At 55.0% G+C, this 70,565-nt stretch overlaps 1 protein-coding gene across 1 annotated transcript in view; it reads left to right on the top strand.

Annotated features, from left to right (window-relative positions):
• The first annotated feature begins 69,847 nt into the window (after positions 1 to 69,847).
• Positions 69,848 to 70,565, top strand: part of Lhx5 (LIM homeobox 5) — a 7,807-nt gene continuing 7,089 nt past the window's right edge. The window contains exon 1 of the mRNA XM_042669097.1: positions 69,848 to 70,083. Coding sequence (XP_042525031.1) covers positions 69,911 to 70,083 — 173 coding nt within the window. The 5' untranslated portion in view covers positions 69,848 to 69,910. The remainder of the gene's footprint in view (positions 70,084 to 70,565) is intronic.

Here is a 70,565-nt window from a genome sequence, read left to right as displayed (position 1 = left end):
TCTGCAGTTCTGCACCCACAAGGCTGCCGCGAATTCCCTTCCAGAAGCTTCCAGGTCGGCACCTGGTTCTTTCTGTGCTCTGCCTCCCTGAACTCTGGGCTCCTATGGACCCCCACTCAGGAACAAGAAGGGGACAGGAGGGGGAGGGGCAAGGTTCACATCTGCTCGTGGTGGGAAGGAAGAAAATGACCTTCATAGATTCTCCACCAAGAAAACAGAAGGGGGGAGGGGGGTGGGGGGGAGGGGCAGGGGAGGAGGTTGTCTGGCCCTCAAAGATAGTACAGAGAGCCAGGCAGGATGGCTCATGCCTGCCATCCTAGCTGCTCAGGAGGCTGAGAACCTGGTGCAAAGCCAACCCAGGCAGACAAGCGTGAGAGACTGATCATCAACGAACCATCCAAACGCTGGAAAGGGAGCTGTGGTTCAAGTGGTAGAGCACCAGCCTTGAGTGAAAAACACGCAGGCCCTGAATTCGAGTTCCAAGACTGGCACGCGCGCGCACGCGCATACACACACACACACACACACGATGTCGGGGCTCCAGGTCCCCAGAACATTTTACTTGTGGTATCGGGACTCCCCCCTTCCCCCTGCACCCCAAGGTCCAGAGGTGACTTTGCTACAGGCTCAAACGAAGATCCTAGCTGATCCCTTGCAAGTTCTGAAGCCCGACTCCTCAACTCTGGGGTGTCGCAGTCCAAGGCACATGACCCACCCCAGGGTGGCCCCAAGGCCAGCAGAAAGAAGGGGAACAGCGGGGACCAGGAGGTGCCCGGGGGTGGGGGGCGCGGCGGGGTAGGCACAGATGGAGGGGCTCTGGGCTGGGGGCAAGGGGTACGCGCAGCTACCCCTGGAGCATCAGCTGCCTAGTTATCTCCCATTGTCTCCCGTTCCCCCCAGCTCCCCCCTGCCCAGCCGCCCTTCTGTCATCTCCACGCGCCCCCTCCCCAGCCCGGCCCAGCCCCAGAGCTCCAGAGAGCGCCTAGGAGAGGGTCCGCCGGCCTCTGCCACTGGGGCTGTGGGGGTGTGGGGGGAGGGCCTGGGGGAGGGGGGAGGAGGGGGAGCTGGGAGGGGGGAGGGGGAGCTGGGAGGGGCGAGGAGGGGATGTCAGAGTCTATAAATCACAGTCCACTGGCCTCCAGTTCAGCACACGCTTCTCCCGAAGAGTTGTCAGTGAAACCGTTAATTAATTAGCTAATCCCGCAATGAAGTGGGTTCTAAATGGCTCTCCCCCTCCCGGCCTCCCATTTAGATAATTGCTTCTGCAGGATCTTTTATTGTAAGAGTCATTTTTTTTTTCCCCCAACAGGGATGGCCCTGCCTGAACCACGGAGGGAGGTGTATGGAGAGGCGTGGTCAGCAGCTCTCCCCACTAGCCTATTAGTGGAGGGACAGGCTTCTCTTGAAAGGAGGCAAAAGCTGGAAAAGGGGAGGGGGGGTTCATCTGTTGGGGATGAGACAAGGGGGAGGGGGAGAAGGACTGAGCGCTGGGGTTTGGGGGGTGTGATGTTGACCTCATGATTGGGGGGTGGGCGTGTGCGTGCGCACGCATGTGTCGATCCTGGGTCTTGAACTCGGGGCCTTGGTGCTCTCCCTCAGCTATGTCATTCAAGGCTTGAGTCACAGCTCTTGGGCGGTCCGTTGGAGATAGAGCCTCGTGGATGCTCCTGCCTGGGGTTGGTTTTGAACCGCAATTCTCAGACACAGTGAGAATTAGAGATTTGGTTGGAAGTCGGAGGCGGAGGTGACGCTCCAGGTGGTACTGCGGTCAGCCTTGAACGAGGACACTAAGAGACAGCGCGCAGGTCCTGAGTTCAGGCCCCAGGACCGGCAAAGGTGTGTGCATGCACATGTACGCGCGTGCGTACTTACACACACACACACAACACTGAGACCTTACTCTCTGCTCTAAGATGGTCACTCGAAGATGGCCACTCACATGGGAGGAAATCGGCCATCCACACACCCGGCTCCATCCATATTTCAATGTGGAAAGGTGGACAGGGCTACAGGAGGAAGCTCCTGTCCGTGTCCACCCCAGGCCCGTGGGATGAGTCACTGTAGCCCAGTGGCTCGGGGACCCGTCACCTTCCACACGCCTCCATTCCAGCCAGGGCTGCTGAGTCAGGGTTCCAGGGATGCTGGGGCCCCTGGTGTTCCCGTTCAAAGATGGTGGAAGAAGAGCTGTGCCAGGAGCAGACCAGGGGCTGAATTCAGGACGCACCAGGAGGTCCTGGGAGAATCCGGAGCCGAGCGTCTCGCCGGGTGACTCTGGCCACCAGGGGCCACCAAGGGCTGACCTCAGACACTGCAGATTCAGCAAGAGACCCGAGTGAGAGGTTTCACACTCGCACTTAGAACTGCGCTTTAGAAAGCCTTCGCTAACACCTGTACCGTACAGGTCTTAGAAGGTTAGATTTTGAGTTTCAAACACCCCCGCCTTCTGGGAACTTAAGAACTATAGAATTTTAGAATCAGACAAAAAAAAAAAAATCTTGTTAAAAAAAAAAAATAGGACAAGCCAGGCTCACACCTGTCATCCTAGCTACTCAGGAGGCTGAGATCTGAGGATCGCAGTTCAAAGCCAGCCCAGGCAGCAAAGTCCATGAGACTCTTATCTCCAATGAACCACCAGAAAACCAGAAGTGGTGCTGTAGCTCAAAGTTGTAGAGTGCTAGTCTTGAGCGAAAGAGCTCAGGGACGGCTACCAGGCCCCAAGTTCAAACCCCACAAATCACACACACACACACACACACACACACACACACACACACACACAGGGTAACTGATAGCTCTAGATTTGTAGAATCTTAAGAATCATCAAGTGTTCAAGAACGTAATGAGTCAAATCTTAGAATTAAGGAATTCTAGAATGTAAAGCTGACTTTATAAATGCCAGATGTAGGGTAAGATATACTTGAGGTTGAAGAACCACTTAAGATCGTAGAAATCGCTAGATTTTTTTTTTTATATAATATTAAACTAACAATTTCCAGGTAAAATAGAAGAGTGCAAGAATTGCTGAATTTTAAAACTTTAGGAGGGCTGGGAAGGTGGCTTGGTGGTAGAGTGCTTGCCTCGCATGCCTGAGGCCCTGGGTTCGATTCCTCAGTACCACATAGGCAGAAAAGGCCAGAAGTGGCGCTGTGGCTCAAGGGGTAGAGCACTAGCCCTGAGCTGAAGAGCTGAGGGACAGAGCCTAGGACCAGAGTTCAGGTCCCATGACCGACAATAAATAAATAAATAAATAATAAATAATAACTTTAGGATTATGGGCTTTCGGAACCTAACGATGCCAGTCATGTCTAACCTATCAGAGGTAGAAGACTGTCTTGTCTCCAGCAGCCCCACACCCAGGTGTCCCATAGACGGGAATCTAAGTGGAATCTCTAAAAGGAGAAAAGTATGGTATATAGTTTCCAACACAGCAAGAGAGAAAGAGAGAGAGAGAGAGAGAGGGAGGGAAGGAGGGAGGGAGGGAGGGAAAGGGAAAGGGAAAGATATACCAAGCTAGCCGAGTATGGTAGCTCACGCTTGTAATCCAAGCTACTAGAGAAGATGAGATCCTGAGCACGGTGGTTTGAGGGCAGGCCACGCAGAAATGTCCATGAGACTCCATCTTCAAAACAACCAGCAAAAAGAACAACACAGGTAGGAGGGAGGATCTGCTGGGTGGGGTCTCATGAAGCGCCAGGCGGTGAGCTCGCCAAGCCCGCCGGATGAACTTAGGACCTTCCACCACTGTGACAGGGTGCACACGTGTCACTGTAAGCCAGGGACCTCTGGCGGTGGTTACGGGTGGCCACAGAGGGTTGGTGACCTTCACCGTTCTTGTTGGGAAGTTTCAAGCTAATTCTCTTACCGTACTAGTTTTGTTCCCCGGCCTGCCAACGAGCTCTTCCGAGCATTCCAAGTCAATTATCACGGCCTTCCCAGGAGCCTTCCTTTTTCTTCCTCCCTGTGGTTTTGTTATTGTTGTTGTTGATGATGGTGGTGGTGTTTTTGTGTGTGCTGCAGATACTGGGGCTTGAACTCGGGGCCTGGGTGCTACCCTGGAGTTCTTTGGCCCAACATTAGCACTCTACCACTTGAGCCACGCCTCCACTTCTGGCCTGTGGGTGGTTCACTGGAGATGGGAGTCTCACAGACTTTGCTGCCCAGACTGGCTTTGAACCATGATCCTTAGGCCTCCTGAGTAGCTGGGATGATAGGCGTGAGCCACAGTACCTGGTACTCTTCCCCTCTCAGAATTTAGGGTTCTGTTTACAAATAGTTCTGCAGAGGAGTGTGCTCCCCAACACCCCCAACCCCTGCCCCAGCCCCAGTCCCCACAGCGTGCGGCTGCCTGGCCGCCGGAGAACAGCTTCTGGGATGACTTCCCCTGCTCTGACTCCTTCCGGGATGTCTGTGTCCCGTCCCTGGGCCCACAGGTCCCAGCTCTTCACCTTGGCCCCCAGCGCCTCCCCTCCCCCCCCCATGCACTGAGCTTCTAGCCTCCTTGTTCAGTCCTCTTCCCTCCCAGCCTCCAGGGCTCCTGGCGGAGGATAGATGGAAGCTGGTGATTTTCACAGCCTTGCACCTTTGCGAGGGTTGTGCGCCCTACCGGAAACGCCTTCCTCCACCCAGGCCCCCTCAAGTGCTCAGCATCCTGCACCGGGTTCAAAGCTCAGCCCAAATGCCAGGCTCTCTTTGTGGAGGAGATGAGGGAGCCTGGAAACCCTACATCCAGGACTCAGGCCCTGAGGCTGGAGGAAGGAAGGAGAGGACCAGGGAGAAGCCCAGGGCAACTGCGTGAGTCTCCCCAGTGTGACCCGCGTCCACGCACCTCGAGCTGTGCAGGGGATGAGGATGGGTGGGGGATGGAGTGTTGGGGGGGGTTATGGAGGGGGATCGCTAAGGAAGGGGGGAGCCCAGGAGTGAGGCTGGGAGCGGGCCTCCCATGCCGGGAGTGAACCCCGCTCCAGGCACCTCCGCGCTAATTCCTCTGGGGGGGGGGGAGCTGGGGGAGCCAGGCCTCATTAGTTGAGGGGCCAGCCTCGTGGAGCTTCGTGTTTGTTAAAGATTAATGGGGTGTCTCCCGTGCCAGCGCTGAGGGTCTCCTGGCCTCGATTCCTCCAAATCAGCCCCCCGCCACGCCTCATCTTTGGCGGAAGGAGGGAAGGGGCTGGCGGGAGCTAATGGGGCTCGGCCAGCCTCGCTGGTCTTGCCACAGATGAGCACGCGCACGCACACGCACACCCAGCCCGCCCCGGGGTCTTTATTAAACACGGACGGAACTCAGCCACCGGGGGGGGGGGGGGGGAGGGGGGGGACAGGGACACAGGGGCACTGTCTCTGCCCGCAATCCAGGGCAGCTCGTCCCTTCCCACACCCTGCGTGATCCCTGGGCAGCTCTGTGATTCCCTGCTTGACATCTCTGAGCTCCTCTGGGCTGGTCCTCAGTGTCAGCCACATCCCCCCACCCTCTCCCCCAGTATGTTTCCATCACCCTGAAAATCTGAGCCCAACAACCAGCTCTGCGGCCCCCCTCCCCTCCTCTCACCTCTGCGCCCCGGCTGGACAGCCCTCCCAGCACCCACACTTCCTGGCGGTTGGGTTTTATGTGGTTGGAGGTGGGGGGAGGGCAGTGCTGGGACTTGAACTCAGGGCCTGGATGCTGTCCCTGAGCTTTGTGGCTCAAGGCTAGCGCTCTACCACTTGAGCCACAGCTCCACTCCTGGCTTTTTGGTGCCGAATAGGAGATACGAGTCTCAGGGACTTTCCTGCGCAGACTGGCTTCAAACCTCGATCCTCAGACCTCAGCCTCCTGAGTAGCAGGGATTACAGGTGCGAGCGGCTGTGCCTAGTCCACTTCCTGCTTTGCCCAATTCTCCTCCGGCACCCAGTGTGCAGGAACTGAAATCAAATCCTGCAAATGCAACAAAACTTCAAAGCAACCAGTGGCTTTTTCACCCAGAGCATGAAACCTACACCCCGCCAGGAAGCCCACACCCCTCCCTTCATAATCCAGCCACTTCTGCCCTGGCCCCTCCTGTCTGGGCCAGTCTCTTCCCAGCCAGTCTGGGTGGCTTCTTGCTTCTCTATCCTCAAATGTTTCTACCTCAGGACGGTGGCCCTAGCTTTACCCCGTGCCTGAATCCCCTTCTCCAAGACTTCTGTGTGCTCTCATTCCAACCACGGGGCCTTTGCACACTCGCCCTTCCCTCTGAAACCCTCTTCCCTCAACAACGTAATTCTGATGTAGTATTTTCAAAATTCAAATTTAATATCAAACAGACCTTTAATGACTCAAAATCTCGAACTAAAGCCCAAAGGGCCGGGAGTGTGGCTCACAAAGGAGAGGAAAGAAATAAAATCTAGAGGTCCTACCACTAATTTTATCAGTCCTGGGGTTTGAACTCAGGACCTCAAGTTTGCTGGACAGGTCCTCTACCACTTGGGCCAGGCCCACGGCCCTTTTCTGCCCAGGCATGTGTCTGAATTGCACTCTTCCTGCTTTTCCCTTCCCACCTGGCTAGGATGCTAGGAGTGTGTCACTGCATCCAGCCTCTTCTGTTGAGATGGAGTCTCGCAGACTTTCTACCCAGCCTGGCCTGGAACCATGGTCCTGCCAACCTCAGTCTCCCAAGTAGCTGGGCTTACAGGTGTGAGCCACAGCACCGGGCCTGGTTTTAAATTCAAGGTGACTGAAAAAGTATGAGAATGATCAGGGCACAGAGCTTGCGCCCTCACACGCCTCCTGTCTGGCCCGCTTCACCACAAGCAGGCTTCTGGCTGATGCCCAAGCCTAGTCCACCACGCTGGAGGCTCCAGGAGTCCACAGCCATCTGCCAGGGCGGCCCTGAGCAAGTAGAGGAATAGTTCCCCAACACTGGGAGGATGCAGCCACTCAGACTGCTCCTCAGGAGCCCAGACGGGGGTGCCGTGGCTCCCGCCTGTTATCCCAGCTGCTTTGGGAGACTGAGATCGGTCGGGAGGTGATAGTACCGGCCCCGCCCAGGCAGAAACAGCCGCAAGGCTCTGTCCCGACGGAAGGCAGCTGGGCAAGGTGTCCGTGAGCCAGCCACGGAGGGAGGTGGATCTCGAGTAGGTAAGAAGTGAGACCCTATCTCACGTATAACCCCTGAAGCCAAGTGCAGGTGACTCACATCATTTGTAATCTCAGCCACTCAGGAGGCTGAGATCGGAGGATCAAGGTTCAAAATCAGCCTGGGAAGAAAACAACCAAGAGACGCTTATCTCCGCTGAACTAGCCAAAGACCAGAACTAGCCAGCCTTCACGTCTGTCATCCTAGCTACTCAGGAGGCTCAGATGTGAGGATCGCAGTTCAAAGCCAGCCCAGGCAGGAAAGTCCCTGAGACTCTTCTCACCATTGAACCACCAGAAAACCAGAAGTGGCGCTGTGGCTGAAAGTGGAGGAGCGCTCGCCTTGAGTGAAAAGAGCTCAGGAACGGCGCCCAGGCCCCGAGTTCAAGCCCTAGGACAACCCCGCCACATACACACATAGCAATAATAGCCAGTTAAATAAATAAATAACCACAAAACCACCAAGGCTAGAGCTGCGACCCAGCAGTAGCCAACTAGTCTAACAAGTGCAAGACCCTGAGTTCAAATCCCAGGGCCCCAAAAGAAAAAGTTACACCCCGAAGAAAGACATAGCTAACAAAACCACACTAAAAGATAGTCCCTCTTCGGGGCTGGGAAGGTGGCTCAGTGGTAGAGCGCTTGCCTTGCATGCCTGAGGCCCTGGGTTGGATTCCTCAGCATCACATAAGCAAAAAGAAAAAACCCAGAAGTGGCGCTGTGGCTCAAGTGGTAGAGCGCTAGCCTTGAGCTGAAGAGCTGAGGGACAGCGCCCAGGCCATAAAACAAAATAAATAAATAAAAGATAGTCCCTCTTCAAGCCTGAGCACTTGTGTTTTCTCTCTTTCTACACACACACACACACACACACACACACACACACACACACACACACACACACACACACACACGGGTGCCTAGAGGCTGTGGTGTGACTCTGTGTGTATCTCCGCTGCCCCGGCTGGGGCATTTGCCCCATGCTGATTGGCACAGGGGTGAGGTCAGAGGTCAGGGCTGTGTGGAGGGGCGTGGCTGTGGACCACTGTCTGTCCACAAGCTCATACCCCTTTATTTAGGGGGCGTGGCGGACAATGCCAGGCACCTGTCCCGTGCACACCAAGAGAGAGAGAAGAAGCCCCCTCACTGCCAGGCCCTGGGGCCTCCCTGCGGCCCCAGCCCAGCCTCAGGGCTCAGAAAGGCTCCACATTATCTGGGCTGATGGCTCCCCGCCCCTGCCCCCTCCACCTGTTTTCTCCTCACCTCTGTAACCGCAGCTGGAGAATGAAGAATCATTTTTCGTTCTGAGAATGGCTCTTTGATAATTGGGGTTTCTACTTTGCTATTTTTCTGCCTTCTATTTTACCCGAAAACTGCCTGGCGGTAATTGGCTGTCCTCGGGTCTGGAGGGAGAGCCAGGGCTTCTGCCGGCTCCGCTGCTCATCCTCCCAATTGGGCTATTACTGCCCTGGTCCACTTTCTCCTAAATGGCTCGGAGTCGATTTGCAACATTTTTTAAGAGAGGATTCATCTTTCGGAGTCTCGGGCGGAGAGAGAAGATAGGAAGGCCCGGCTCGTCTGCCTGGGTGGGAGGCAGTGATATTGCTTCTCCTTTTTTTTTCTTTTAATAATAATATAAAAAAACAAGCTGATTTGTCATTCCCATTTTGGAGATGGGGAAACTGAGGCTGGTCATGGACTGACCCCCCCCCCATCCCCAAACAAGGATGGAATTGGCGGTGGAAGCATTCCCCAGGTCCTCAGTTGCCTGGATCTTCTCACCCTAAGGTGTCACCCCAAGGGTCCTGCTCACGTCCTAATGAGCCCCCCTGGCTCACACCTGTCATCCCAGGTGGCAGGAGGCTGAGATCTGAGGAAAGTAATTAACCACCAAAAGGCAGCCAAAAAGAAAAAGCCAGAAGTGGAGCTGTGGCTCAAGTAGTAGAGCGCCAGTCTTGCACACAAACGCTCAGGGACAACACTCAGGCCCTGAGTTCAAGCTTCAGGAGCAGTAGAAATGACAGAAGAAAAGGAGGGAGGGAGGGAGGGAGGAAGGGAGGGAGGGAGGGAGGGAGAGAGGGCAGCAAATCAGGCATGGGAAGAAAAGACAATTCTGTCCCACGAATTCTCTATCTATGCAAGAACCCTCGGGGGACCTGCTGTAAATGTCCTGTGTGGACTTGAACCCCAGCGTGGCTCCATTTTGAAGCGGGCATTTCCGTCCACCCTTTCCCTCCCGATGCCTGCCCCGATGCTGAGAAACCTCAGCCTGGGCTGAGGCTCAGGCCCTGCGGGAGCGGCGTGCGAGACAGGCCGGGCTCAGGAGCTCTGGCCAGAGCTGAAGGCCCTGCGTGCTCCCCCTGAATGCACTTTTCTCCCTCCCCCTGTCCAGAGCGCAGACGACCCCTCCCCTCCCCCTCCCTCCCCTCCCCCCCGCCCCGTCCCGGCTCTCGGATGACTCTATTTCACCTGTCACCTCCGTCCTCCTCCTCACCCACGCGCCGCTGCTCTCCGAGCCCCTCCGGCCGGCCACGGGCCACCGGAGAGAGCCAGGCTCTGCACCCACAGGCCTCCTGAGGCCTATAGTTTCTGGGGCCTGGAGGGTCCCCTCTATTTTCTTCTCCCCTCAGCCCTTCCTGATTCTTTCTTCTGCCAGGATGTTGAAGCTTTGTTGGGGTTGCCCGGGCGGCCGAGGACGCGGCATAAAGGGTCTGAGAAGCTGAAATGGGGTGTGTGGGGCGGGGCGGGGAGGGGCCGGCCAGGGGAAGAGGAGGATTCTCGGTATCTAAAGGAGAATTAAAGTGCTTTTACTGGAGAGAAGGAATCAGCTAAAGAATGGACCCCTCGAACAAAAGCAGAAAGTGGCCGCACAAGCTTGGCTGAATGAAGGCCGACCCCCTTAAGTTTGTGAGCCCCCACCCCGCGCCCTAAGCCTTCCTGCCTCACTTGTAGGAGAACAAACGCCCCGGGAGGAAAACACAGCCAGGGGGAGGGGGAGGGGGGCGCAAAACTGGGAGGGGGGGGAGAGAAACCCTAAAATAAAAGGTAATCCCTCAGGCACTTTGCCCTCCTAAGGCCTACCAGGGATCTGATTAAAGTTCCCAGATGAAGCCATTCGGCTATTCAGATGCAAGAAGCGGGATTTACAAGAAAAGAAAGAGAGAAAAGAATAGGCGGAGAGGAGAAAGGGGGAATTATTTGTGTCTCTTAATGCTTTTTAAGCACTGGGCTTTGCTGCTCACCGGACAAGACACGGCTCAAAACTTGGAGAGAAATCTTTATGCGTCCAGCCCCCCTGCCCCCTCCGCCTCCCCCACCCTCAAGAGGAAATTCCCTACACACGCACACGCACACACACACGTATGCACACGCATGAGCAAGGCTGAGCCAGACTCACGAGAGAATAGCAATTAACCTCGGCTTCCTCACTGACAGTGATCTAATCAAACAGCCCTCCCTGCGTTCTCACAGGGAGGGTGAGGCCTGGTAGTCTCCGGTTTCCAGTCCTCCTCCGGGATGGGGCTGGCTGGATGGACCTTGAGGACCGGGTCACACGAAGGGACAGTCATGACCTCTCCAGGATGCTCCAGAATCAGACTGATTTCCTGGTCATCTCACCAGCTGCGTCCTGACCCAGGGCTCCGCCACGCCAGGCCAGGCCTCAGCGGCCCCGATGCTGTTCCCTGCAGTTAGCTTGCTCAAAGGGCTGCCCACATCTGCTCTTTCCCTCCAACCCCACTGGCCCTACCTCCTCTTTTCTTTCTTCCTTTCCTTTCCTTTCTTCTTTCTTTCTTTCTTTCTTTCTTTCTTTCTTTCTTTCTTTCTTTCTTTCTTCCTTTCTTTCTTTCTTGTCAGTCGTGGGGTTTGAACGCAGGGCCTCGGTGCTGTCCCTGAGCTCTTTTTGCTCAATGCTAGCACAGTGCCATTTTGGGTTTTCTGCTGGCTCGTTGAAGAGTTTCAATGCGTTTCCTGGCTTTGAACCCCCATTCTCAGATCTCAGCCTCCTGAGTAGCTAGGATGACAGATGTCAGATGTTCTCAGCTTTCCAAAGACCTGGAGTTGTAGTAATTTACTACACACATGCATTTCAACAAATATGTAGAATGTAGTTTACCATGCATAGGAATAAATGTACAAACACATTTACTTGTGTGTGTGTGTGTGTGTGTGCATGTGCGTACACATGAGTGTGCATGTGTGTTGGAACTAGGGCTTGAACTCAGGGCCTGGGCGCTGTCTCTGAGCTTTTTTGCTCGGGGCTAGTGCTCTACCACTTTGAGCCACAACTCTACTTTCATCATTGGAGGTGAATTAGAGTCTCATGGCCTTTTCTACCAGGGCTGGCTTTGAACCACAATCCTCAAATCTCAGCCTTTTAAAGAGCTAGGCTTACAGGCATCTGACCAGATGCATCTTCTGGAGGCTGAGGGGTTGAATCCAAGGCCTCCACCTTGAGCCACATCCACGGTCCTTGATGCTGTTCGATTGGGCAGCCTCACATTGTGATCACACCTACCTCAGCCTTCTGAGTAGCTGGGATGACAGGCGGGCGCTGTCATACCCAGCCTGTGAAGTTTTGTGGAAATGGTACTGGGGTTTGAACTCGGGGCCTGGCATGTGCTAGGTGAACAGACAAATCTTCAAATCTCTTATCCACAGAGCCAACGGATTCATCCGTTGGCCTCAAGATTTCCAGTGCCTTGGCCACATCACCCCCTCCCCAGCCAGAAGGCTCCACAGTCCTGGTCCTGAATGGCTTTCAGGCTCAGCCACACACATGCCTCCTTGTTCTCTGAGCTCTGTTCACACGGGCCTGGGTGGGATGATCGAGAGCTTAGTCATTACTGACTGAAGTGCTGACTGGAGCCACATCCCCAGCACCGCACTCAGAAAACTAGAGGAGACCCTGGAGCAGGTGCTGGAGAGGAGACTCGTGACTCAACCCCCATCTACACAGCCCCTTGGGGGGGGTCTGCTGCGGTTGATGCTGGGTCTCAATGTGTGGCCTAGACAGACTGGCCTCCAACTCCCCATTCCCTTTCCTCAGCCTCCCGAAGGCTGAGATTTCAGGAGCGCACTGCCGTATTGGGTCTCTCAAAGGCTTAGGCCAAGAAAAAAAGAAAAAAGAAAGTGAAATCTGGAAGAGATGATTTGCACACACACACACACACACATGGACACAGGCGCGGTTTAATGTGTGCACGCGTGCACAGGCACGTGTGCCCGTTTAACACGTGTGCACGCTCGAGACACACACGCACCTCAATTATACCTTGAGAAGCGGCGCTAATGGAAGGTAGATTGATTCAAAGATAACAATTAGGGAACAATTTCAATCCCTGCCGTGATTGAGACACGCAGTTTATTTTTTAATTTGTGTCTCTAATAAAAAATAATAATTAAAAGGGCCGGCAAATTGCAGCTTTTGCTGAGAAATTAAGTCTCCAGTGCCCACCTTTACCCCACCACCCGCTCAGCCTCGTCTCTGCCTCCACCTCCCCTGCCAGCTCAGCCCGGCGCCTCGGCTCCCACCCGGAAGCCACAGACCCCATTTTAAATATAGAGATTCATTAATTAAATGAGGTGGGAAGTGGACTTTTTTTAGCATCTACTATGTGCCGGGCTTGCTGCTAAATGCATTCATCTCGATTATTCCGTTTAACCCTTGTGACAACTGAATGGGGAGAGAATGATCTTCTCTCCCCTTCCTCAGTGCTTTGTCTGCTTTGTCTTCCTCCTCCTCCTTCTCCTCCCCCTCCCTGGATCCTGCCCATCAGAGCACACTGCCTCAATTTCCACCCAAATCCAAGCCTGGAGTTTGAAGCAGGAGGAGACGGCTCACTAGCACCCGGCCTGTGTGTCTAGCAGTGAGATGGCTGATGACGATGAATTATGAACTGATAATTATTGGGGGGGGGGAGGCTTGGAGTGCAGGAGGAAGAAGAGGGGCAGGAGGAAAAGAGCAGGGGGAGGGGAAGAAGAGAAAGGAGGAGGAGACAGAGAGGAAGAAGGGGAGAAAATGAGGAAGAAGAGGAAGGGAAGAGGCTGCCCCAGCCTCCAGCATCTCTACGGTCACCTGCACACCATCCCAGCCTTGCCGGTGCTGAGGCTCTGCCCTGTGAAGCCCTTCCCCAGTTCTTCTGCCTGGCAGCCCCTCCTGCTGCCTTCCCACAGCAGCCGGAGTCTTACCTGTGACATTCAAAACCCGGTGGTTCAGGGGCCTTCAGCCACGCATACCGGCTTCCCAGAGCCCAGGGCCTGTCTTCCCATCCTCCCAGAACAGCACCCTGAGCCTGCCCCAGGCCACCTGAGCCCACCTGTACTCTCTCCACGTCTGTTTTCTGGAACACAGTGGGAGGCGGAGGAGAAGTAATGAATAATACTGGTGGAGAAACTCTGCTGCTACTGTTATTATTGCTTCTGATCATGCTCATAGCTGAGCTGCTTAACCCACAAGGCATCGTTGTATAAGAGGGAGTTCTTCACCCACCCGGGATTCAAATCTCAGCTGTAGGATCTTGGCCAAGTGCCTTAACCTCTCTGTAACATCTTCAAAAACAACCGTGTGGTTGACCTGTTGACACATGTTTCTGGCCTGAGAACAGCAAGGGTAGAACCCGATCCCAGGCAGACAGTGTGAAAGAAACCTGTTCCCAGTGCCCAGAGGTTAGGTGGCTGGTCTGAGGCCCGGCATCGCGTGGTATGCGGGCAGCAGATGCACTGAGCTGGCCTCTGTCCATGGTGCTGAAAAGTTCAGCCCCCTACCTCAGATCCTCAGCACAAGAACACCAGCTCCTCTTTGCAGTAGGCAAATTAATATAATTAATTTGGACCCAAAACACTGGCTTTAGTGACTGGCCAGAGCCTCTGGGGTCCTGACCACAGGCCTAAACTCTACCCCTGCCTCTGCCAACCACCCAAGTGTCTGCTCTGGGCCACAGTGGAGCCTTCCCAAGCCCCTCACACAAAAGAGACGTGTGTTCCCACCAGGCCTCCACGTGGACACCACACCAGCCCCAGCCACGCCCCTCCCCCCTGTTCAACCCAGAGAGAGGATGTCCCTATTGCAGAGAAAGCTGCCTGTCCCCTGGCTCTCGTGGGCACTAAGAGTTCAGAACCTTGGAATCTGCAGTTACTTCCCTCCAACCTCAGCAAAGGCCAAGGTCCCATCCCAGAAAGCTACAATCAAGCTGAGAGGCAATAGATCAAGATCAATAAGTCAAGATCAACTCAATGAAGATCAATAGGCCATAGGTCAAATCAATAGATCAGGGTCAATTCAATCATGACCCATAGATCACTGAGGTTGATAGATCAAGATCAACTTTATCATTATGAACAGATCAAAGATCTATTGAGACCAATAGATCAGGATCAACTCCCTCATTATCACCAGATCTTAGATCACTGAGATCACTAGCTCAAGATCAACTTCATCATTATCTATAGATCATAGATCTACCTCAATTGTTAGATCAAGATCAACTTGATAATTACCCATAGATCGTAGATTTATGATCGAGATCAACAGGTCAGGATCAATACATCGTAGATCTAGCAAGATCAACAGATCAAAATCATTATCAATAATAGATCTTAGACCAACTGAGGTCAAATCTAAGATCAACTTGACCAAGAGCCCCTGGCATCCGGCTCTAACTCAGCCATTTTCGAAGGAGAAAAATATATTCTCCTCACACTCAGCAACTAATTGGTTTAAATAACCTGCGTCATCGGCTCTTACCTTGTCAGCTAATGGCGTTAGTAAATGGTTGGCGTCTCCTCCCCCGGTGGCTGGAGCTCAGAAGGTGGGGAGAGGGAGTGGGTGGGGACCAGGATGCAAGTGCTTTGTAACGGATGACAGACTCAGGACTGAACTGGTTGCCTTGCTTAACTTCCTTGTAGACACAGAGAATTGGATTGGTTGGACAGCTCCCCCTGTGTGGCCCAAACAAGAAACATTAATTAAAGATAATTGCCACCCCCCCCCCCCAGAATTAAGAGTGTGATATTCAGATCCGTTTTAAGAAAGGTAATTTGATGCCAATAAATTACAATTATAAAAACTTCATTACAGTCAAGAGCAATCTATCCACCATTGTCCTAATTACACATTGTAGGGATAATGAATGCTAATGATTTAATGTACAATAATTACCACGATTGAAAAATAAAATATAACTGTAATTGTTATCAATAACACAGATATTTGGGGCACAGTTCAGTTCCACTTAAGGCTGAATTCTGCCCCCCCCCCCCAGGGTTTTGATGTTTTAATTTTTTTCTTTTTTGGTCCCTTCTCCTCTCCTCCCTGCATCCACCCCTCAACTCCATCTTTTTTTTTCTTTTCTGTTTTCCCCAGTTGTGGGTCTTGAACTCTGGGCCTGGCCGCTGTCCCTCAGCTCTTCATCTCAAGGCGAGAGCTCTACCACTAGAGCCACAGCGCCACTTCCGGTTTTCTGGTGGTTTATTGGAGATAAGAGTCTCACAGACTTTCCTCCCCAGGCTGGCTTTGAACCACAATCCTCAGATCTCAGCCAGCTGAGTAGCTAGGATGACAGGCGTGAGCCACCAGCGCCCGGCTTCCACTCCATCTTTACTAAGACAAGAAGCCCTCAGTGTGGCCTGGAAAAGTCTTGTTTCTTCTGGAGGCTCCAAGTCAAAGGTTTAAAAGCAGGACTCCTCTCCCTAGCTTCTTCCTGAATGTCTTTCGGCATAGAAAGAACGAGGACGTAATTATTCTAATGTTCAGATGGGATTGTGTCTTTGCTTTGTGCAAGCCAGGGTCTCTAGCCTAGTCTTCCAGTGTGCCAGTGAGTTGGAGCTCTGGAGCCAAACGACTTGGGTTCAAGTCCTCATGCCACCATTTTCTAACACCGAGATGTAGGTCAAGTATTTTCAAATTCTCCTCCTGGGTTTTCTCCCCATACAGCAGGCTGGGAATAGTCTTGTCTGCTTGGGTTCAGGTAAAGAACCCAGAACAAGCCGGAGTGAGGGTGTTCCCCCTGCCCACCACAACCTGCCTCCTCCTTCTGGCAGCCGTGGTCCATGAGCCTCGGGCTGAGCTTCAGGTGACCACAGTGTATTCATTTCCAGCACCCCTGCTACGTGCCATGGCCACTGTCACCCAACACCCAATGGCGGCCCTCGCACAAGGGACACCCTGGGCCGGAGGCTGCTGAGATGACTGCCAACAGGGCAGCACAGTGAGATGCTAGCACAGGTCCCATAGGTGCTGTGCCACCTCCTAGCCAGCAAGACCTGGCAGGAAGCATGACCTAGTACTCACTTGGTATGACCTAGTAAGTACTAAGTATAATCTAGTACTCAGCATAATCTAGTACTGGGTATGACTCAGTACTCAATATAACTTAGTACTCACTATGACCTAGTACTTATCATCATCTAGTACTCAGCATGACCTAGTTCCAAGTATATCCTAGTATGATCTGGGACTAACTCAATACAATCTAGAACTCCGTATGACCTAGTTAGTACTGAATATAACCTAGGTAATGTATATTACCTAGTACTAACTAGGTGCACAAGCTAGACTTCTCTTTCACTCCTTTTTCTCTCCCTACTTTTTTCCCTTGGGGTGCTGGGGATCTATCCCAGAGCTTGTGACTGCCAGAAAGGGCACTACCACTGAGCTGCACCCCAGCTCTCTCTCCCTCCCGTCCTCCATTTCTACGTCTCTCTCCACCTCTCCTTTCTCCCTCTCTCTCTTCTTTCCTCTCTTTCCCCCTTCGTGCTTCCTTCAGTCTTGGATTCCCCTCCCCTCTCTCTCTCATTCACTCTCTCTCATTCTCTCTCTTTCTCTCTTCTGCCTCTCCTTCCTTTTCTCACTTACCTCTGTCTCCCTCTCTTCCCTTTTCCTTCTGTTCCCCAAGTTCCTGCCTTGGGGGACATTGCGCTGGAGTTGCTGCCCCGTCCCTCATCCTACCAGCTTTCCCTTCGCTCCTGCAGGCATCCGTGTGGCCTGCATGAAAGATCTTCCAGCCCCCAGCGTGGCTTCCTTAGCCAGTCCTGGGCCTGAGTGTGTGCCCAGGAATGCAGGTGCTGGACAGGCCGTGGCTGGGAGGGCCCCGGGGAAGTGGTTGTTGGGTTTGTGGAGGGGTGGCTGAGTGGTCGGTTGAACAGATGGGGATGGATAGTGCAGGACAGACAGGTGACCAGGGATGTGTGGACCACGGTGGGCAGTGGGTGGGTAGGCAGCGGGTGGTAGACTCAGTGGAGAACCTGTTCCCTGCCGGGAGCCATTGGGGTCCTTATCACATCATCTGAGGGCCATACAAAATTATCAGCACAGGCAGAGGACCTTGGGTCGCTGAGGAGAGTGTACAAGAAGCATGCATGTCTGTTTTATCGCCTGCGAATGATTGTACAGACCTCACACAGCCAAGGGGCTGTGCTTCTCCACCTGTATTACTAAACAGATGAGTTTATGAACAGGCATGGCTGGAGTTGCAGGTGGACGGATGAGTGGGTGGGTGAGTGTGTGGATGGTAAGTGGGTAAGTGGACCGGAGGCTGTAGAATAGGCATTGGGAGGGTGGATGGATGAATGGATGATGGACAGATGGATGGTGGATGAACAATGGGAGGATGTTAGATGGGTGGATGGGTGGGTGGATACATGGATAGATGGGTACATGGATGGTTGGTATATGGGTATATGGATGAGATGAATGCTAGAAAGATGGTTGGATGGATGCATACATGCATGGATGGATGGTGGATGGATGTATGGATGAATGGAGATGGATGGATAGATGGGTATATGGAAGGATGGATGGATGAATGATGGAAGGATGGTTGGATGGATGAATAGATGCATGGATTGATGGATAGATGGATGAATGGATGGGTTAGATGGTTGGATGGATGGATGGATGGATGGATGGATGGATGGATGGATGGATGATGGACATATGGAAGGATGGATGGATGGGTGGGTGGATGGGTAGTTATATGGATGGGAGTAGGGCTTGGTGGGTACGTGAGTGGCTAAGTAAGTGGGTGGATGGATGGGAGCATTGACAATGATTTCATAGATGGACAAGTAGATGGAAGATGGGCAGTCGGAAGGAACAATGGATGCATGTGCACTCGGCTTGATGAGCAGGCAGTGGAATGATAGAGGAAAGGGGAGGGGGTGGGCAGATCAGCAGGTTGAGGATGACGGAATGGCTGTCTGGGAACAGTGGGTAGAGAGAAGATGGATAGATGGTAGGTGGAGAGACAGCAGGACTCTGGAACAAGCATGTTCTCAGTGGTGACATTAGGATACAGCTTTGAGGACAAAGTCAAAATACAAAGACAACCAACAGTAACCCATCAGCGCCCAGGATACCTCACAGCTCTGGGGTCTTCCAGAGCCAGACAGAGCTCTTCCTTAATCCCTGACCGCTTTTCTAAAAGGTCCCAGCTCCCCCTGTTCTGTAAGGTCTAACTCCTTCACCATCACCTGCTCCAACCTCCCATTTTCCCCAGCCCCCAGTTAGCCTGCCCCTCCGCCTCCCAGGACAGAGAAAGCCTCTGTTCATCTCTGAGTGGTAAAGCGGGGGGGGGGGGGGGGCAGAAGCATATACCAAGTTCTCAGCAATTCTTCCTAGCATGTCCGTGTCTGAAATGAAGAGCAGAATCCTATCGGGCTGCATTAACAATCCAACCTTGCCTGGGAATCCTGCCCTGCCTTCCCTTGGCTCTCACAAGAGAAATATTGCCCAACCAACCCCCTAAATCTCAATCCCAATCCCCCAGATTTCTGAACCAAGCAGGGCCCCTGGCTAGGAATGTGGTCACCCACCAGCTCAGAAAGCTCCTTTGTTCCCACACCACAGGTAAATGAAGGAGTTTGGGGAGGGGGGTCGGATTAGGGAAGAGGGGAGGGGCTATTTCTTTTTCACTGGGGCTCAGAGGGTGTAAAGCTGTCTCCCACCTGCTGGGGATGCCCCTAGCCAGGGACAAAGGGACTCACCTGAGGTGGCCACCCTAAGACCAGCTCACCTAGGGAAAGGAGAACGAGGTGGGGGAGATGGGCATAAAGGAAAAATGGTCAGCACACCAGCGTGAGAAGGGAGCAGACATTTGCATGCACCGAATCACAAATCCTCAGATACTGGGGCACATGTAGACATGTGGAGATGACGACTAGAACCACACAAGACACACACACCAGTGCCCACAGGTATACACACACACACTCTCGCCATGGACATGTATGTTCTTATGGAACCACACACATGGGTATGTATGTGTGCGTGTATATACATACATGCATGCATGCATATATACATAGCCCCAGCTTGCCCTTTCTCCCACGCTGCTTTTGTTCAAATTTAAATTTTTTCCCCTCTTTTGCAGGTCCATTCACATGCAGACAGTCCCCTCTGAGGATCCCCTGGGACCGAGAGCCAGGGGGTTGGGGTGGAGGAGGTGAGGGGGCAGGAGGGACAAAGGAAAGCAGCCACCTCCCCCACCCCAAGCCTTTCCCCGTGTTCCCCCAGCCCTCTCCCATCAGGAGTGTGTGACAAGCATCCAGGCAGCAGGCCCCATTTGCAGACCTGTGAATCTGATGGCACCGCAGCTCAGTGCATGGAAGGTTCCAGACTTGTCAGGAGGTCTGTCTTTGGAAGTGCTATGTGGCCGAATGTGGGAGCGCACACCTGTAATCCCAGCACTCTGGAAGCTAAGGCCGAAGGATCTCCTGCGAGGCTCACCCTGGACCGCATAAGGAGACTTCTCTCAAAACGAACAAGGACTGGAAACGTAGCTCAGAGGTAGAGCACTTGCCCAGCATGTACAAGGCCCTGGGCTCCATCTCCTGCCCTAAAAACAAAACAGAACAAACAACTAAAAAATAACACTCATTCTCACTAGATGCTGGTGGCTGACACCTGTAATTCCAGCCACTCAGGAGACTGACATCTGAGGATCGCAGTTTGAAGCCAGCCCAGACAGGCAAGACCTTGAGACTCTTATCCGTCATTAACTACCAGAAAGCCAGAAGAAAGGCTGTGGCTCAAGTAGCAGAGTGTTCGCCTTGAGAAAAAAAAGCAAAGCGACAGCTCTCAGGCCCTGAGTTCAAGCCCCAGTACCACTACCACGCCCCCAAAAAAATCCCCCCAAAACCAAGTCACTGGCTCAGAAGGCAGCTGCCCTAGCCAGTGGTGGACCCCACTCCTCTTTTACTTCTGTGGAACCCCCGGACCTCTAAGCGCTCGTCCCGGAGGTGAATGGCTTCAAAGATGGAGCAGGCCACGTTGGAGCTGTGTACCCTCAGGCCAGGAGCGCAGCCTCTCTGGGCCTCTACCTCCTCATCTAGCAAATGTCAGGATTTGTTGAGAAATCACACACATACACCCCTCATCCCTGGTTGGCAGGAGCCCTTCAGCCCGTATTAATTTCCAGTTTCCTTAGGGACTAATTTTTCAACCTTGGGAAGCAAAGCGTTGCCACTTCCTGATGAGGCCCAGCCTGCAAGCCGGCAGCGGGCTTGTTAAAATCTGCCCGACTTTGATTGGGTGCCGCCGTGGTGAAATCCTTCCTCACCTCTGTGACTCGGGGCCCATCTTCCAGGCTTCTCTGGACCTGGGAGTCACAGCTGCCCGCCCCAGGCCCCCGTGGAGGGAGGCGGCCGAGGCCCTGTGCTGACCTCATGGCGGCCAGGGTTTCTGCAGCGGGGGGCAGGGCAGCCAGGGATGACAAGAGCCGGGGTCTTTCTTGCGGAGATGGAGTGAGGACTTTCGCACTTGTCGGGGCTGAGGGAAGTGTGTGATCGCTCTCCCTGGGTGTGAGCACGGCTCGGGGATTTGTGATACCGCCTGGTTCCTAATTACCTCCCTCGCACGCACGCTGGCTCTCCCCTCCCCGCTCTCCACGGAGCTGCTGCCCACCCAGCCCCCTCTCCTCCACTGCTGCTGACAGAGTCCCAGTCACCCCAAGACAGGGGGCGCCCACTGCATGGGGAGGGCCCCCGACCCGCCTCCCCAGAGCCTGCACCCCAGCCTGCACCCCACCAAAGCATGCCCACAAATGCATGCGTGTGTGCTTTCTTAGGACAAAGTAGATCCAGTCTTCTGAGAAGCTGACACTGCCAGCTTCTGGGGAAAGTTGGGACAGGTGTCTGGCCAGCAAATCTGGCAGGGGCTGGACATGGGGACCTGTGCCTCCAAGCAGTCCACTGGGCAGAAAGGCCATGTGTCAGCCCAGCCTGCATGCACGTATGCATGTGCATGTGCACACGCACGCGCATGCACACACACACACATCTTCCGGATTTACTCCCCTGTTTTTTGTTTGTTGTTGTTTTGCCAGTCCTGGGGCTTGAACTCAGGGCCTGGGCGCTGTCCCAGAGATTTTTTTCACTCAAGGCTCACTCTCTACCACTTGAGCCACATCTCTGCTTCTAGCTTTTCTGGTGCTTCATTGGAGATCAGGATCTCACAGACTTTCCTGCCCGGGCTGGCTTCAAACTGCCATTCTCAGATCTCGGCTAGAAGCTAGGATGACAGACGTGAACCACTGGTGCCCGGCCCTTACCTTGGATTTGCTTTTAAAAATCAAGCTCTGCAGCCCCATTGGGAAGCCACACCCCAACATGGGACATTCACATAGGACAGCCAAGTCAGGGCCCGGGCTCACCACAGCACCGAAGGCACCAGCCCACCGCCAGTTGGCTGAGGCCAGCACACAACTCAACTCTAGGAAGCAGGGAAAGCCAAGGAACTCGGATGAGCACCCGATGGGGCTGGTGTCAGTGCCCATTCTTGTAAAAGCTCAAGGCTTGAAACTCCCACTGCAAGTCGGCTCACAGGTGGAGGTACTCTAATCTAGCTCAGCTTCTCTCCTCCACATTCTATGAGGAGCAGAGTGCTAACCAACATAATAAGACAAGAAATAGAAACTTAACTTTCAGAAAGGAAGAAACAAAGTTGCCAAAAACACCCGAGTGATGTGATTAGACTTGCAAGGTGAGAAAGAAGGGACTGGCCCGCTGTTTAAGTCAACAAGAAACATTGTGTCCCAAGCCAAGCACTGGTGGCAGATGCCTATAATCCCAGCTACCCAGGAGGCTGAGCTCTGTTGTTTTTTGTTTTTTTTGGGTCCAGTCCTGGGCCTGAACTCTGGGCCTGGGCGCTGTCCCTCAGCTCTTCAGCTCAAGGCAAGTGCTCTACCACTTGAGCCACAGCGCCACTTCCAGTTTTCTGAATGGTTTATTGGAGATAAGAGTCTCACAGACTTTTCTACCTGGGCTGGCTTTGAACTGTAATCCTCAGATCTCAGTTTCCTGAGTAGCTAGGATGACAGGCTTGATCCACCAGCATCTGACTGGTGGTTTTTAGATATGAGTCTCACTAACTTATACCAAGGCTGGCCTTGAACTTTTGCCTGTCCTGTGGCTGCTTCCATGAAGTTCTCTTGTAGGCCTGGCTGTCTATCATCAGGAAGAAGAGGGTGTGGAAGGGCAAACGTTGTTCTTTGGGTCTTGACCTGGGGTGGGAAAGGCAGGAGAGTGAGTAGGAGAGGTTCCGAAACAAGAGCTCACTGGTCCAGAGAAATTCTAACCGTGGGCCCCGGGACTGAGGCCTCTGGAGACGCAGGAGTTGCAGTTGGGTGGTGCTAAGTGGGTGCCAGGGTCTGGGGGTGAGTGGTACTTTCTCCCTCTGGGAAGGATGATTGCCAGGTGTCCAGGAAGAGGGTGGGGGGCAAGGTAGCGGTCTCACCCTGGCCCTTTTCTGGGACAGCTTTGGATTTTAAATTATGTCAATATCGAGCACAAATACAAAAGGGGTTTTGGAGCCAGTGCTATTAAATTGGTGTCCAGCAGCCAGGCACCAAGCGGGGAGGGATGGGGGGGGGCTGGTGCTTCCTGCTGGGAATATTCTGTCCCCACCCACCCCAAGCTAACACTGAGGCTGCAGGGGGAGGGGACCCCTCCCTCCCCATCACCAGCCTGCTCAGGAATCCACTGGGGGGGGGGTTTTTGTGTTGGGGTGGAAGAAGGGGAGGCTGGGAGGAGGGCAGCCCCAAGTGAGGAAGAGTGAGGGGGGAGGAAAATGATGGATGGGAAAGAAGACAGGCCCCGACAGGGAGACTATCAAGGAGGGAGTCAGGTGTGTGTGTGGGGGGGGGGGTATTTCTGCTCCTTCTGCATGGGGGATGGTGCGTTTCTGGGGTGCTCCCACAGGGAGCAAGCTGGGCCTTCCCCCCATCCGTCCTCAGGCCTTGCCAGGTGCATGTGAGGAGGCTGGGGCCAGCTTTGGTCTCCTCTAAGGGAGGGGAGGGGAATTGTCTCCTGGGGTGTGTGTGTGTGTGTGTGTGTGTGTGTGTGTGTGAGATGCGATGTCTGGCTGGCACAGGGATCATCTCCAGCCACTGGGGAGGGGTTGGGGGCATAGGTTGGGGGGACAGCAGCCTCCCCAGCCTCCCCCTCCCCCATTCCCCTGGCTCAGACCACGCCCACTCCCGGTCTATGGAGATGGGCCATTTAGGCAGGTCTGTTCCGCTGTCCCGCAGGAGGAGACACCCACTGTAACCACACAGCCCTGGGACCCCAGGACCCCTGCCACAGCTCGCTTCCTTCCTTCCTCTCTCACCCTTCGGTGCCCCTGCCTCCAGGCCTGGGCTTCATCCTGCTTTTCGGGGGGGGGCCTCCTTGGTTGCTCTCCATTTCCTGTGACCCCCCCCACCCCACCCCTGCTCCCATGTGCTCCCTTCCCGCTGCACCTCTCCCTCCTGGTCCTTCTCCCTTCCCCCCCTCCTCCACCCCCCCCTTTGACCCACTCACCTGCCCTGCTTCCTGTTACACAGCTCTTCCCTCCCCCCCACGCCCTGTCACGTGATCTCACTCACATGACCTGCGCCCCACCGCCATCACCCCCCCTCCCATCCCCTGCCCAGGAGCAGCCCTGCGGCTCCTTCACCCTGGCACTAATGCGTGGAGGCTGGCCCCAGGCACACACCCATCCCAAGGCCCGCAGGAGGGGCCCCTGGCTGGGAGGAGAGGAGGGGAAGAGAAGAGCAAGGTGTCCTCCTCCCTCCCCCAGCACACCCAGATCCTGAGCACTGAGCTCCTGGCCAGAGACTATTTTCAGAAAGGCCGGCCGCCTGGCCTCACCAGCTGCTGCCTCCACCCTGCCATCCCATTTATCCCGCATTAGCCAAGTCACCTGTTCGTCAGCCGGGGACCGCTCGGCGCGTGGTGGGTGGCACCGAAGCTGAGGGGGCTGGGGGCCCTCGGCAGGCACCAGGGAAGGGGCCGGGTGGGGGGAGGGGTGACCTGAGGCCTGACGTCCCTCTAGTCCCTGAGGCAGGTACCCTGGTATGAGAGGCCCCTCCCCTCACCCAGAGCCAGGAGCGAGCGGTGGCTCACGCCTGTAATCCCAGTGACTCAGGAGGCTGAGATATGAGAATTGAGGTTCAAAGCCAGCCCGGGCAGCAAAGCCCATGCGACTCATGTTCAATGAACCACCAAAAAGCTGAAAGGGGAGCTGTGGTTCAAATGGTAGAGTGCTAGCCTTGAGCCTGAAATCTCAGAGAAAGTATGTATCAAGGCCCTGAGTTCAAGTTCCAGGACTGGCACAGATGGGGGGGGGGGGGGAGAAAGATTATGGATTACCAACTAGATTATTCATTTGGGGTTTGGGTTTTGATTTTTGTGGTCTGAGGAATCAAGCCCAGGCCCTTTGCACATGCTGGGCAGGTTCTCTACCTCTGAGCTACATCCTGGGCCTCTGTTGCTAATAGATTTAACATTGAAAGCAAGTGGATAATGGATGAAGAAAACATTGTAAAGCTCCGAAGGGTGCAATACAAACTTAGAGTGTCCCGCCATCTCCTCCAACCCACACCGCGGTGATCTACCTCCTCAGAGAAAACTGCTAGTCTCAAGTGTGTATCTTTGTGGGCAGTTATCTGTGTGTGTCCATGTGTAAACTGACACACCAGATGACATGCTATGTATATACATGTATCCCTAGGTACCTTGCCACCCCGCTGCAGAGTGAGAATGAGAAAAGCAAGTTCCAGAACCATGCGTTCAGTGTGATCCTGGTGATGGAAATAGAGGCAGAGAAAAATCTGGGATTCCATATCTGAAAAACATATCCAAGCAGCAAATCTTCCCGGGGGTAAGGAAGGAGGGGACAAGGCTGGCATCCGATGGGCAGACCTAGTCCTGCAGGACATCAGCCATGGTGGCCATCCAGGGGTCGGCTCTGTGTCTCAGTCTGACAGAGAACTGAAGGAAAGGGTGCAAAAAGATGGGGTGAGAAGTTGAGAGCCTTTTTCTTTTTTGTCGGTCACAGGATTTGAACTCTGGGCCTGGGCTTGTCCCTGAGCAATTCAGCTCAAGGCTAGCCCTCTATCACTTTGAGCTACAGCGCCACTTCCGGTTTTTGTGGTGGTTTATTGGAGATAGGAGTCTCATGGTCTCTCCTGCCCGGGTTGGCTTTGAACCACGATCCTCAGATCTCAGCCTCCTGAGTAGCTAGGATTACAGGCGTGAGCCACCAGTGCCCGGCTTAACATATATTCTTAATAATATATATTCCATATATATATATATATATATATATATTCCTAAATTTGTCTTCCTCGGTATCCCCTTTCTGAGCCTCAGTTTCCCCATCTGCACACTAGGACATACCTGGCGCTCCTCCCAAGGGGACCAGATTTGGTTTGTCACCTTGGGAAGAGGTGACACTTGGTGAGCGGAGATCAAGGACGTCGCCCAGGTCCCGCCACACCCAGGTGACCTCCAAACACAGAATTATCTGGTCCCCGATGCCGAGGCGCCCGAGGGAGAAAACAGCAGTATCTGCTGCTGTCTGGGCCCAGTTCCTGGACACTCCCCGTGACCAAGCCCCCAGGGGCAAGCCCGACGCCCCCACCCCACCACGGCTCCCCACATCACCCGCCCAAGGCCAGACGCAGCAGGCACAAGGTGGGTAAACAGGCTGCCAGGGCACCGCCTGCCTGGCACGAAGCCCCAGCTGGCGGCTGACCAGCTGGCCACCCCCCCACACACATCGCCCCGGAGAGAGGAGCAGGGAATTAACACGGAGACATTCTTTGCACCTCTCCTGCTCATTAGCTCCCCGCCCTCCATCTGCAGAAAGCTGGAGGTCTGCCGGAGCCGCACGCCTGCTCCGTCCGCCGCTGGGCTGCAATCGTGGCCAGCAAGCCCTGCCCGGGCCAGTCCCACCGGGGGCTGCTCTTCTCCATCTGCTTCCTGCCCCCTTCGTCCTCCCCCCTCCCCGCCCCCCGCCGCTCGCCCTCTCCACTCCTGCCCCCAGCTTGCTGGGCTCTATGGCTTTCCTGGCACAGGGCATCAAGGCCCCTGGCATTTTGCTGCTCCTGCGCCCCAGGCCTGCTGTCCCTCCCCTCCAAGAGCTGGAAACGCAGCGATTTTCTAGGTCCTGAAAAAGAGGGGTCGCCCGTGGACCATTCTGCAGATGTGAAAATGGAGGCCCAGAGGTGGAGAGACTTTAGCTCAAGAGCGAGGTGGAGAGTCCTCCCAGGCTCATGCGTGAATTACCACAGCAGGACCTTTTTTTTTTTTTTTGAGATAAAGTCTCAATTTCTGACCAGGCACATGCCTGGACCTCAATCCGCCTAGTTCCAGCTTACCATCCTAGCAGGGAGGACAGACTTGCCGCACTAGATCTGGTTGTTTCTGTTAAGATGAAGTCTCCTGGACCTTTTCTTCTTGGACTGGTTTAGAACTGCAGTCCTCTCGATCTCAGTCTCCCAATGGAGAATGCATGCTCAGGCTGGCCTCCAGCCTCCCAATCTCAGCCTCCTACGTAGCCAGGATGACAAGCATGAGCCCCGGGCCTGTGGCTAGCTTCTCTCCACTTCTAAAGAGATGCATCGCCTAGTCCAAGCTTGGAAGCTTACCTGGGGCTCAGGTGATCTTTCTCCCAGCTCTTCATCCCGACCCTCTGCCTAGCCTCCCCTCGGGGGGAGCAAGACCGGGTTCCTTAGGCAGAAATCTTCCCAAACGAGAAGAGAATAAAGAGCTTTCTGTCCACACCAGAAGAAAAACAGACCCCCACCGCCCTCCATCGCCAGCTAAGGAAATGATGGATTCCTGTTATTGTTGTTGTTCAAATGGCTACCAGGAGAAATAGATCAAGGTACATTTTGCCACTGAGAGCACTCTTGTGTCACAGAGAGACGGCTTCTGGCCACGAGGCGCACACAATGGTTCAACACAGGTAGATTTCTTCTGCTCTTCCCTGCTCTGCCGAGTACTTGTTTCTGATCACTTTGTGATTGTGTGTGTGTGTGTCTGTGTGTCTGTGTCTGTGTGTGGGCACCCATGCGTGTCCTGGGGCTTGAACTCAGGGCTTGGGCGCTATCACTGACCTATTGTGCTCAAGGCCAGCGCTCTACTGCTTGAGCCACAGCGCCACTTCTGGCTTTTTGCTGGTTGATTGAGACATGATTGTCTCGGGGACTTTCCTACCAGGGCTGCCTTTGAGCCTTAATCCTCAGATCTCTGCCTCCTGAGTAGCCGGGATTCCAGGCATGAGCCATCACACCCAGCTCTAGACACACAATCCCATCTGCCCTTGCAGAATGGCCAAGAGTCCCTACTGCCTTTGGAACCGATGACCCTGAAGACATCCTGGGTGGGGAAGATGGGCAGTGTATCCTGCCACTCTGGGCATCAGAGGGACAAGACCCTAGGACAGTACTGGCCCCTGAGGGCCCTTGCCGACCCTCTCCTGAGGTGCCCTCCCCCCCTCCTCTCAGGAGTGCACATTCCTGCCCCACCCACCCCTGCACGCCAGCAGTGACCTGCTTCGTGGCTAAGCCTCAGCAGCCTGGGCAAAATCACAGCTTACCAGATGCCAGCAGTCCCCCATCCAGATGCTGCCGACGACCCCAGCTAAGCACAAGGGTGTGGGAGCGGGGGCCAGGCCTGACTCCATAAAGCCAGAGGAGAAGCATGACGGGTCTGGGCCCACTGCTGGTGGTTTATTTGCACATGTGCTCCCGGCCCCCAGTTGGATGGGAGAGGGGAGGTGGGAAGAAAGGGGGCATCGGTGGAGCCGGTAGTCAGGTGGGGAGACAGATTGGACCGAGCATTCCTCCCCCATTTTTCCATCATCACGGATCATGGGGGTAGGCTATGGAAATTAGTGTGTCAGTGTGCTTCTCAAACTGTGTTCCGGGGACGCCCTCCTCCATGCTGGCTCTGAGCAGGGGTGGGAACCCCACACCCAGGCCACGGGGGTCCCCCCTCGGAGGAAACTGCTGTCACCTTGAACCACCCAGAGTTTGACAACTGTCCTTGACTTTTGGACCCTCCCAGAGGTAAATTAAATCCTCCAAAGCCTGGGGGTGGTGAGGGGGAGGGAGGGCCCTGGGATGAGACCTGCTGAGTGTCAGCTAGAACTTTCTGCAGTCAGAGAACGCTGCACTTCCCAGCTCTCCAGCATGGCAGTCACGGAGCTGAGGAGCAGCTGGGATCCGAGCTAGAGTAACGGAGGGACTGGATTCTTATGTTTTAGTTCACTTAACTTTAAATTAAAGGATAGAATCTGGGTTCTGGGGACTCACGCCTGTCATCCTGGCTACTCAGGAGGCTGAGATCTGAGGATCGAGGTTCAAAGCCAGCCAGGGTAAGAAGGTCCATGAGAGTCTTACCTCCAGTGAACCACCAGAAAACCAGAAGTGGCACTGTGGCTCAAAGTGGTAGAGTGCTAGCCTTGAGCATAAAAGCTCAGGCACAGTGCCCAGACCATGAGTTCAAGCTCCACAAATGACGCTAGATAGATAAGATAGATAGATAGATAGATAGATAGATAGATAGATAGATAGATAGATAGATAGATAGATAGATAGACAGATAGATAGATAGATAGACAGATCAATAGATACATACATACATGCATACATGCATGCATACATAAGCTAGGAGCTTCCCTGCTAGACCGCACAGCTTCACTGTCTAATATTTGCTCAGTCCAGAGAGAAAATCTGTGGTTCTGTCTTCCTACCCCAACAGCTGCAATTATTGAGCACTTACTGAATACAAGCGCCAAAAGCTCAATTTAACCCTCTAGTACTCCAGCCAGTATCGCTGGATTTGAATCTGTTCTGCACAGGTGCACTCATGCCAGTCCAGAGAGCTTGAACTCAGGTCCTGGGCGCTGTCCCTGAGCTTTGTTGCTCAAGGCTAGCGCTCTACCACTTGAGCCACAGCACCCCTTCTGGCTTTTTGGTGGTTAATTGGAGATAAGGGTCTCACAGACTTTCTTACCCAGGCTGGCTTTGAATAATGCTTCTGAGATCTCAGCCTCCTGAGTAGTTATGATGACAGACGTAGGCCACTGTACCCGATTCATTGGTGCTAAATGAGGGAGGGGGTGCTAAACACTAGGAGATGGGGAATGGGACTCCGTTCAAGCCAGAGGTGCACCCTTGGGGAATTCTCTGTGTATTAGGTGGCAGCAGGTAAACAATTACCCACAATTCAGAAAGATAGAGTCCTCCCCTGCCCATCACCCCTGGCTGGCCTAACCACTGGAGCCCCCCCATCCTCCCTCACAAAGAAGCCCAGGACCCCGCCCCGGTGGAGATGGAGCCAGTACGAAATCCTCATACCTTTCATCCCTTGCTGAGTTCAGATAAATCTCTCCTTCCTCTCCCTCAGCAGCTAAAGTCTTCCGGTCTAGCTAGGGTTTCTCCCACTTACAGAGCTCATGAATATTTAACAGCATCTGCCGGGGAGGCGATAAAGCCCTACCAATCCTTGACAAATATGGCCTAATCTTTTCAATTTCGGGGTGCAAATATGCCTTCTGAGTCCTGTTTGTCACCTAGATTAATGGCCCAGGGTCCCATAATCCTTTGGTGCTAATTCAAGTGGTGGCTGGCCGGCGTGTGCCTGCCAGGAGGGTGCTGGGAAAAACACACCACGCACACACACACACACTCACACACACACACACACACAGGACGGAGTGATTAGTCACGTGAGGATTACTTGTAGCATGTGTGTGTGTGTGTGTGTGTGTGTGTGCAGCCTGTGTCTTTGTGTGTCCTGATTCTATGTTTGCAAGTGTTTAGGTGTGTGTGTACATCCAGCATGAGGCCCATGTGTGTGCACACGCGTGTACATGTGTGTGTGTGTCTCGGGGAAGCTGCATGGTACCTGGGTATGTGGGGGAGGGGCGAGTGCACCGAATGCTGGATCTGATTTCTTCCCCTGCGTAGGTGCTGCGGATGGGCACGGGTGGGCGCAGGGAGGGGATGGAGGGAGCACTGGCCAGCAGGGCCCATTTCCACGCTCCAGCTGCAAAGCAGGCCCCCTGGGACCATTGCGGTTGGAAATGCTCTCTGTGGCCATCCCTGCAAGAGACACACCGCCAGAGGCTCACAAAAATATCTGGACTCCACAGCTCATAGAGGAGGTGAAGTGTGTGCGTGCGTGTGCACACGTGCGTGTGAGCGGTTTCAAAACCTCATCTAGTGATGGACTGTGGACCGCTCCTCTTCCTCCTCCTCTCCTCCCCCTTCCCCCCTCCTTCGCCTTCCCCCCCCCCCCCGCCGGGCTGAGGCTGTGGGAGTGGCCTTCCTTGATGTCCCTGTCATCTTATCTCCCCGCTGCCCCCCACCTTTTCTCCCAGCCAGAGCTGAGGGGGACAGAGAGCAGCATCACTCTGTCACCAGGATGAAATCCTTCGTCCTTCCCCATCTCGGGGTCCTCACTCCCCTGGAAGGGCACCGGGACACCACGCAGCAGTGGGACCGGTAGAGAGGCCACCCCGTCCTGCACAGGGCGAAGAAGGAAGGAGTGAGGTACAGGCAGCAAGGAGCTGGGACCAGAGCTGGACACCAAGTAGAGTGTCACCCTGACAGTGAGGGAGGACCGGTCATGTCAAACAGACCTCTGTTCAGACGTAAAAGATAAAAGCGCCTCATCTCAAGACCAACGCTGGGACCTTCTTCCATCCTCTCCGTGAGCACGTATGTTCCTTGCATCTCTGTGCAATGTGGCTGCAGGTCCTCAGCATTCACACCCTGTCTCCCAGGACTGAGAGAGCTTGGCACCTAAGGCTTGAAATTCAACCTGCTAAAGGCTAAGTGGGGAAATGCATGGACGCATTCAGCAAGAACTGAGTTTACATTTTTGCCAAAGAACAGAAATTTCCAGACTAATTTCCCAATCCTAACCAAACACAGCCCAGGAAAGAATGAGCGGGAGGAAGGAAGTAAACACCCAGGCCAGGCTGTGCATGCCCAGGCCAGGCTGTGCATGCCCAGGCCAGGCTGTGCATGAGGCCTTCCTAGAGAGCTGCAAAGTTCTGTCATCTTAGACACCGTCCGTGTGTCCTCACATGGGCTGGAAAGAACATGTGGTTCTAGATCTCAGAAGAAGGTTCTAGATCGGGGGGAAGTTCTGGGTCTGAGAGGAGGGTTCTGGGTCTGGGTTCTGGGTCTGGGAAGAGGCAGGTTCTAGATCTAGGAGGGCATTCTGTATCAGAGGGAAAGTTCTGGATCAAGGAAGAAGGCTCTAGATCTAGGGAGATGTTCTGCATCTGGGGGCAGGTTCTGGATCTAGGAGGATGTCCTGGACCCGAGAGAAGGTTTCGGATCTGGGAGAGAGGTTCTAGATCAGGGAAGGAGGTGCTAGATCAGGAATCCCGTTCACAGGGAGATGCAGAATCAGTAACCCAGGTCCTTACCTCTGGGGACTGTCTCCTTAGAACAGCACCCCGTCTCCCATCCAGGTAGCTGGCGTATGTCCCCAGCACAAACAGACTCTTCTTCCAAGGCATTCTCCCCAGCTCTGAGTGTGCAGGGGCTCAGCACATGACCATGATGGCACTGAGCAATGGCTACCTCTCTGTGAGCAGAGTCAAAGGAATCCACAGCAGTACTGTGGAGAATGCATTTTTTTTTAATCACAGAAAAGCCTCCTCCCCACTCCTCCCAAGAGTCTCAAAAAGACCCCTGCCCCGCCTCCCGCGCAACCCCAAACCAACAAGACTCCACTCATCTGTCTCTTCTGTGGATCGTGGGAAGGAAATGCCAAGCTCAGCTCTTTTCTCCACAGGTACTAATTTTTCAATCTGCCCTCACCCCCTCTGGGAGCTTCTCCCCAGCGATCGACTCATCCACACCCCGAATCAACCCAGCCACCAACTCATCCACACCCCAAATCAGCAGTGTTCACGCTTGCTTATTGTCTGCTAGAGGACAGACACCAAAAGGAAGAGAATGCTGCTGGGGGCCCTCTGGGACTCTGCCCTGACCTTGAGGGTGGCATCAAGAATCTATAAAAAAAAAAAAAAAAAAAAGTATGTGGCTCACGTCTGTAATCCTTGCTACTCGGGAGGCTGAGATCTGAGGATCACAATTCAACGCCAGCCTGAGCTGGGAAATCCATAAGACTCATCTCCAATGAACCACCAAAAAGCTAGAAGTGGCGCTGTGGCTCAAGTGGTAGAGCCCTAACCTTGAGCTGAAGAGTTCAGGGACAGTATCCAGACCCTGAGTTCAAACACCACCAAGACTATCACCAAAAACAAAGAAAGGGGGGGAGGTAAATCTATGAAAGAAAGTCAGAGTGTTTAAACAACTGTTGTTTATCCTAGAGGGCACTTGAGGATGACAAGAATAGAACACAGTGGTTGTGGAAGGCAGGCTCCAAGATGGCCGCTCCAAGATGGCCGCTCCAAGATGGCCCCCAATAACACAGCACCACCTGGGGAAAGATCCTCACTTCCCAGGACCCCATGCCCCGTGTGGCTGTCAGGCATGGAGACTGAGCAGGGCCTACTCACTCACTCCTCATGGGTAAACCACAGAAAAACAGATGAGCATCATTTCAAGATTGGGTTGGGAGAAGATGGAGACTTCTGTTTGCTCTCTGCCTCCCTCTCCCTTCCGCTTCCTGGCTGCCACAGGGGAGCAGCAGCCTCCACCACAAGCCCCCACCGCCACACCGCACCGGTCCATCTCACCCAAGACCAAACGAAGGGAGCTGGCCAGCAGTGGGCCGAACTTGTGAGCCTGATGGAAACTTTCCTCCTGCAAGTGACGCCCTCCAGTATGTTGTCACAGTGACGGACCGCTGAGGGACAGAGGCCCCTCCACAGGAATAACTTAGGCCTGGCCCTTTGAGGCGGGCTCCCCTCCCCACCCCCCACGGAGGCTGCTCCTCCCCATGGGAAGGTGAAGTGTTTTTGCTGCCTGTCTCGGGCCTTGCTTTAGTCTCATAGAATTCAATGGAATGGATGTTCTGAGACTTCCAAGCCCAGCGTGTTGACTTTTTCCTCTCTGAAGCCAGGTCCCAGCCAGGTGGTGCCGTGGAGGCAGCCATACTGTGAGGAAGCTCAGGCAGCCACGTGGAGGTGGGAGGAGGCACCGACCGTGGAGGCGCAGCCTCCCCACCTGAGCCACAGGAGCCACCTCAGCAGACACCAGGAGGGTCATCCCGCTGAGCCCAGTCATTCACACAACTGACAGAATTCAGGGGTCTCGATGTCAGCCTCGGGGGCGGTGCCTTACACAGCCACACAGGACTGAAATAGGAATGCGTAGGTTTCAAGGAGTCACATATGTTGCCATGAGAAGCGGTACCAAAACCCGACCAAGGGATGTCACCGGGATGCCACCCCCACCCCAGGCGTTGGGCCAGACGCTCCTCCCGCCCCCCCCCCCTTCCTCACCAGTGCTGCCCTCCTGCAGCGCGAGCCTCCTCCCTGGCTTGCCAGGCTCTGGATCTGAGCCCCAGGTCATGGCTAGGTGCTCATGTGGTTTGATTTCTAGGACTTCAGCACATCTCTAAACCCCCTGTAGCCCGCGACACCCTTCAATGAATGGCCCCTAAACCCCGATGGGTGCGGACGGCAAGGCGAGCAGGCCTTGCTGAGCTGAGGAAGATTGGCATCCACTTGCCGTGGTCCCTACGGGACTGGGGACAGCTTGGAGCCTCATCCTGAAAGCCCGCCTGCTGAGAGGCACCCCACACACACACATTGGGGTCTTGATTTACCCCCAGTCCCTCCGTTGCCTTGCCAGGCCCACCTCTACCGCTTCTCAGGGGTGAGGCTCCTCCAGCCCCTTTCTCTGCCTCTCCTCTCCCCTCCCTCCATCCCCTCCCTCCATCCCCTCCCTCCATCCCCTCCCTCCATCCCCTCCCTCCATCCCCTCCCTCCATCCCCTCCCTCCATCCCCTCCCTCCATCCCCTCCCTCCATCCCCTCCCTCCATCCCCTCCCTCCATCTCCTCCCTCCATCTCCTCCCTCCATCCCCTCCCTCCATCTCCTCCCTCCATCTCCTCCCTCCATCTCCTCCTCCCTTGCCCTCTTAACTTCTCTCATGCCCACCCAAGCTTCCTGTTCATGCCCACCTCTCTCCCTCATCTCTCTCTTTCCCTCTTTTCTTCCACCATCTCTGATCCTGATCCTTCCTTCCTTCCATCCTTCCTCCCTCCCTCCCTTCCTTCTTTTCCTTTTCTCTCCTCTTTTCCTCTCTTCCTCTCCACCCTCCTCCTCCTCTGCTCCCTCCCTGCTCCCCACTCCCACCCCTGCCTCTCAGCCTCCCCCCCTTGCCCCATCCATCTTCCCCCTGCCCCCCCCCCCCAGCCTCCCTTGCTTGGTGACAGGCGCGGTTGGAGTAAGATGGATGGATATGACACCCCGGCGCTGGCGTGACGGCCACTCGGTGATGCATTGGCACCGGCGCTGGCTTTCTGCGGGAGTCATACAGATGAGACGGTGACCTCTCGGCATGCGGGGTCAAGGACACGGGAAGGGCACAAGGCTGGGCCTGGGGAGGGACATTGAGGCAGGACAGCACAGGCTTGAGCCCCTCCCCCCTTCTCCTTGCCTGGACGTGGCTGAAGACAGAGAGCCCCCCCAGTCCCTTTGGGGGGGGTGCACCTGTCCCAAGGACAACAGGAGAGAGGGAAGGGCCGGAGGACACACGCTGGCCCCACCACAGGCTCCACGCACAACCTTAGACAGGCAGTCCAAGTCCCCCTGCCTCAGTTTCCCCATTTGTACAAGAGGAAGGGACCAGTGAGAGGCGGGGTCTCTGGGGCGTCATGCCGTGTCAGCCATGGGCTCAGGCCTCGCTTCAAGTCTGTGCCTGTGGAAGTTGGGCGCCGACCGGCTTCCTGAAGGTCATGTGGGCCCCGAAGGTCAGGAGCTGTGCCCGGGGGCGGGGCCTCTGGATCCTGGGTTCCTCCATGGGTCCATCCATCAATGGAAACCGAAGCCTGAATGAATTATTGGGGGGCGGGGGAGTGTCCGAAGTGGGCCACTGGGGGTCTTGGAAGGGTTTATCTTATATTCTCTCTCTCTGAAGAATGTGGCTGCCACATTACAGGGACACTGAGCAAGTCTGAGTGAACCACAACCCTTCTCCAGCCCCCACTCATCCTCTGGACAGTAGGGAGGTTATCCCCACCCAGACTTCCCCTCAGGCCGTCAGCCCTTCCCCCTCCTCCCCAGCCCCAGCCAGGCCACCGCCTCCAGCCCTCCTGGGACAAGCTGAGTGAGTCCCCAGGGCAGCCATAGCTGAGGATTGCAGTGAGTGGCTTAAAATTGCAGCGATCTGTTCTCCTTGGGCTCTGGAGGATGAGAGTCCGAGCCCAAGGTGTGGGCCCGCCCACTCTCCCTGCGACTCTTCCGGGTCTTTCTCTCCATTCTGCAGCCCCGGGCAGGGACTGTGTGGCTCCGCTGTTTTCCCCTGGCCCGCTCCCTGTGTGTTCCCCCTGCCCCTCCCTTCTGTGTGTCTGCTTTGGACCTGCAGAGATTCACTTTCACTCAGCCACACCTTCCAGGGTGCGGTTCACAAATCAAGCCACAGGCCCAGGTACTGACCAAACTCATTTCTACCCCAGGACCTTAGCACCAGCCATCTTCTCCAGGCAGAGCACTTTTCTGACTTTAACTCTTGGGCTCACTCTCGGTTCCGGATCACCTCAACAGCCTAAAAATTAACTTTTCATTCCTTCATCAGGTGGGGATTGCTGGCAGTTTGTCTCGAGTGAGGACCGAAGCTCAGCTGGGCTGCTACCTTATCCATCTCCCTCCAGGCTGGGTCTGGCGCAGCTAGCCCAGTGCTTGGCTTATAGTAATGGCTTAGTAAATACTTGTTGAACCCATGAACCCACCCGGTCCCCTCATCTCCCCTTCACACTCTTTAAAGAAGATCTAAGTCACCACAGCCATGTTGAACCAGATCGGACCTGGTGTGTGTGTGTGGGGGGGGTCATGTGGCTGGGTGGGAAGGGACAGCCATGTCTCCCGGAAGGAAGCAGGGGCAGCCATGTCTCCCAGAAGCACAGAGCAGCAAGGGGAGGGGGAGGGGGGAGGGGGAGGGGGAGGGGGAGGGGGGGAGGGGGAGGGGGGAGGACAGGAGCCACTGGCTCCAGTGTTGCACATCTGTAATTGCAAACTGCGCCTTTTTTTTTTTCTTTTGCCCTTAATGGGGGACCAAACCAATCTGTGAGCCGCCCGATTTCTCTTTGTCTGTCCCTGCCAAGTCAGCAGGCTCACCCATCTCCCCTGGGTGATTAATTCTCCCCTTCACACCCTGGGGAATGAGACATTTGTCCCAAGGGTAGAGAGAGACAAAGAGGCAGGGGCTGCGGGCGGGCGGGCGGGCGGGCCCAGAGCCAGTGCAGGCTGCGCCCTACCTCTTGCATTGGGGGTTTGCAAGGGCTGAATGAAGACTTCTGGGGGGGGAGAGGGCTCCCCAGCGAGAGCACCACGCTGAGACTGGCTCCTTGGTAGCCCTCAAAGGACAGAGTGAGCCCGGTGTGGTGGCGCCTGCCTGTAATCCCAGCCCTCCAAGGCCAAGGCTGCTGCAGGACCGGGAGTTCCAAGCCATCCTGAGCTACATAGCAGAGGATGTCTGAAGAATCACAGCAGAGTGAAAGAAACAAAGAAAACCGGGCACCAGGGGCTGACACCTGCCATCCTAGCTACTCAGGAGTCTGAGATCTGAGGATCAAGGTTCACAGCCAGCCCAGGCAGGAAAGTTCATGAGACCCTTATCTCCAATGAGCCACCAGAAAACCGGAAGTGGCGCTGTGGCTCAAAGTGGTACAGCGCTCGCCTTGAGCAGAAGAGCTCAGAGACAGCGCCCAAGCCTTCAGTTCAAGCCCCACGATTGACAAAAAGAATAAAAGAAACAAAGACACAGGAACGGCAGACACACACACACACACAGCAACAAAACCATCTCCTGGAGCCCCAGTCCCCCCAGCGCGGGGCCATATCTTCTGGAATGGTCTAGCCGTGACTTGGGGTTCATTGCTTCCTTGAGGGTGATCTCAAGGGATCTCATTGCCTCTGGTAAGCTTGGGGAGCCATAACATTTCCCCGACAAGCTGTGGTGGGGTTTGAATACTTGGGCTGGGGGAAACCGGTACCCCAACTCCACTTGGTGTCCCCAAAGAATAAAACACAAGCCACACGCGTGGATTTTCCTCCTGGTTGGGCCGTGTGGTCCGCAAACCTGGCAGGGAGAGGCCCGCGGGACGCAGCAGCCCGCCCGGTATCTCCTGAGCCCAGGCCTGGCGTGGCTCCCCTGGGGACCAGGGCGGCTGGGGAATTTGTGGGAGAGGAGAGAAAAGCTGGAAAGGGGGACTAGCAACGGCGTGTCCCTCCCTCTTACTTATCTCTTCCCCACACGTCAGCCGGGGCCCTGGGAGAGCCAGGAGGCTGGACCACACATGGCCTGGAGAAACCTGTGCCAGGCAGGCCTAGTGAGCATTTATTGAGCACCTACTGCATGCCTTGTGAAGCTCTTCTTTGACTTCTCCCTCTGCGCCTGCACACAGAGCCTGGTGTGCACATGGTGGAGGGTTTGTTGAAGGTGTGAGTAGATGGACGGATGGATGATGGATAGATGGATGGACAGATGATAGATGGATGATGGCTGAAAGATAAATGGCTGGATGCTGTGTGGGTGGTGGGTGGATGGTAAACACACGGGTGTCTAGAGAGATGGTAAATGAATATTCAAGGTAAGATAAGCAGCAGAGGAGGGAGGAGGAGAGGTTACCAAAGAGTGCCATTTCTGGGGCTTGAACTCAGGACCTGGGCACTGTCCCTGAGCTGTTCTGCTGAAGGCTAGCACTCTACCACTTGAGCCTTAGCCAGCAACAAGCGGGAAGTGGCGCTCATTGGAGATAAGAGTCTTATGGACTTTCCTGCCTGGGCTGGCTTTGAACCTGGATCCTCAGCTCTGAGCCTCCTGAGAGCTAAGATTACAAGTGTGAGCCACCGGCACCCAGCTTGAGAGTGCTAGGTTCATGGATGGAAGAGGAAGAAAGAAGAAGTGAGGGGAGAAAAGGAAGAAGTGGAGATGAACTGTTGACTCGATGGATAGAAATAGACGGAGAAGGTTAGCGATAAAAATATGCAGCTGGATAGAAGGCTAGAAGCAGGCAGGCAAGAAGGACGGAAAGAAGGATGGAGGGAGGGAGGGAAAAAAGGAAGGAAGGAAGGAGGGAAGGAAGGAGGAAAGAAGGGAAGGAAAGAAGGAGGGAAAGAAGGAGGGAGGAAAGAAGGGAAGGAAAGAAGGAGGGAAGGAAGGAAGGAAGGAAAGAGGGAAGGAAAGAAGGAGGGAGGAAAGAAGGAAAAGGGAAGGAAGGAAGGAAGGAAGGAAGGAAGGAAGGAAGGAAGGAAGGAAGGAAGGAAGGAAGGAAGGAGGGAAGAGAAGGGAAGGTCTGGAAAGATCGGTGAGGACAGAGGTGGGGTGAGATGGTGGGGTCACCGCCTCTGACCCCGCTGACCCGCGAGGGGGGGCAGGAAGTGGGCGTCCAATGCTCTGCTGCCTGACTCTGCCCTCCCCGCCCCCACCCCGTTCCACGTGGGAGCAGCTGGGGTGCAGGAGCTTCCCTCAGCTCTTTCTGAATTCGACTCAAGCCCTCAGCATCCAGCGCAAACAAATGGCGCCCGCCCGCAGGGAGGGAAGAACGGCCAGCCTGCGCCCGGCGCCAGGGCTGCGTGGCCCTGGGACTCTGGCGGGGGCGGATGGAGGGCGGCCGCGTGGGGCTCCCCTCCGGCTCCCTCCCGCACCCCGGGTGGCTGAGGGCCCCGCAGGGAGGCTGGCGGCGCTGGCTGGGAGCCCTGTGTCTGGGGCTCATCATCTCAATGAGGCCCAAGAAGATGGAACACCTGATGAGGTCAGGGGGGGCCCGGGGTCCTCAGGCCTTCCCCTTCTAGAAGGACCAGGGAGGAGCCTCCACCATGCACCCCCTCGCCGGTTCATGCATTCATTCCCAGGCATGTGTCTGTACAAACCGGGCCTCCATCCTGGGGACTTCGGTGCTCATCTTGCAGAGACAAACAAGTAAAATAACGAAGTAGCAGGCGTACTTGGAGAGGGGTTTGGGGGAATTTCTGGAATAAGCAGACAGCCGGTGAGCAGAGGCTTGGGAAAGGTAAAAGGGAACGCCCTGTGGATGAGGGATGAGCCATGCTGCCCTTGGATCAAGGGAGCAGCAAGTGCAAAGGTCCTGGGGGTGAGGATGACCTTACAGTGTGAATAGAAGCAGAAGGTCCGGGGCAGGGAGGGAGGCCATGGTGGTGTGGCGGGAGGACAGGGCAGAGCCTGGGGGAGGAGGTGGGATGTGAAGGGTTTGAACTCTGCGTGGCCTGGCTTGTGGAAGGAATGTGGGAGACAGAAAGCGGCCCCGGGAGGAGGCCGATGTCTTGGGACAGGCAGAGAAGATGGGGGCTTGGGCAGAGTTATTGGGGCTCTGCTGTGGAGATGAGAGCTAGCAAGGGCAGAGTGTGCTCTTCCCCCAGGCACCAGCAGAGGAGGTGAGCGTCCCTTGCTCTCAGGTCCCCAGGGAGCTGAGGGCGCAGGGACCTGGCCTCTGTCTGTCTGTCAAGGTTTTCAGGGAGGGGACTGAGAGCGGGTCTTGTAGTATCTGCAGCCTGCTGGGTCTCCCCAATTCTGCCCGGGTTTCTCCAGAACAGCTTACACACACCCTAGGTAAACAAATGAACCTGGATGCGTGCCAATAAAACTTTATTTACAAAGACAGGTGGATGGCCCTGGGGGCCGCGGCTTGCTGACTCCAAGTCTAAAATAAGCCGGGAAGGCTTTTAGAGGGAACGAGTGTTGAGGGACTATTTAAAGAAGTTAAAAATAGGGCTGGGGGGGGGGGGGTGGAGGGGGTGGCTAGAAATACAGACACAAAAAGGATGTTATTAGCTAATTTAGGTTAATGGGACAGAGCTTGTATGTGTGTGTGTGTGTGCGTGCGCACATGTGCACGCAGAACATATAGGCATGCATACCATAAAGAAAAGAAACTTCCAGAAATCTAGGCTTGAGCCCGCTGAGAGGAAGAGTCGAGCAGCAGGCCTGCCCAGAGGTACCTGGCTGGTGACAGAATCCAAGGAGGGTAGGGAGGCCATTAGCATCAAACGGCGCTGGCGACACCGGCGGACCGTTGGCACTTGGCGAGGGTCCCCAGAGACAAGGGGACACAGATGCTTTTCTGAAGCATAAAATGGGTTGGGGAAATGGAGGCGCACATGGGGACAGACAGCCCCCCTCCGCCCGGGGTCCTGTCATCTGTGATAAGAAGGTCCTCGCCGCAAAGAAAGAAAAGACTGCTGTCCTCCTCCCGGGTAAACATGGGCTTGCTTAGCGCTGCCAGTGATGTTTTTTTCCTTTGGATTCTTTATTTGGGTTTTTAAAAAGAATCACCTTTCACCCAGCATCAGTGACTCACGCCTATAATCCCAGCTACTCAGGAGGTGGAGATCTAAGGCTCATAGTTCAAAGTCAGCCTGGGCAGGAAAGTCTGTGAGACTCTCATCTCCAATGAGCCATCAAAAAGCTGGACACTGTGGCTCAAGTGGCAGAGCCCTCGCTTTGAGCAACTCAACGCACACACGGAGATCTTCTAGGACAAGTTCAAGTCCTAGGAGACTTTTTTTGGGAGGGGGAGGGGGAGGGGGAGGGCAGTCCTGGGGCTTGAACTCTAGGCCTGGGTGCTGTCCCTGAGCTACTTTTGCTCAAAGCTAGTGCTCTATCATTTCAGCTCTACATCTAGCTTTTCAGTGGTTCATTGGAGATAAGAGTCTCATTTAACTTTCCTGCCTGAGCTCGCTTTGAATCACGATACTCAGATCTCGGCCTCCCGAGTAGCTAGGCCTGAGACAGACTCTTATCTCCAATAACCTAAAAAGGAGAAGTGGAGCCGTGGCTCAAAGTGGTAGAGCTCATGCCTTGGGCACAAAAGCTCAGAGACGGTATCCAGGACCTGAATTCAAGCCCCAGGACAGAACAAAAATAGTAATACATAAATAATAGAGGAAAGAAAGAGAGAGAGAAGGAAAGAAAGAGAAAGAAAGAAAAAAGAAAGGAGGGAAGGAAGGAAAGAAGGAAGGAAGGAGGGAGGGAAGGAAGGAAGGAGGGAGGGAGGGAAGGAAGGAAGGAAGGAAGGAAGGAAGGAAGGAAGGAAGGAAGGAAGGAAGGAAGGAAGGAAGGGCCAGCTGCTGCTGTTATCCAGCTAGCTCAGCCCTCAGACCCTGGCAGAGTTAGGGTTTCTGCAGGGGAGGAAACGTCCAAATTCTAGGGGCCGCTTCACCTCATCCCCGTGGGTGACAAAAATGGCATACTTTCCCTGGAGGGCCACAGATTTCTCTTTCCACATGAAAGAGCTTTCTAGAATGCTAGGACAGGATGGATTTTCTTTCCTATGAATGTCTTTTTCCACCGTCGCCAGACTGCAGACCCCAGCTCCAAGCCCCAGCTCTGCTCCCGCCATCTGTGTGACTCCGAGCCTCAGTTTCCCTCCCATCTAGTGTGCTGGGGGTGGGGGGAGGAGGACACCATGTCTCCCAATTCCGGGAAGCAGAGCATAAGGTGGTGCTGACAGATTGGGCAGGCAGAGCGGAGAGTGAGCCACAGCCCCCGGCCTTAGGAGTCAGTGATAGCAAAGCTGACAAAGTCCTTGGGCTGGAGCAGGCTGGCGGGGGGTGAGGTTGTGGATGGGGAGGGAACAGGGGGGAGGCGGGAGGAGTCCAGGAGGGGACCCCCACCCACACCCCGCCCCGCCCCTGGCTTTGGCTCCCAGAAGGAAGCCGGCACACAAAGGGAGAGCAGGAGACAGCCGGAGAAGCAACCTTTTAAAAAACAATAAATAATAGCCTCGCCTGGCCGGTGACAAATGCAAGCCTCCCGTGAATGGCCACTGAGAACTAGCCCTTCTTTCTAATCACTTAATGACCCCCAAGAGGGGGGCTTCGCTCCTGGACACCCCCCCCTCCTCCTCCTCCTCCTCCCAGCCCTTTCTCCACCCGGGTCTATAAAGAGCAGACGCTCCTTCAAGACAGTCATTTACAAACCCTCCGGAATGGAAGGCGGCAGGGCTCCGGTGACACCCTTCTGGTCCTGGACAAGGGTCATGAGAATGGAATTGGCTCCGGAGGCCGAGCACATGAGCTCCCGGCCCTGAGCGCCGCCCCCCTCCCCGCTGCCCCCCAGCCTCTCCAGCCAGGAGCACAGCACCCCCCCCAACCCGGGCTGGCACGCGCTCTCTCCCTCCTCCCCTCTCCCGTGTATTCATTCTCCCCCCCACACCACACACATACCCATTGTCTCGCCTCCCCCACCCCTGCCCCTGCCCTGCTCTCCTCAGGGCCCCCCTCCCCTGCCCCCCCCCGGCCCGCCCTCCCCCTGCACCCAGCCTCTCTCATAATGGTTTTCTTTTTCACAGAGACAAATTGTCCAGCCTCGGGACGCACCTGAGGACTTGCGCCCCTTAACAAATGGTCTTTTAATTTTCTACCAGAAGGGCAGAGGGAAAAGAGGGGGCTGAATCAATCACACATTCATCTTCATCATGGCTGCCCAGGGACTCTTTTTGCTGGCTGACTGCCCCAGGGGAAGATGGGGTGAAAGGAGGAAGGGGGCGCCGTGGGGGAGGGGCGGCGGCAGGGAGCCCTGTGAGAAGCTGCCTGGTGGAGGGGTGGGGGGAGGGGAGACATCTCCTCCTCCCGCACCTCACCTGCCTTCCAGCAACACCCACCCCGGACCGGGCAAGCAGAGACACTGAGGCCCAGCTAACCCGTGGCCTTTGCAGTCAGAATGACTTCTCCTATCTGTTCACACACACACACACACACACACACACACACACACACACACACACACACACACACACACACACACACACAGGGCAGAGGATCACTGAAGGAAGCAGAAGCCAGCCTGAAAGGCTCCCTGTGGCCAAAACCCAGACATGTAGGACCTCAAAGTCCATATCTTGCCATTGAGGGAGATTTCTGCTGCCATGAATAAGTAGATGAATGAATAAATGGATGGATGCATGGATAAGCTGATGGTCAGATGGATGGATGGATGGATGGAAAGATGGATGGCGGATGGGTGGATGGATGGATGGTAAGATGGATGGCGGATGGGTGGATGGATGGGTGATAGACAGATGAGTAAATAAATGGGGAATGGGATGGATGGAAGGTGGGTGGGTAGGTGGATGGGTAGACAGATGGATGGATGGATATGTGGATGGGTGGATGATGGATGGATGGTGGACGGATGGATGGATGGTTGAGTGAGGGACTCTTCTTCACAGCTAAGGCCCACAGAGGGAGCACTCGGGAAGTCTGCTGGAGGAAGTATTGATCCAGACAAGACTCAAACCATCCAAGTTTGCGTGGGGCGGGGGAGGGGGGGGGAGAGGACCGTGGGGACACGGCATCCTCCTCCCCAACCATGCATCTCCATCTTAATTACATTAGAGAGAATGAGAAGGGAGCCATTGCCCAACCAGTGGCGTTTCCACACCTCCTGACCCCATCTCTGAGAAGGGAGAGTCATACAGCAACTACCTGAGGCTTTGGAAACATCCCCGGAAATGGGGGACAGGGGAGAGAGGAGATCGGCCCAAGGTGCTTTGGAAAGAAAAAGAAGTTATAAAAACAAACACCCCAAAACTCACCATCTCCCCTGATTGGAGAGAGAGAAAGAGAGGATTTAAAAAAAATAAAAGAAGAAGAAGAAAGGGTCTGGCTTCCTTCCCCCCCCCCCACTCCTGACACCCCCTCCTTCCCCCCTCCAAATCCATTCCCGGAGGGAAGAGAGCAGAGCCCAGAGAGGCCTCTCCCCCCACCCACCCCGCAGAGGAAACCAAGGGAGAAGGTTAATTAGATGTTTGCATCCAATTTACGTCTTGTTTGTGATCATCTCGGCTCAGCTGCCGCCCAGGCAGCGGCCCTTCCCCTCCACCACAGGACGGGGGTTTCTTCTCAGCTCAGAACCAGATAGCCGGGATCAAAATTCACCCGTACCTTCTCATTACCGCCCCTCCCGCTATAATGACGGAGCCATAATTAGAGTCCCCATTCTCTCTGGCCAGACTTGGGGAGCTCCAGTGTGGACCGCAGCACCACGCTAGAAGTCAAAGCCAGGAGTCTAGCCAGGAGGCAAAGGTTCTCATGACCTGAAGAGCCCCAGCGCTCTGGGACAGCAGGGCTGGCTCGCCCAGAGGGCCGGTCTCTGATGTGTGAAAGCAGGATTTGAAGCAGAGGAGGATGGGGGTGGCAGAGGAGGAAGTCATCCAAGACACACAAGGTCTCCAGGACGCAGGAGGTCATCTAGGATAAAGGAAGCCAGCGCCAGACACTCCCCAGATGCTGTGTCCAACCACAGGTCACATAAAGCAAACACATTCTGTTCGTATAACAGAATATTATGTGGCTGTGAATCTCACAGACAGGGTAGGTGGCTGAGCCAGGTATGGCATGATATGCCTGTAATCCCAATTCTCAGGAGGCTGAGGCAGACAGATCCCAAGTTTGAGGACAGCCTCAATAATAATAATAATTAATAATAATAATAATAATGTCACTGAAGGACCCATTGAAAGGACTCTGAGAATTAGGGTTCTTTTTTTGTCTCTCTTATCCCTCAATGGGTTCCCCACATCTTACATCACATCCAGCAGTCAGCAGGTGCTTCATACATGTTTGATGAATGAATGAATGAATGAGCACCCCTGAAAAGTATGTCCCAAGATTCGATTCTTAACCTTCATTTCCACCAAGTGCTGGTGGCTCACACCTGTCATTCTAGCTCCTCAGGAGGCTGAGGTTTGAGGATTGCAGTTCAAAGCCAGCCCAGGCAGGCAAGGCCATGACTGAAACTCTTATCCCCAATGAACCATTAGAAAGTCAGTGTGGCTCGAGTGTGGAAGAGCCGACCAAGCCAGCCTGAAGCCCCGAGTCCAAACACCAACGCCACCGTTTTTAAAAAAGGAAATAAAATAGTTGAAACAACATTGGAAGTCCACCTCCAAGTCCCCAGCTCTGCCAGAAACAACCTTCCCTCACTCCAGTCCTGGTCGACCCTTCCCAGCTGCACCCCTGCCCCAGAGCCCCGCCCCCAGCCGGCTGCAACCTGTCAGTCACTCTACCTCTCGAAGACACTGGCGCTGGGGACCAGATGGAGCATCCAAACCCATTCTGCCGGTCAGGGCGGCCGCACCTGGAGGCGAGGGGCTCAGCCGGCCGGTGTATTAATCCTTCACCCCACCCAGCCGCGTCCAGGGCTGCTCTTGGGGGACACAAGGTGGTCAAGGTGGGAGAGAGTAGCAACTCCCTTCCCCTCCGCCCTCCCTCCCGTGGAACCATTTCCATGGCCTGTTTGCCGATGGGGAAACTGAGGCCCAGAGAGAGAAGAGCTTGAGGCTACCTAGCCAGGCTGAGGAAGAGCTGGGCACCCTGATGGCAGAGCACCCCAGCCCCAGGCAGGCCCCCCCCCGACAGTTCCCAGCACCATCCTCAGTCCCTTGCTGTTGATCTTGGAAGGGGGGAGCAGGGGGCTGGATACAGGAGTAGGAAGTGGTGTCATTGTTAGACCTAGGGAAGGAGGCACCCTGCCTCAGTTTCCCCCGGAGAGGAGACAAGGCTGAAGAACAGTGGAGGGATCTTGGCGGAGAGAAGGGGACACAGTCTCCCGGGGCTCGTCCAGCCCCTCCCTGCCCTCCCCGCTGTAGCCCCCCCCACCCTGCACGGGTCGGGTGGTCAGAAAGCTCTGCGGCAGCAGGGAGGGGAGGGGATCCTCACAGCTTCCTGTGACACTCTAAGGGCCAGGACCTTTTCATCAGGGATGAAAAGCCAGTTCATAGTGGGGTCTAAGCAGTTCCCTTGTTCAGCGGCAACAGGCCAGGCTCATTCAGGGCACTGCCTTGCGGGTGTCACCCGGGCACTCGGGGCTCCACTGCTGGCCAACGTGGAAAGGTAGCGCTCCACGGATGAATTCTTCCATTAAAAACCCACCCAGGAAGCCGGGCACCGGTGGCTCACGCCTGTCATCCTAGCTACACAGGAGGCTGAGATCTGTAAATCATAGTTCAAAGCCAGCCTGGGCAGGAAAGTCTGGGAGACTCTTATCTCCAATTAACCACCAAGAAGCCAGAAACAGAGCTATGGCTCAAAGTGATAGAGCACCAGCCCTGAGTAAAAGACACTTAGAGTTCAAGCTCCAGGACCACCACCAAACATATACACACAAATCAGGTAATTTCAGAATAATCCTGAGAGGTATGAGTGATGGAGACACAGAGAGGTGCAGCAATTTGCCTGAGGTCACACAGGGGAAAGAGGTAGGGTTTAAATTCATTTTTTTTTTGGTTGTTGGTGGTCATCTGGCTTGAACTCAGGCCCTGGGTGCCAACCCTGAGCTGTTTCGCTCAAGGCTAGCGCTCTCCCACTTTGAGCCACAGCATCATTTCCTGTGTTCTAGTGGCTCATTGGAGATAAGTCTCATGGACTTTCCAGCCCAACTTGGCTTTGAACTAGGATCCTCAGATCTTAGCCTCCTGAGCAGCTAAGATGGCAGGCGTGGGCCCCCGGCAGCCAGCATCTTTGTCTGTGTTGAAAAGAAAAGATGTCTTGTGTGAACATGACTGAAATCACATTGCCTGGCCCCAAACCAGGCCCCTGATGAGTGAGAGGAGAATTCTAGAAAATAAACTTCTCCTTTGCCAGCAGCCCCGGAAGCGGCCCCTGCGGCAGCTCTTCCCTGGCGAGCAGGATCAAGATAATGCGTGAGCCACGGCGGCGTTTCTGGGGGGCCGAGGGAGGGCAGGCCCTGCTGCCCCAGAGCCCGCACATTCCACGCTGAAAGCTTTTACTCCGAGGAACAAGCAGATTATAACTTCGCCGGCCAGAGACCCTGCTGCTGACCTCAATGAACCAAAGGACAGATGGCCACAAAGGCTTTGTGAATTTATTGGACCCCTGCCACAAGCGCATGGGGAAAGTAACAGGTTGAGGATCAATGGGAAGTGGTAGGGAGTGGTTCTGAGAAGGGGAGAGCTTAAAGGAGCAGGATGGAGGAGGGGGACCAGGCCGGCTTGCTCGCTCCCTTGCTCGCTCCACCGTGCGACTGCCCGGCCCTGGAGTCAATCCAGGCAGCCTTTTGACTCTGCAGATCTGGACATCAATGGAGCCCACCTGAACCTCCACATTGGCCAAAGCCAATCGTAGAAACGGCCGAGGAGGAGCACCGGGAATTACCTGCGGGGAGCGGGGGGGGGGGGGGGGGGGGGGAGTGGGGGGGCGGGGTCCTCCATATGAGACGGCTGAGCTAACCCAAGAGGTTCCAGAAAAGCCGAGGTGGGGAAGAAACGTCAACACCCAGCGTGTGCCCATAGAAGGTGTGCCCAGCCCTTCCCCTGGGCACGAGTCTCCTGCTGCAGCCATAAGAAATGACCACCACTGTAGTTAATGGTTTGAGGCCACAGAGATGCAGCCCATAGTCTTCCAGTGCTCGAGATGGGCTATGGGATGGGGGCGGGGCTGTGTTCCTTCTGTAGGCTTCACGTCCTGCTTTTCCACTCCCAAAGGCCACCAGCATCCCTTGGCTTGTAGCTCCTTCTCCTGCTTTAGACCCAATGGTGTAGCATTCTCTCTCTCTCTCTCTCTCTCTCTCTCTCTCTCTATCTCTTCCTACCTCTTAGACAGTTGCACCTGAATAATTCAAGGTTGCTTTCCTCTACCCCAAGACCCTTCTTTTTAGAGGGGGGAAGGGTCATTCCTGGGGCTTGAACTCAGGGCCTAGACACTGTCCCTGAGGTCTTTTGCTCAAGGCTAGCTAGCACTTTACCACTTTGAGCCACTGGGCCACTTCTGGTTTTCTGGTGGTTTATTGGAGATAAGAATCTTGCAGGGCTGGGAAGGTGGCTCAGTGGTAGAGTGCTCGCCTTGCATGCCTGAGGCCCTGGGTTCGATCCCTCAGCACCACATAAGAAAAAAGAAAAAAGCCAGAAGTGGCGCTGTGGCTCAAGTGGTAGAGCGCTAGCCTTGAGCTGAAGAGCTGAGGGACAGCGCCCAGGCCCAGAGTTCAGGCCCCACGACCGGACCAAAAAAAAAAGAATCTTGCAGACTTTCCTGGCCAGACTGCCTTGGAACCTCGATCCTCAGATCTCAGCCTGCTGAGTAACTAGGATGTCAGGCATGAGCCACCAGTCCCAGCCCTCATGATCCATTCATTACTCACATCTGTACAGTCCCCTCTGCTGTGTAGTTTTATAGCTTTATATATATACATATATATATACATATATACATACATATATTTAAGCAAATGATTCAGGCACCAATAGCTCACACCTGTAATCCTAGCTACTCAGGAGGCCGAGATCTGAGGATCATGGTTCAAAGCCAACCCCGGGCAGGAAAGTCCATGAGACTCTTTTTTTTTTTTTTGGTCCGGTCATGGGGCCTGAACTCTGGGCCTGGGCGCTGTCCCTCAGCTCTTCAGCTCAAGGCTAGCGCTCTACCACTTGAGCCAACAGCGCTACTTCCAGCTTTTTTTCTTTTTGCTCATGTGGTGCTGAGGAATCGAACCCAGGGCCTCAGGCATGCAAGGCAAGCGCTCTACCACTGAGCCACCTTCCCAGCCCCATCCATGAGACTCTTATCTCCAATAAACCACCAGAAAAACCGGAAGTGGCGCTGTAGCTCAAGTGGTAGAGCACTCGCCTTGAGCTGCAGAGCTGAGGGACAGGGCCCAGGCCCAGAGTGCAAGTCCCATGACCAACCAAAAAAATAAATAAATGAAAGAGCATTCTTTCATTCATCCAGTCAGGGTTGGTTCATTATAAAGGGAGAACCACTGTGTCGCCCCTTTTATAGAAAAGAAAACCAAGGCTCAGAACAGTGATCAATTAGTCCCAGGAGAGTAGAGACTCCTTTCCTCTAGCCTTGAACCCAGGACGATGAATCTCAGGATTCATCACCTGACCTAACCTTCAGTTTTTCAGCAAAGCACCTTTCCTGCCTGAAGCCAGTCAGCTTGGGTTTCTTGTTCCTTGTTCTGGGTGGGGGGAGAGGCATGGGACCTGGGGTTGCCGGGGGGAGGGGGGGGGGGGGGGACATGAAGACCCATTTCCTGAAAGGGCTACGCATGGCTGATCTGTAATTCACTCCCCGGCGACTGGAGAGTATCAAGGGCCCGCCCTGTGTGCCAGGCGCAGCAACAAGGCCTGCGGCCCACTTTCTCTGCGAGAGGTCAGGGAGTAGAAGCTGCAGCTTGGCGGCTCTACTGTAGGCCTGTGTCTGGGGGAACCAGGACCCTCTCAGATGACACAGGAAGGGAGCGAACAGCACTGCTGGGGTTCCAATAAAGCTTTATTTACCAAAACCCCGGGGCTGTGAGTTTCCTCACCGAGGTGAATAGGTGAAGCACAGGCCCTGGCCTTCACCGAGGTGAATAGGTGAAGCACAGGCCCTGGCCTCCAAGCCTCGCTTTTTAGCTCAGGGGGTGCTTGAACGGAGTCACAAAGGGGAAGAGACTGACTAGCCCAGTGGGGAAAGGGTGGAGGCCGGAGCGCCTCAGGATCACAGCCTTCTGCCCCTAGCAGCTAGAGACCACTGGGCTAGCCCATCGACCACCAGGCCCAGGGCAGAGCAAGGGAAGCCGTGGCTGGGGGGGGGGGGGGAGGAAGGAGGAGGTGGGAGGGGGCTGGCACTCAGGATCAATGTTCAAGGTCGAGCTGCCAGGGCTGTCTGATGGGTCCACTCTGACCCCAGCCTTATTTCCTCTTTCTGCCGCTACTCTGCCCCCACCCCACCGGAGGGAAAATAGCTGTTGAGATTTTCTTTCTTTCCTTCTTTTTTTTTTTTTTTCTCTCCCCAGAATGAAAGAATGAAAGAAAGGGGGGGGGGGGAGCCAACAATCTATTAAGTCATCAATATGGAACGGTGCCAATCTGCCCATCACCGGGCCTCCGTCGATAATTCCATCTCCGGACTGACAAGGTAGGAGAGGTGGGGGGGGAGATGAAATATTTGTAATTTCTTAAGGGACTCGGCCCTTCCCCAAGGTGATATTTTCCATCTCAGCACATTAAGGTGCCCATCACAGGACATCCAGGCTGATTCCTGCCATCCTCGGAGCAGGACAGACTCCCGACTCGGGAGGAAAATCTTAGAAGGCATCACAGAGCCACAGTGCTCGATTTGGAACCTAGACTTTGCCGTCAGACTCACAGATTTCCTTCACTCCCCGGCTATGTGACCAAGGGCAAGTTCCTTCCTGTCTCTGAGCCTGCGCTTCTTCTATGTGAAGCAAGACAGTGGTGGGAGCTATCTTGAGGGTTCTGGAGACAATACGATGTCACCCTAAAAACGTCTTCTAGGGAGTCACTTGAGCTGGCGTCCAAGAGCGGCCATGGGAACATCACAAAGGCAGGAACAATAGGCTGGTCAAAGGCCCTGAGAGCTATGGAAGAGGTCTGGGCATCTGTGGGCATCCTTGCCAGGCCACAGCTGGGACTCCAGCGTGGAGACAGGGAGGCTTTCCCACTGGGAAAGAGAAAGAGAACTTGGGGCCCGCTCTTCCCCCAAAGGAGGGAGTGAATCCTGCTGATGTGAAAGGAAGTTTCTTCTTCACCCTCAGAGTTGGTGTTACGTTGATTTTTCTCCATGCCAGCAAGCAAGGCTCTCCTTTACAGATGACTTGGTTATTATGTCTTCTTTGTTCCTGTATCAGTCAGCTTTTTTTTTTTTTTTGCAATGATGCTGTGTAACAAACACCACACAATACACTTTTCCCACGGGATCATTTTCTGTGGCAAGGAGGCTCTGTCTTTGATGCTGCTTGTCGGCCACCCCTGGGAACATCTGTCAGATGGGTGACAAGCGACAAGGGACAGACAGGCAATCCAGGAAGAAAACCCGAGTGTGGGAGACACAGAGGGCGGCAGACTCGGATCCAGCAACGGCCTGGTGCCGTTCCGTGGCTGTGCCCACACCCACACGCGTGGCCGAGTGGCACTAATGTCATGTCCGCTGCACATGGTGCGCGTCTGCACACGCTCACTCGGCTGCCTGGGCACACTTGCACAAGCTCTGTGCCCTATGTGTGTGCCTTTTATCCTGGCTTTATTTTTTTTGCTGGTCCTGGGGCTTGAACTCAGGGCCTGGGCACTGTCCCTAAGCCTTTTTGTGCTCAAGGTGAGCTCTCTACTGCTTGAGCCACAGCTCCACTTCTGCCTTTTTCTGAGAGATAAGAGAGATAAAAGTCTCTTGGACTTCCTTGCCCCGGCTGGCTTCAAACCGCCATCCTCAGATCTCAGCCTCCTGAGTAGCTAGGATGATAGGCATGAGCCACAGGCACCGGCCATCGTAGATTATTCTAGTTGATTATAGCTTATCATTTACATAGTCTGCATATCACAGAGCATTTGGATTCCATACACACAGGGTTTGGTGTGTGCTCTGTGGGGGGGGGGGGAGAGAATGCTTGTGCACATGCAGGGGTATAGAATGTCTGTGTGTGTATGTGTGTGCACACCCAGGAGGTGTTCCCACCCATGTCTATTCCCCCCCACACACACACACACGGTGCTGTGGCAGGCTGGCATCCACCTCCTGTGCCCACACGGCCTCCCCGCCCCCTCCGTAGCCCATTTGCAAAGACGCGTGTGCAAGCGTGGCCATGCGTGTGCCTTTTATTTTGCTAGCTGTTTTGTGACAACAGAGCGGTCCCCCTTCCCTCCTCTTCCACACCGAGGCTCCTTCGGGGATATCAAGGGCAAGCCGAGAAGGGTTACCTGGAGAAAAGGGTTGCTAGGCAACCAAACACCCACCACCCCGAGCACCACCAACCCAAAACTCCTCGTTCCAGGCCTGCAACCAGATTAGCATATTAATGAGGCCGTAATTCCCCCCCACACACAATTGTCTGCCGCACACTCTCCCTGCCGCACCCGGGCCCAGGAGTTTGCTATGCAAATAAACTGGTTTTACAGACTGCGACTTAATTAACTCATCAAGTTCATCCTAACAGAAGAGCAGAAGAGGCAGAGGAACTACAGATTAATGAACCTGTGTTTGCTCGCCTCTCTCTCTCTCTCTCTCTCTTCTGCCACAGCAAGCTTTTTCCTTCCTCTCTTCCTATCCTAGTAGCTCCTAAACCTATTTGGGGCTTCCTTCCATCTCCACCTCATCCTCAGCGCCCCCCTCCCTGCCAGTCCTCCGCCTCTCCTTTCTCCCCCTCACCCCCTGCCCAGAACCCCGAGTCTCCCCACCCCGAGTTCTCCTTGCCTCGGCTGCTGAGGGGAAGGAGCTCTGGAAATGGGACGCTGTTCCTTTAACAAAGGCGAGCGCAGGCTTTATTTTTTGACACCCGAGCTCGATTCATAGTTTCGCCTGAGCCCTGATATTCAATCGGCTGAATACACACTCAGCGGCCGGGCTGCCGCGGCTTTCTCCCTGCCTGCGTGTTCATTAGAAACGCCAGTCCTGGCTGCCGCCACACTAATCAACTTCGTCCACGTCCTGATGGGAGACACATGCCCAGAAGGGGTCCCCGAAACTCTCCCGTAGAGAAGTAAGCGATGCCTGGCGTGCAGGGAGCCGGGACAAGACGTCGCTTTGATCACTGCACCTACCGGTTCTCCTTCCATCTTTGTCTTTCTTCCCTGGGCTTACCCCCTCCTGGAGGTCAGAGATGGTGAGGGGCTGACCACCTTCCCCAGGAAGCCTGCTCAGGTTTGCATGGATCAGAACCTTCTCAGTGGAAGATCCAGACTGGTTGCTTCAACCAGCCCACCCTGAAAAACCAGCCCAACCAGAGAAACAGCTCCTCCCCTGCTCATCCACCTTGATGGCTCCCCACGGCCGTCAGGGTCAGGATCTGTTGAGGCTTCGGGAAAGGCCTGAGGATCTGCGAGGGTGCGCTCAGGACTCGGCCTCTTCTCCTGGGCCCCTAATCACCTCAGCTCACACTGGGGGGGGGGGGGCGCAGGGAGGGGGGCAGCCAGGCCAGGGGCTGCCTCTTCTATGAACATCTACCTCTATCAGAGTCCTTCCACCTGGCCTCCCAACTACAGGGCCAGCTTGATCTAACCCTGCAATCCTTCTAGGCAGCGCTTTGGAATGGAAGAGGCTGGCCTGAGCTGGCCTGAGGCCTCCCTCCTCCTGTCTGTGTACCATGAGTTCCATTGTCAGACCTCTCACATGAGACTGCGGTCCACGTGGAGGTGCCGGTGGCTTGTTTTGCTTTTGGCAATGCTAGGGATCCAGCCTAGAACTCCTGCATGCTAAGCAAGCGCTCAGCCGTGTCCTTCAGATCAGGGGTTGGGTTATCTGTTTGGAAGGGGAGGTCCTGGGGTTTGAACTCAGGGCCTGGGCACCATCCCTGAGCTTTTGTGCTCAAGGCTAGCGCTCTACCACTTGAGCCACAGCTTCACTTCCAGTTTTTTGGTGTTTAGCTGGAGATAAGAGTTTCACAGATGGGGTGCCAGTGGCTCACACCTGCAATCCTAGCTACTCAGGAGGCTGAGATCTGAGGATCTCGATTCAAAGCCAGCTGGGCAGGAAAGTCCACGTGATTGTTATCTCCATTTAACCACCAGAAAACCAGAAGTGGAGCTGTGGCTCAAAGTGGTAGAGCACTAGCCTTGAGCAAAGAGCTCAGTGACAGCACCAGGCCCTGAGTTCAAGCCCTATGACAGACCAAAAAAAATAAAAGACTCTTAAGCAGCCAAGATTATAGGTATAAGCAACCAGTACCTGGCTTTTTTTTTTTTTTTTTGTCTTTTAACTGTTCTTCAAAACCAAGAAACATTTGAAATTTAAAAAAAAAATCTCCAAAATCATGTCTCCTAATGTCCCTTGTTTTTTAAAAATTTGTTTGTTTGATTTTGTCAGTTGTGGGGCTCGAACTCAAGTCCTGGGTGCTGAGCTCTTTTGCCCAAGGCTAGCGCTCTACCACTTTGAGCCACCGCGCCACTTCCGGTTTTTTGAGTGGTTCATTGGAGATCAGTGTCTCATGGACTTTCCTGTCTGGGCTGGCTTTGAACCACCATCCTCAGATCTCAGCCTCCTGAGTAGCTAGGATGACAGGTGTGAGCCACTGGCGCCCGGCCTCCTAAAATCCTTCAAGTGAAAACAATGTGAGGCTGAGAGTTCGGCTGCCTGCCTTCACCAACCCCGCCTCTCCCGCTCTCTGGCTCTGTGGCCTTGGGCAAATGACTGCCCCTCACTCTGTACATCACTTCCCCAAAGTGGAAACATTGAGGAGTGGAAACATCTGTAGGCCACATCTGGGAGAGAGGGGCACCATGGCCTCCCCACCCCCCTCTCCTGCTCTCCAAGCCCAAGGGTGGCAGCCAGCTCCTCAGCAGACACACAGTCAGACACACACACACAGACACCACAAAGACACAGAAACACCACCAGACACTCGTGTGCCTGTTCACAGATGCCCAGACATGCACTTGTTGAACAAATGCGCAACCCTTGACACAGCCCCTTCCGTCAGTCTGGTAACCTTGTACTTTTCTGCCCATGAATTCCGTTCACACTGTTCAATTTCACACCACAGCCCATCACCAATTCCAAGTCTTCCTCTACACTGAAGGAGCAAAACCAGACACAAAAGATGACTCCGTGTATGTGTGGAAATGTAGGAAGGACTGTGTGTGGAGTGATAGGGAGAGGGCAGGAAGAAGACAGGTGTGGGAGGAGGAAGACAGGGAAGAGGAGGAGGGGCTGCAGGAAGGTGGGAGGTGGCTGTTGGGAGGTTGGATTTCACAGGAGCAAAATGCTTCAAATTGTTCATGTTAAATACACATGTGTGTGTGTGTGTGTGTGTGTGCGTGCACGCGTGACTCTGTGTCAGTACTCAGACTTGAACTCAGGACCCAGGTACTGTCCCTAAACTTTGTCACTCAAGGCTAGTGTGGTTCTACCACTTGAGCCACAGCTCTGCTTTCTGCATTATTGCTGATTAATTGGAAATAAGAGTCTCTTGCACTTTTCCGGCCTGGCTGGCTTTGAGTTCTGAACCTCAGATCTCAGCCTCTTGAGAACATTCAGTTTCTTTTCTATAGAGACCTAAAAACAAAAAAATTTCAAAGATTCTTTCACCTGAAAGTTCCTATATCCACGAGGCATCAGTGACAATCCCAGCTACTCCAGAGACTGAGATCTGCAAGGTCATGGTTCAAAGCCAGCCTAAGCAGAAAAGCTTGATAGATTCCATTTCCAAAATAACCAGCAAAAAGCAGAGCTGAGGGTGTGGCTCAGATGGTAGAGAACCAGCCTAGCCAGCAAGTGCAAGATCAAGCAAATAATCCCTAAGCCAGTCACCAGTAGGTCATGCCTGTAATCCCAGCTACTCAGGGGGCTGAGATTTGAGGATCATAGTTCAAAGCCAACCCTGGGCAGGAATATCTGTGAGACTCTTTTCTCCAATTAAACACCAAAAAGCCAGGAGTGGATCTGTGGTTCAAATGGCAAGGCACCACCAGTCTTGACCAGGTCCCAAGGCTGACACAAAAGAATAACAATTGTAAAAGACAAGCATTTGCACCCAGGAAAAGCCCAGGCTACTGGCCCGGGACTCTGACCAACCCCAGCTTCTCACTGGCTACAACAGAGTGGGCGTGGCCAGGGTGTGGCTCCACCCACTCCCAGCTTCGGGTACAGGTAGAAGGAGGGATGGTGGAAACACCTGCTGGCTTTATTTTAAAGGAAAAAGAACTTTTTGACCCAAGAATCAGTCTTGGGGTCTTGTATGCCCCCCTCCTTCATAATGAGGAATGACCCCTTCCTGCTTTTCTTCATAAGGGCATGATGTTGTCTTGTCAATATTTCCTGGTTGTCATTTATGTAAGCAAAGCTTTCTGTGGCGTGCATTCATTCTGGACTATGACGGAACAGCTCTGGAATGTTACTCTTACGCAATACTTCATCCCTCAGCAGCCATCTTGAAGTGGGCCTTCAGTGATGCACTTTAGCCCTCCTAACCACCCGGGGAGCTGCTGAGATTTGTTGTCATTACTTACTGTTTCTCTTGGGGGACAAGTAAACAAAGTGAGCCTCCCAGACCCTAAGCTGAAAGGCACTCTGCTCGCCCCACGAATGAATGAATGAATGAATGAATGATCGACCCAACAGCCCAGAGTTCTTCCTCTTATGATAGCCTGAGAAACACACAGGTGTTGCATGGAAATTTGTGTTGAGATGCCCCTCCCTCCACACACACACACACAAGGCTCACTGGCCAGTGCTGGGGGCTCCCTAGCACACAGTAGGTGCCTAATACATGTTTACTCAACGGGGGCTTTGCATTCATCACATTGTCTTTTTATATACACCCGCTACCTCCCAGCCTGCAAAGCTGGGTCCCCAAGCCTACATCTGTTGGAGACAAGAAATGGAGAAACATCTCTGTCGAATGTTTTTATTATGTAAAGGAAGGTCCTCCCTCCTCCCTCCCTCCCAGAGTGGCCCACATAAAAGGTCTGAGCGGGAGGGGAAGGGGAAGGGGGCGCGGCCCCGGGCCTAGGACTGAGTTTACACCTGTATGCTTTCCTGATTCTTAATCCGCAGCTCTCCAGCCTAGGAAGACAGGCCTCCTCTTCCTTCTCCATTCTGGTCCAGTGCCAAGCAAAGGGTCTCCAAGATTCTGTTCTCTTTGTAAACAGAAAGGAAAGAAGGCCTCAAATCAGAGCCAGTAACCCCAATTCCAGGGGCTCCCCAAAGGCAGCAGCCCCACCACGGGCCCTGCCTGACCAATGAGAAGACTCAAGGGGGCCCCCTGGCCCCCAGCCTCCCCTCACCCTGAGCCGGTGAGTCTGGGAGCTGGGCTGGCCTCTAGCCTCAGAGCCCTCTGAAGGAGAAGAGGAAATCTTTAGAACTGCGCCTCATCTTTTCCTCTTTGTATCTCAGCCTGTGCAGCAGCCCCTCCCAACCCAGCTGGCTTCTCCTTTTCCTCTCCCACAAGTAGCTTCGCAGAACAAACCAAAGCAAAGCCTCAGGGCTCATCTAGGAGACACTCCGTGTGTGTGTGTGTGTGTGTGTGTGTGTGTGTGTGTGTGTGTGTGTGTGTGTGTGTGTGTGTGCCTGGATCCGTACTCCACTGATGGAGAAACTGAGGCCCATGGGAAACCAAGACCCCAGATTCCAGCCTGAGCAGCGGAGAGGGGCAGGGGGAGGCTCCATCCAGGCTGGGCTGGTAACATAAACCATATTGTATCTGCCCCAAATAGCACCCACTGAACTTTCTCCAAAACAAAAAAACAAAAGCATTTAATCCACCCGTCCTCCTACATTGCTGGGATTTCCACGATCGCCCTTCTATTTGCAACCTAATGAAGAATTCAGACCCAACGGTAACAAATACCTCTCCCCAAGCCACAGACCCATTCTTCCACCCCGGTGGACCCCATATCTAATCTGCAGCTTTCCCCCGCCCCCTTGGGATCTGTCTGTAGGCAAAGCTTTCCTGCCATTCCTTTTCCAATCAGGGAAACCTTGCTCCCAGCCAGCTGTTTTACCCAGAGACCCCCAGAATGTGAGGACATAGCGTTGGGTCCCCGCTCTCCGTTCCACGCATCCCATCCACTCTCTCCATTCCGTCTCACACCTCACCAGACATTCATCTATTATTCACTCAATTAACAAATATGTATTGAACAGCTATCTTCCAGTACTGCGCTGGGAGCTGGGAATTCAGCCATGAACAAGGTAAACACAAGTCTCTCTGTCCTCCTGGAACTGGTCTTCTATGACGGAAGATGGATAATATGCACCTGAACACAGAAATAGGATAATTCTAGATATTGATTAAGGCTACAAAGGAGAGAGGGAGGGAGGGAGAGAGAGAGAGAGAGAGAGAAAGAGAGAGAGATAACTGAGAATGTTGTAGTTTTAGACATGATCAAGAAAGACTTCTTTATAGAATTGACACTCGGATGAAAACCTACATTACAAAAAGAAATCAGCTTTGTAAGGATCCCAGGAAAGAAGGGTGAGGGACCTGGGGTGAGGGACCCGGGGTGGGCAGGGCACCGTGGGGCCGGGCTGGAGAGCTATGGAGAAGTGTAGGCTTCGCAGAGCGGGCTGAGGAGTGTGGATTCAATTCCAGGTGCCACGGGGAGTTGTCTGAGGGCTAAAGGCACGATCTAATTTATGGTCCTGCCGAATAACCTTAGTTATCGTGTGCCCAGCACACTGAAGAGGCAGGCAGGAATGGGGAGGCCGGGGAGGCCGGGGAGGCCGGGGAGGAGGCCACTGGGCTAGAGCAGGTGAGCTTGCACTGGTTTGGAGCAGGACGATGGGGAGGTGGGAGCAGATGAGGGGCTCCTGCCGCCGGTGGGTGGCTGCTAGAGGCAGGGTTAACGGAAGGAGCAGACAGGAGCAGACAGATTGGATTCAAGGCAGGCAGGAGAGAAGGGGAAGGGGCGGGGCCTGACAGCAGCTCCGTGGTGTGGGCTCAGAGCTGTTCACACCAAGCCAGCCAAGTGCACCCTCTGCTCTCTGCCCTGGCTCTTCCCACTTGGAGTTAGAACCTCTACCCACCTAGCAGTCTGGGAAACCAAAAGGTCTATGCAAAAATAAAACAGAAGCCAGGCGCCGATGGCTCATGCCTGTCACCCTAGCTACTCAGGAGGCTGATATCGGAGGACTGTGGTTCAAAGCCAGCCCAGGCAGAAAAGTCCATGAGGATCTTATCACCAATGCATCACAGAAAAAAAAAAAAAAGGCTGGAAGTGGCACTGTGGCCCAAGTGGTAGAGCGCTGGCCTTGAGCACAAAGGAGCTCAGGGACAGCGCCCAGGCCCAGGGTTCAAGCCCCAGGCCCAGCAAAATCTGATTAATTAATTAATTAAAATAAATAAAATAAAATTAGCACCATCATCACTTAGATACCATCAGGGTGGTCCCCAGAAAAGTATGGGGGGTATTAGAACAAGCACAGGTTCCCAGAGCCAATGAGATTTGTGTTGTGTGTGTGTGTGTGTGTGTGTGTGTGTGTGTGTGTGTGTGTGTATCACAGGCCTTCCCAGAGCCTCAGTTTCCCCACCTGCAAAGTGGCAACTATCTACCACTTCTCAGGGTGTCTGTGAGGACCAAAGAATGTGCATCATGATTACTCACGTGGAGCTTTGTTAATTATTATGATTATTGTTAATTATTATTATTGTAGTTTCTTTTACCATCCAAGGTCGGAGCTTTAGTCCAGCGCCAGCCAGCAGAGGGACTGGCTCTGCACTGTGAAGTTGATGGCGTGTGGTCCAAAGGAATGACCACTTTGGCCCACATATCCAACAGCATTTGCGTAAGAAGATAACAGGTAAGACGGAAGAACCAGACCCAATGACACAACTCTTTATTACCTTGCCTGTTCTACCAGGGATGTGTCTTCTGCCCAGTGAATAAATTAAGTTTGCTTTTCAACTCCCAGACTGGACATATCCCGACAGACTGCACCCAACAGACACTAGCCACAGGGATGAGCCGTCTCTCCTGCATGGGAAGACCAAATAGCTGTATCCAAGTATGGTGACATATGCCTGTAATCCCAGCTACTCAGGTTGGGAAGACCATGAGTTCCAGGCTATCCAGGCAAAGTTAGCAAGACCTTATAAATAAATAATTTTTGAAAAAGGGCCAAGCACTGGTGGTTCACCTCTGAAATCTTAACTATTCAGGAGGCTGAGATTAGAGGATCCGATCCGTGGTTCAAAGCCAGCTGGGGCAGAAATGTCTGTGGGACAGGAAGGAGTCTCCAGTTAACCACTAAAAAGCCGGACATGGTGGAGCTGTGGCTTAAGTGACCCAGTGCCAGCCTTGAGAAAAATAAAATTTAAAAAAAAGCTAAAGGACAGAGCCCAGGCCCTGAGTTCAAGACCCAGGATTGGTGCCAAAACAAACAAAAACTACCCGAGGAGGCTTAGCTCTAATAATAGAGCGAGTCTCAATCCTCAGTATCAAAAAGGGAAACACAAAAATAAAAAGTAGCCCCGGGGCCGTCTAGAAGGCAGCCCATCCATGGAGTACCAAAGGGAAAACACAGAGATATTTGCACCCTAAAATGAAAGCTGTGCGGGGGGGGGGGGGGGGGAGTAGGGTTGTTTCTCTCTACACAAATTTAGGCACACATGGCATGCGAATTCGAGCAGCGGAAGAGAGGCCTGGCCAGCCAAACCCCACGCCAAGCACCGGCAAGACACACAGAACCTTTAGAAGATGGAGCGCCAGCTTAACCCTTTGGTGCCCAAAGTTTCCAAAGAAATCTTTTTTTTTTTTTCCTTTCTTTTTTTGGTCTGAACGGTTCCTGAAGTCTTTCTCATCCGGATGGATCTCGGGTCGGCTCCGCCCGCCCCCTCTGTATCCTGCAGCTACCTCCGATCTGTCTTCCTACCCAGCACTCAAAGCGCTGGGCAGCAGATGCTCCTCAACTCACATTTCAAGAAGGAAAACGCCTTTGCCTCTCTTTGGAAGAAACCCCGGGGGCAGTTTCTTGGAATTCGTCGTCGTCGTCTCCGTTCTAGTGTTTTAAAGGCATGAATGTCCTACTTCTTTACAGGGTGGGTGGGAAGGGCGTCTCTTCTAGAATGCAATGGAAACAACCCCTTTCTTGTGGCACGGATGGCGGGAGAAAGGAGGAGTCGTTTTCTGATCCTTTGGTTCTGCGAGATAAACAGATAAATGCGAACAAGACGCGGCTGCTGAGAAGAGACCCCTCCCCAACAAAAGTAAAATAAACGAGGGCAAGGGGGAGCCTCCCAGCCAAGGAGCGATGCGGGGAGCGTGGAGAGGAGGGCTGGTCACCGGCAGCCCCTTTGGCCCCCGTCGGCGCGGCGGCCGGTTCAGCACCGCGGACAGCGCCCGCCGCCTCGGTCCCGGGCTCGGGCTTCCCGCAGAGCCCGGCGGCGACCGGCGCTCGGTGCGAGGCCTCCCCCCGCCAACCTGCCCGGGAGGGCGCGGCGACGCGGGGCGGCGGAGGCTTAACTCTCCGCTCCCGCGTCCTCCGAACGAGGCCTCGGCCGCCTCCGACCGTGTTTAACTTGGCCTCGCTGCTGTGGATCACCCGGTACCGGGTGCTGGCGGCGCCCGGGGGTCTGGAGAGGGGTTGGAGTTTGTTTTAGTGGCACCGCCCGACGCCTTTCCCCACCTGACCCCAGACTACGCCCCAGCCAAGAAAACAGACACCTGAGAGAGGGGGAGAGAGGGGAGGAGGGAAGGAGAGGGAGGGAGGAAGGGAGGGAGGGAGGGAGGGAGGGAGGAAGGAAGGAAGGAAGGAAGGAAGGAAGGAAGGAAGGAAGGAAGGAAGGAAGGAAGGAAGGAAGGAAGGAAAGAAGGAAGGAAGGAAGGAAGGGAGGAAGGAAGGAAGGGAGGGAGGAAGGAAGGGAGGAAGGAAGGAAGGGAGGGAGGAAGGGAGGAAGGAAGGAAAGGAGGAAGGAAGGAAGGGAGGGAGGAAGGGAGGAAGGGAGGGAGGGAGGGAGGAAGGGAGGGAGGAAGGGAGGGAAGAAGGGAGGAAAGAAGAGTAGGAGGGAGGGAGGGAGGGAAGGAAGAAGGGAGGAAGGGAGGAAGGAAGGAAGGAAGAGAGGAAGGAAGAAAGGAAGGGAGGAAGGAAGGGAGGGAGGAAGGGGAGGAAGGAAAGGAAGGAAGGAAGGAAGGAAGGGAGGGAGGGAGGGAGGGGAGGGAGGAAGGGAGGGAGGGAGGGAGGGAGGAAAGAAGAGAAGAGGGAGGGAAGGAGGGAAGGTGGAAGGGAGAGAAGGAAGGAAGGGAGGGAGGAAGGAAGGAAGGAAGGAAGGGAGGGAGGGAGGAAGGGAGGGAGGGAGGGAGGGAGGTAAAGAGAGACAAAAAAAGAGAAAGGGAAAGAAAAGAAGAAAATAAAAAGCAGAACAAAAAAAGAAAAGAAAGGCAAGGCGGCAGCATGGCGCAGACACGGGCGGAAAGCAGCTGAGCTCCCTCCCTCCCATAGACCCCCAGCCCACACCCAGGAGAACCCAACACAGAACCAAAGACATTCCTTCTTCTGCACCCCACCCCACCCCACCAAACACAACAGCCCGCGTCCATCCGTCCGTCCGGTCCCTCCGGCCACACACAACGCAGCCGCGGCTCCGCGGCTCTCCCCAAAAAAGGTCCGCCTCTCAGTTCAACAAGGGCACACACAGAGGCCATTTCATCCCCCCCCCTCCCCCCCCCCATATGATCCAGGATTAAAAGAGGATTTCTTCCCCATTCTGCTCATCTAGAAATCTCTTGCTTCACTCCCCCAGCCCAGCTACCCTTGTAAGGGTGGAAAGTGCTGGAACGCAGTAGAGTAGGCTCTCTAAAATCCTGCAGGACACACACACACACACACACACACACACACACACACACACACATCCTCTAGCCAGGGGTCAGTAAAGTTGTTCGCTTCCACCCCGCCTCCAAGAACCAAGGCCAGGCAAGCTAGGAGTTTATGTTCGAGGAATTTGTTCCCAAAATGGAGCCGTGGAGCTGGGGTTCTGAGTGGATGTGTGTGGGGCAGAGGCCCGGGCCACGCGGTCCACCAGCGTGTTGGCACCTAAGGAAGATACCGTCCCAGAACTCCCCCAAGTTCGAGCCCGCGCCTAGGCAAAGCAGATGGCCGTCAACCACGCCCGAGCCCCGCGGTGGACAGACCGGTAACTCACCCCTAAAATAAAGTGCAACACCCCCGCCCCTCAAAAAGAAAAAACGCCTAGAATTTTATTTTTGAAACACCTTTCTGCCCTCTCCCCTCCCTCCTCCCCGAGAAACCTGGAGGTGGGGGGCAGGGGGGAGGGGGAGGGGAGGGGGAGGCCACAGCAGCCCCGAGGTGTCTCCAAGAAAGCGGGGGTCCCCACGGAGGTCCCTGGGGAGCCGAAGGTCACGCAGCAGGGTAAACATACTCGCCTGGGGAGGAAGGATCTGGGGGTCCCCTTCCCTGCTTCCCTCCCCCCCGAGGTGGGATCCGCCCCCTCCCCCCAGCCCGTTGTTCAGCCCCGCCGCGGAGTAAAGCGCGCCTTTCCAATGCAGATTTCCCTTTTAACACCTTCTAAACAAAGGCTAATGAGGCCACTGCTTTACTCTATCAACACACAATCATTAGCAACCGAGAAATACACACACGCACGCGGGGGGCACGCGCGCGTACGCACACACACACACACACACACACACACAGAGCGGCAGGTTCCCAAAGTCAGAGGAATTGTAAAGGAACCCATATTAAAATAACAAAAAGGAGGTGGGGCATGGAGGGGCGCAGAGGGGGAGGGGGGAGAGAGGAGGGGAGGGGAGGGAGGGGGGAGGGGGTAAAAAGAAGAAAAAAAGAAAAGACCAAGAGAAAAAGAAGGTAACCGAGACGCAAATTAGCAGGCTCTCCTTGAAGGGAGAATGATGTGAAAGTTGGGAACCCTTATTTTGGAGGTTAGGGGCCACTGGCAAGCTGTCCTTTGGGCTTTGGATGGAGTGGAGCTTGGGGCATCTTGGAAACTGCCCCCCAGGGCTCCGTGGACGGCCGGGATGAGAGTCAGGCGCTCCAGTCCTCTGACACCAAAGACCTGAGCTGACCTCCAAGACAAGAATTAGGGCTCCCTTAGGCAGCTAGCCACCTGGATCCTCCTTCTTCCTGCCAGGGGCCCCACCACCCCAAGCATGGGGTTCCCCTCTGAAGACAAACAGCAAGAGTTTCTCTTGGAAGTTCAGGGAGGGGAGGATGCATTCCTAGAGATGCAATCACAGGAAGGAAAGAGGGGACCCCACTTCCAACCCCCCAGATAAGGGGGAGCTCTGAGCTGGGGAGGCTCCAAAGCCACATCGCCTGTCAGTTCTGAGCTGAATCCTGCCACGGGCTCCGACCCAAGGAGCCGGGAGATCACACACACACACACACACACACACACACCACACACACACACCACACACACACACCACTCGGGCCCAGCAGCCTCCTTAAAGTTCAAGTCCAAATATTAGTGCGGGGCCCATTCCCAGTGAGGAGGGAAAAGGCTCTGGAAGGAGGTGAAATTCACGAAGCCGGTGCCATTGTTGATTTAACTCTTCCCCTAGAGAGAGAGGGAGGGAGGGAGGCAGGAGAGGGAGGGAAGGAGGGAGGGAGGGAGGGAGGGAAGGAAGGTAGGAAGGGAGAGAAGGAGGGAAGGAGGGAGGGAGGGAGGGAGGGAGGGAGGGAGGGAGGGAGGGAGGGAGGGAGGCATGGAGTCCCAGTGTTTTTGATTAAACGTCCCAGGTCGGCCTGCCCAGTTAACCAGACCGTTAATTAAGCCCGGCTTGATTTAACTGACAGAAAGATCTTGCACCCCGCAGAGATGTTTGGGGGGGGGGACCATGCGGTCCACTAGACCGCGTGCCTGGGCACGGGAGCCTCCGCCCCCAATCTCCCCCTCTCTCTCCCCGCCCCAGGTTCCCTTCGGGCCGGGGCTGCTCCGCTTTCCCTGTCTGCACTGGGGGCCTCCCCGGGTGGGCGGCTGGACCCCCGGGTCGCTCCCCCCACTCCCAGCCCAGCCCAGCCCAGCCCGGCCCCGGCGCGCCTCCTGCGCTCCGGCCCGCTGGGCGCACACCCCGCGGCGGTGCGCGCGTGCCCGGTCCGAACCGATCGGAGGGTCCTCGGACGACCCCGCACAGTGGAGGGCGGAGGATGGGGGGGCCGGGGGGTGGGGGGGAGAGGCCGGGTCCCCCCTCCCCGGCCCAGGCCCGCGGGCGCCCGGGGCCCCGGCTCGGGGCGCGGCGGCGCGGCGGGGCGCTGAGTGTGTGTGCGCCGCGCGCTCTATATTTACACCCCAAACAAAATAATTACACTTTTGTCGGAGGGAGAAAGCCAGTGATTAGGCGCGGGGCTCTTTGCAGCAAAACAGTTTCTCAGTGGTACACCAGTATAATTTTTCACGGCTGGCTGAAATCAAAGAGGGAGGTAATGAATCCGGCGAGCAATTTAAATTTACAATTTGTAACGCCGCCGCCGCCGCCGCCGCCGCGCGCAGCCCCCGGCCGGGAGCGCAGCGCCCGGGCGCTCGCTGCGTTTGTTTAATGTTAAAGCCCAGCCAGCGCGCGGGGGGCTGGGGTGAATTTGCGTGTTGGAGGGGGGGGACGGAAAGAGAGGAGCAGGGAGATAAATGATCCAGGTCGGGAGACCACCATCCAAGACACCGAGGGGAGAAGACGGGGTGAGAGGCGCGCTCTGGGGTCGCCCGCATGCACCTGACTCTCCCAGAGAAAACGGCGCCCTGAGAAAGATCGAAAGCCCCGAAGCTCGCAGACACAACCATTCCTGCCGGCCCTCGGAATCTCCCAGCTGAGAAGGGAGGGTTTCCTGGGAGGAAGAGCAAGGTAGGAAGGAAATGTCACCTTCGACCTGGAGAAACTACTGCTCCAAATGCCCGGGAAGAAAAGAAAGAAAGAAAAAGCAAAACCTCTCATTTCAGCGTCGCCTGGTAGTGTGGACTGGAGGGGTCAAGAAAGGTACCTGGGGCCCCAGGGTAGGCATCCGTGGCTCACATCTGTAATCCTAGTTACTCTGGAGGCTGAGCTGTGAGGATCGGGGTTCAAAGCCAATCAGGGCAGGGAAGTCTGGGAGACTCTTATCTCCAATTAACTGGGGTGGGGGGTGGGGAGCCAGAAGTGGAGCTGTGGCTTAAGTGGTAGAGTGCTAGCCCTGAGTGACAAAGCGAAGAGACAGCACACCCCCGGCCCAGAGTTCAAGCCCCAGTACCGACAAAAAAAAAAAAAGACAAAAACTCTTGATCTGAGCGGATATGCGCTTCATCACCAGTAATTAATTACCGAACTCAAAGGGGAATATGCAAACGGCGTATTACTAACTCGACGGGGCTTAAGTGATTGGGAGCAGATTATTATCTTGTTTGTCTTTTGTCTGTTTCACTTATCCTGCGCTGTCTGCGGAGTTGTAACTCGGATACTCCTTATTCTGGGAGGAAGATTTCTATAAATTCCACCAACATCTTGTATAGTGACATTACACCTCCATGCATTACCCTGTTAAGACATAAACGGTTTATTGGTTACAGAATGGGGGGGGGAGATAATTTCACTGCCTGGTCTCCATCTGTTAGTGCTCCTAGGGCTGGGATATCGGCATCTAATAGTGGATCTGCTGGCCCTTGAAGATGTTGGGCAGGAGAGAGCCAAACCTCCCAGGCAGCAGGGCTGAGGGGTGTCTGGAATTGGAGGTGAGCGGTATTGATGGCGAGATTCCCCCCACCAAAAGCAACATAGCTAAGTTCAGTGTCAGATTCCTGGAAGTATGATTCTCATCTGCTAGAACCGGGGATTCAAGCCCACCCACCCCCTTGCCCTGGAACAAACTCGTCCAGGTTTGGAAAGACCCTAAGCAGTTGCTCAATGCTATTCTCTCCTCCTCCGGCCACCTTCCCCAGCCCGGCACTCTGGCGGCTGGGGCCTGGCCGAATGCGTGCTTGGAAGGAGAGGAGAGTCTGTTAGAACTGGGTATGCAGCTCCCCCCCCATGGGCTCAGGTGGAGAGAGGCCAGGCGAGGATCTTGGCCCCTTTGTGGTGGCTGGTGAAGAGTGGACTTAGTGGCCCAGAGAAGAACCCAGGTGGGGAGTTTTAACAACCGTGCAGTTTGTCAGCGTGAATGCGCATCCCTGGTCCAGATCCTTGCAATCCCGGATGAGAAGTGTCACGGGAAGCAGAGAAAGACAGGGAGACCGAGGGTAAAAGAGACCGAGAAAGGAGTGAGCCAAAGGGCAGCACCAACGAGGGAGGGACGGAGAAGTTGAAGGCAGGAAAACCTCCGTGGGACAAAGACTGGAAGGGGGCACGGTGCCTCTACCGGAGCCGGGAGCCTTCCTCCCCTTCCTCCCCTTCCTCCCCTTCCTCCCCTTCCTCCCCTTCCTCCCCTTCTTTCCCTTCCTCCCCTTCCTCCCCTTCCTCCCCTTCCTCCCCTTCTTTCCCTTCCTCCCCTCCTCCGGGTGTCTCATTTCTTTCATCTCTGCCCTGCTGCAGCTCAAGGACCATTCATGCCTCAGGCAGGCAGGCCAGGTGCTGCCCGGATAGTTCCTCTGAGGCTCTTGGAGGCTCTCGACAGGCCTAGGAAGCCAAGCTAGGGCCATCCTGCGTGTGCCTAGCAGTGCCCATCTGTGGTGCATGCGCCCAGCCGCTGGCAAGCTTCAGGATCTACCGAAACCAGCGGGAGCTGGAATTCATCTTCCAGAGGCCCAGCACCCCATTCCCAGGAAACCCACCTCCCCTAAATACTGTGGAGAACTGGGGAGGGAAAGAAGTAAGCCTTTCTGTACCCCAACATTGGTACCTGCAAATCCATACACACATACAGCATGAATGCGGGTAAGTACACACAAAATGCAAACACACACTGCCTCAAAAACACTACATGTCACGAAAACAAAATTCTACCGTCTGAAGTCACAGACAGGCACACACAAATACAGATCTGTGAAATTCTACACTCATGAGCACAGGCAACCCAGGGCAATTGCACACAGGGTCTTGTCAAGCATGCTCACACGTATTTACACACACACACACACTTCCGATTTTGAAAGCTCACCTTCACAAGCACAGCCCACCCCAGGGCGTAAATAATCTCCAACAATTCACACACAAGAAATGCCTGCTTGTTCGTTCGGCCTCAAGAAAACACTCTCAGACTACTCTGAAATAAACACACACGCACGTTCATACACACAAATAGTAGCAGGACGTGCACAATTACAGACACGAGGGAAACATTTGCACACAACAGTACACATACCAGAACGGATTCTCATGTCTGATTACTAACACACTAGAAACAGATAGAAAGGATGTAATTCGCCAACATCAAACAGACACTGCGAAACTCAGTAAATAACACCAAACAAACATTCACAGCCAGGTCTTGGCACCAACCCCAGCCTGGCTTCAACCTTTGGGTCCCGGCCATGTGCCATCAGCCTTGTTCTCTGGGAGCAGGACAAATGTCGGTGGAACTTACTCCCATTCTCTACAAGGGAAGGCCTGGTCCCTTCCCTCTGCTCAGGCGGATACCCCTACACTCACAGGGAGGGCTCCCCATAACCTTGCGCCCCGCCCCCAGGCCCAAACAACCCTGGTGGCCGCTGCAGCTCCAGCGACTTTTAAACAGCCCGATCGGAGCTGCAGCCGGTGCCCGTGCAGGCTCGAGCCTCCCCCACCCTGGGTGTGACCCACTCACCAGTGTCCCCGCTGCCATCTTTTTCAGGAACGGACTGGAGGGCTACCTCCTTCCTAGGTGCCCACAGAAAGACCCATCCTGAGGGGCTGGAGAGGGCTGTGCCCAGACCCGGGAGCCCTGGGTCTCAGCCAGAACAGAACCAGCACCCCCCTCCCTGCGCCCAAAAAAAAAAAACCCAAACTAAAAACCAGCGGGGCAAGAAGCAGGCCGGCCAGGCAGGAAAAACTACCGCAGTAGCCTGGTGGCCTCCGTCTCTCCCTGAGAAAGGCCAGGTGTGACAAAAGAAGCCCAGGCCAAACAACTGCGTTATTCTCCGCCCAGCTTTGGGGCTCAGCCTCCGGGGTTGCAGGGAGAAGGTGGAGGACTGGGGGTGGGGGTGGGGGAAGCAGAGACCCTTTGAGGTTGGGGGGGGGGGAGGGAAGTGGACAGGACAGGAGGAAGCTGTCCCTCTGGGCCTCGGACAAGTTCTTCAAGTTCCGAGGACGGCCGAGTTGGGGGGGAGCGGGGAAGGGAGGAGGGATTGTCTCCCCCCCACAACTAGGCCTTCGAACCTCAGTCCCAAATGTTTGCGGAGAGAGGGGGAAGAGAGAGAGACGGAGGGAGCCGAGGTTGGCAGATCGCGGATGGCGCCCCTCCGTCCCCCCCTCCCCAGCTCCATCCATCCATCCGCGCCCCCCTCCCCCAAGCCCGGACTGGAAGGTAAATACTTACTTATCCTCCGAACCAGGTACAAGCTAATACTCAACAATACTGATGCCGTGTTTTTTTTGCTCTGTCCCGACCGCAACGCTGTAGCCAATTTAGATATGCTATAAATTTAAGCGGTTGCCATGGCCACGGCGCGCCCATTGGCCGCCGGGCCCCCTACGTACCCGGCCACGTCATCAAATCTGAATAAGGATGCGCGAATTAGGCGGCGGCCAGACAAAGATGAGGATCGGGACCGCTTGAAAGTGGGAGAAAGTGCGGGCCTCCATCACCGAGGGGGAGAGCCGACCGGCCGCGTCCGGGGCCCCGGCCACGCACCGGGGACGCCAGCAGGAATCCGGGAGCCCCCCGCCCGCGCGCAGCGCCCCGCGGCATGAAGTTGTAGACGCCGCCCCACCCCCTTCGCCGCAGGCCGGGAGGACCGCGCCGGAGAGGGGCTCCGCCGGCCCCGCCGAGCCCCCGGCCGGGTCCGGACTCGCCCCGCGCCGGCGGCGGCGGCGATCGGAGGCCCCCCGAGGCGGAGAGCGGCCCAGCGGAGGGGGGGGCCCGGGGGGGAGGCCCCCGCAACCGGGAGGACGAGGCGGCCCGAGCCGCCGCCGGCGCGCGGGGCTATGATGGTGCACTGTGCGGGCTGCGAGCGCCCCATCCTCGACCGCTTTCTGCTGAACGTGTTGGACCGCGCGTGGCACATCAAATGCGTGCAGTGCTGCGAGTGTAAAACCAACCTCTCCGAAAAGTGCTTCTCGCGCGAGGGAAAGCTCTACTGCAAAAATGACTTCTTCAGGTAAAAGGAAAAGGGGGTCCAACCCCCCGCCCCCCGCATCGCCCTGCCGCCTGCACCCCGCTCCTCCGCGCCGCCGCCGCCACCACCGGGGCGCAGCGCGCGAGCGCCCAAGGGAGGACCCCAGAGCCCACCCCGGCCTCGCGCAGCCCGGCCCCGGAGGAAACAGGGCGAGGACTCTTTCCCTGCTTCCCTCCGGGAAAGGGGTCCCCCCCCCAGCCCCGAGCGCGCGCGCCTATGGATGAGGCTGCCCGGGGCGCTGCCCAGCTGTCCCCCCCCCCCACATCAGCCGGTGGGACAGCAGGGAGGAAGCCGGGGCAAACTTGCGCCCCAGCACTCCCGGCCCCTCCCCTACAGCTGGCGCCCCGCTTCCAGGGTTGGGGGGGGAGGACGGCGGTACCCCGGGGAGTTGTGTGTTGGGGGTGGGTGGCTGGAGGTTTCTCCTCCTGAGCCGAATCCTTGAGCCCAGACTCTGGGATTAACAG

This window comes from Dipodomys spectabilis, unplaced genomic scaffold (assembly GCF_019054845.1).
Source record: "Dipodomys spectabilis isolate Male_0828 unplaced genomic scaffold, ASM1905484v1 ptg000480l, whole genome shotgun sequence".
In the NCBI taxonomy this organism is placed as follows: domain Eukaryota; kingdom Metazoa; phylum Chordata; class Mammalia; order Rodentia; family Heteromyidae; genus Dipodomys; species Dipodomys spectabilis.
This window is presented reverse-complemented; position numbering and strand designations above follow the sequence as displayed.